Source organism: Blennius ocellaris (genome assembly GCF_963422515.1).
Source record: "Blennius ocellaris genome assembly, chromosome: 10".
Lineage (NCBI taxonomy): Eukaryota > Metazoa > Chordata > Actinopteri > Blenniiformes > Blenniidae > Blennius > Blennius ocellaris.
This window is the reverse complement of record NC_137659.1, coordinates 14,028,567-14,099,969: the sequence shown is the minus strand read 5'-3', so window position 1 is coordinate 14,099,969 and position 71,403 is coordinate 14,028,567. Positions and strand designations below refer to the sequence as shown.

Here is a 71,403-nt window from a genome sequence, read left to right as displayed (position 1 = left end):
CTGCATGCACAGGGTAGATCCGCTTATATGTCTCTTTTCTTCTGTTTAGAGCTCAAGACACTCCAAACTGGAAAAGGCTGACATCCTGGAGATGACCGTGAAGCACCTCAGGAACCTGCAGCGACTCCAGATGACTGGTATGCAACTCCCATTTCTGGATTGACCACGTTGCCTGCAATGACTCGAGGATGTGTAACTTTAGATGGTGAACATGTCAGCTGGAGCTCCAGGAGTTATAGCCCACCCACAGCTGTTAATATGGATGAATGGCTAAAATCAGTGTTCCAGACTATCCACTCAGTAATGACATATCCATTATTATTTTTTGCTACATTGTGTACTTAAGTGGTCCTGATGTCTTTTTTTCCCCAGCCGCTGTGAACACAGACCCTTCCATCCTGGGCAAATACCGAGCTGGGTTCAGCGAGTGTGTGGGAGAAGTCACCCGTTTTCTCTCCACGTGCGAAGGCATGAACGCCGAGGTGAGGACTCGCCTCCTCAGCCACCTGGCAGCCTGCGTGACCCAGATCAGCGCCGTCAACCTGTACGGACCCCCCCTCGGTACGCTGGGACTCGGGCCCACCGGCACCCAGCTCCCGGCCGCTTCGGTCCCGCAGGTGCCCTGTAAGAGTGTCTCCCCCATGCACGTCTCCCCAGAGGCCATGAAACTGTACAGTGGCTTCCAGGTGGTGCCAACGCCAGATGGACACTTTGCTTTTCTTGTTCCCAGTGCAGCTCTGGCACCTCTGACTGCACAGAACGCCCATCACCACGTGTCACCTGTGGCGCCGGCTGTCACCTCAGACTCGGTGTGGAGACCCTGGTAGGGAGGAGCTGCACCGAGGAGAGACTGGAGAACAGCAAAAAAAAGGACTATCACACAAATAAAGAGTATTTTTTTGTACATTTTGTAAATGTTTTTTTCCAGAATCTTTTTGACTGAAATGTTTAGGCACATTTGTGTTTTTTTTAATATGGATTTTATACGAGATTTTCACGGCCTCTTTGCTTATATGATTTTCTTTTTTTCTTTTTTTTTTTTGTATGGGACAATTATTTTTTGCCTGTTTGGACCGAGACAATGCTTGACAAACTTGAAGATCACTGTATTTTTTTTATTTTCCAGATGAATAAAATGTTTTATAATGCTCACCACAGTTTTTGCCACGTTGGTTCTTTTGTTATTTCTGCTCTACAAAACATTACTTACTGACCCGGAGTCATTTCTATCTTCTATCTTCACGCTTGTAATGCAACAGTGAAAATGCAAAACTATGTTAACTACATAATAAGTTATGACCTGACTCCACGTCTTGTGGAAAGCACACTTTTGACCAATCCTTTTGCTGCGAATGGGAAATGTATTTTCTGGCACTAAATACATACTTCTGTGATGAGGGAGAGAAGCTGACAGGTCGTCTTGAGAAGACGTGCTGCCAGTGCAGGGAGGCGGGTAGGAGTCTGCCATTATGTTATGAAGGATTAAGTGCATGGTGTTTTTGTTTTTGCAGCAAATTCTTGGCAATTGCTCACTGATTCTACCCTGTGACAAAGGCCACCATTAATGTGATATAAAATGATGTGATGATGCAAGAGTTCACTGGCAACAATAAAACCTTGAGCTGATTAGCAGCAGCCCAGCAGAGCCGGCCCCGTCGTCGCCCGTTCAGAAGACAGTTGAAGCGCTGACAAGTCCCAGCGTGTGTCCCGAGCATCGTGCCCACACAGTGGGCCACAAGCTGAGCGTGACCGGAGGTCACAGGTGCCCCTCATTCACTCCGCGGAGACAACGCAGCTCCAACAGCATGTTGTCCTAAATCTGGCAACCCATCAACAGACCTGGCAGCCCATCACCAAAAGAAAGGGCCCCACTTTGACAGCATTCAACGGTGGCACCTCCGGAGGCAAACACCGTGACCACTCGGTTGTTTCTAATTTCATATTCATAGAATTTAAGCAATACGTCCATAGCGCAATATATGAAACGGTGTCTTGTTTGAAAGCGGAGCTTAATATTAAGCTCCGATATGTTTCTACATTGTTCAACAATTTCCAGCGAGCAAAACAATCCAATCAGATATAAATCTCTATGTAAACATGTCGATCAAATCCTTTATATGTCACTTGGGAAGACATTAAAATGCCATACATTGTAGGAATGATACAGTCAATGAAGTTTACATCTCTGTTTTGGCACAGCTGAGAGAAGACCGGCAGTAAAAAAGAACTAAAAGACAAAAATAGAGCTCTCCCTCCCATCAGAGCATCCTTTGAGAAGATCCTCCGAAAGACAAAAACAAAGACGGGCCCCTCGGTGGCTCAATGGCTCCTCTCTTTGTGACCCTCTCCATCTTCATAAAAGGCCTTCCCCTTGTTTATCCAGGAAGAGGTTTAATAGCTGTGAGGGGGGGGAGGACCATGCTGTCACTTTCAGTGCACTAAAGAAGGCTTATTGTTGGCCGCTCCCAGAGGTCCTGGTCCTCAAGGCTTTTTGAGAACTCTTCACTCTGGACGGTGCTCTCCAGATAAGAGGAGCTGTGAAGTATTGACAGGTACATACATGATGGACAACCTGGAGTGGCTTTTAGGCTGGAGCAGTTCTCGCCGATGAACATTTCTGCCGGTTATCATGTACGGTTATCTTCCTTGCTTTGCTCGCTTCTATCCCAGTTGCTGCCCCGCCCTCGTCAAAAACCCCACTTTGACTCCCAAAGTATTTTTCCCCAAAGCAATGAATGGTAAACACGAAGCAGGGGCTGGACCTGCCCCTTTTGCGACGCTTCATGATTGATGGCCTCCCCTCACAATCTCAGTAGCAACAGTGACAGGTTCCCTGCCTGTAGACACCGGAAACCTCCGCCGCCTCCACCTCTGTGGATGAATCGCCTCCGTATTGTTCTTCAGGTTGTTATGGTGCTTGATGGGGGGAGGAAGTAGTGAGTGGTGGTTCACATCAAGGCTAATGAATAGATTATGCACTCAATATCAATAGTGAATGAACAATACTCTTTGTCCCTTCACTCCAATTCATCCCTTTTTGATTTAGCTGGTTGTTTTTGAAAAACTCAACAACATGGCAGGGGAAGTGAAGTTTCCGGGGGGGGGGGGGGGGGGGGGGGTGAATTTAGGACGAGCGTGACACTCGAACACTGGAGGTGGGACATTTATGCCTTTGGATCCACACACAGTAATGGTGGTGTGACTGTTAAAACAGTGTAACTTTGACTTTACATCACGAATCCTCACTTCTTCAAAGGAGATGTTGTCCTGGATGTTGGGACGAGGTGGGAGGGGCTTGTTTTCTCAGCCTCTTGGCCATATGCCTCAGGCTCATTGAACCAAACCATTAAGATACATTTCCACTGTGAGTTTCCCTGCAAACAAGACATGCAAACGTGTGGATGATCCACGTTGAACTCAATTGTTTGACCAGCAAGCCCCCCCAAAAAGCTCTAGTTTAAAAGGTGTCTCCAACCTTACCTTTCAGATGTGAATGTGAATGATTGTGTTTGTGTCTAAGATATTATCAGCTGAGACTTATGTACCCATTCTCAATCAGGGAACAAATGATCCCAATGCACCAAACTCAGATGACACTGGTGATTCCCTGTTTAATTGAAATTTTCTTGAGAGTTGGAGAAACATTGATATGCACGTTTGCTGTTGTGCTGTTTTGTATAGTTATGGTATTTGGTCTGAAGTTAAGCATGCCAGCATTTTCTTTATTCAATGATCTGGAGCCATGATCAAACAGGAAAAGAAAGTGAAGTGGCTGCGTTTATCAAAAACTACACGAACGATGACGCTCAGCTTAATAAAATCAGTGAAACGCGTCCTCCATCATTTGCTTTGTCCCGTCTTTCTATTGTAAAACAACAGCCTCTCAAGAGCGTACTTGTGCGGCTGGAAGTCCAGAGTGTGGGAGGTATTTTAATTGTTAGCAAGCAACAAACTGCAAAGTCTTGTGGGGGCACTCGACATGGAGGAGAAATATACAATGTGGGGCTGCAAGCATGCATGATAAAAAAAAAAAAAAACCTCTCCATCTGGGACGCTGCACACAAAACAAGCATAGCTGTTCTGAGAGCGGGGTCCAGAGGGCCAGAGTTCCTGATTCATCCTTGATAATTGTAATGTGATGATAAGGAGCTTATAGCCTCTTGTTATCCTTCTATAGGGACAGACAAGACAAAGGGCAGTGTACCAGTATGCCAAAAGATTACCATTTTGGTGACATCTCCTTGTCCACTTAACACTCACATCAGGTCAGCTGTTCCTAATTTGGTCCGCAACACCAATTTGGCCTCCATACAGGGGTCTGCGTGCACTGAGGGGTAAATATTGACCCTTGTTTGTAAGTAAGATTCGCATCTTGAGTGTGCTAAAAGAGCTATTTGTGTTCTTGAGATGTTTGGGTCATCGTATCATGGAGGATGTGTGCCCCCGCCCTCTCATAGGCCAAGAGAGGGGACCTAATAGACACCTGCCCACATAATAGAACCTGGTGTTGGTTATATTTCATGACTGAATGAACTCATTTAACTAATGCTTGAAAGAAGAACAAAACATTGCGTGTTAAATTTGGAAAGAGTGCGTACATAAGCTAAATGGTTGTCTTGCCTGAAGACGGAACTCGCCACCCCCCCACCCCCACCCAACTGAATACAGTGCAATAATATTAGCAATTAAACGAGAGATGCCGCAGCTCGATAAACATTTTTGGATCCAAAGAAAAATCTCCTCTTGAATTCCCGCCTGAGGCGTCGAGCCTCAGATGACCTCCAGTCTTTGTCCTGAGGACCCTGGCCTGCCCCGGTCACCTCCCGCCTCAGTGGCCGGTCTAAACTCTGTGGGAAACCCCCCCCAGTGCTTTGTGTTGACTTGGACATTGTGTGTACCACCAGATAATGTCTCCTCCCCTCTGTTTCTTTTTCCTGTGCGATGTTGAAGAGCTGCTGTGTGGAGCGTGGTTCCCACTGCCCGCTAAGTGGGATACAGAGACAGGATCTGACCGTGGAGGATTTTCATTCAGCCTCCCGGGACTTCACTCAGTCACTGCCGTTGTAAGTTTGCAGGGGCAGTGAGAGTAATTGGCAGTGTTGGATGCTGACAGGCGATTTGATCGAGATGATGACTCTATTATCCCCTTAAGTTCTTAAGTCATGACAAAACATGTAACAAAACAAAAAAATACCAAAAATGGCTAAAATCACTTTTAAATTCTGGGGGGGGAAAAAACCCCTCATTAAACATGTTCAAACTAAACAAAACCAGACGCAACGTCAAAGTACCCCAGTTGTTTTCAGAGCACAATATTCCACAATCTAGACAGTTTGTTAATAAAGGCTGGGTCTGCATTTTACCTCTATAATGGGGACAAATTCACCTCCCAAATATCAATGAATTAATTGCGTTGGTCATCCAAAACCCAGGATTTCTACTTCTACTGCATGGATATATCATCCAGGCTTCATTTGTAATGATCATTTTTGGTAATACATTTTAAAAAAATTAAAAAAACATTCTCCTGCAAAGCAATTGTGAGAAACTTTGTTTGCTTTGTTTCGATAAATTAAAGCAATAACTTAAATGAGAATTGAATCACAAAGTGCCGCAGACACGCAGGTTTCCTCAATAATACCCTCAGTATTTTTTTCTGCTGATGTTCCTACTATTAACTGTGATTCATTCCCATTGCTAAGCTGCTATACGTGAGTCATTCCTAAGCCCTACATGTTGCTCATTAGGTAACAGCCCCGTACACTAAATGTTAAATGTCCTGTTCATCCCATAGATTCAGTCAAGTGAGGATTACCTACAGTTAAAGGCCATGCCGCCAATCTTTAGAAAAGAAGGCAGCCACCACTTTTTGTCCGGTGAATTGCAATGTCATTCACCTCCAAACGAGGACCCGATTGACCCCCTGGCATTTGACCCTTATTAACCATGGGTTAGTGTGCTGTATTCAAGGTGTAGCCATCTGTGTGCCTTGTTGTGTGGAGGCTGCCCTCCTCCCTCTCTCTTTATCCTCCCTCACAGGGTTCAGGAGCAGTTGGGTGATCAGAGAAGGACTAGTTAGTCGAGAACAAAACCCAAAGCTCTTCAATGATGTGGTGGTTCAACAGCTTCTTCACCAAAAATAAATCCGAATAATGCATCTATGCCAAATGGAATAGAAAAACATACACGTGTTGTTTAATGCAAAAACTACATTTCTGGATTGGTACATTGTGTATCTTCTCAGAGGAATATAAAGTACTTTTTTTTTTTTTCAGTTATTCTATACTGTGTTTACCAAAGCAAAAATATTGAGAATTATACCATGAACAGGTATAATGTCACAATGTACACAGGTGCAGAATAACCCTGTAATCACTATAGAGCTTAAAGTACGTAATTATTGCAGGGCAGGAAATGATGGATATTTCCATATATTGTGTCTATAAATCTTCTGAAGGACTCAGCTTACAAAAAAAAATATATCACAGCTGCAGCTGAACAAAAAATAAATGCAGAGCACCATTATGCAAGAACATCACACCAATTTTAAAGTCTCTGCATTCAGAATTGATTTGAAACTAGATTCATCGGTTGATAGAGCTCTGAATCGTCTTTCTTGAAACAAGTCCAGACCATTGATAAACGCAATTATACGAATTGCGTTGATCATTTTGTAGAGCACGTCGTTCTTCAAACCCTTTTAGTCATTCCATCAGGCAGCACAGAATATTAACATATTTAAATAAAAATTAAGACGGTTTTTAAAACAGGTATTTATTTTTATTTGTTCATTTTAATGTCTCATTTGTTAATTGTGACAGTGATTCAGAAAGATTGATTGATTGAGCGGTCAATTGATTGATTGATTGATTGATTGATTGATTGATTGATTGATTGGAAAGAAACCAGTATCCAGGGACAACCCAAGAACATGTAATTGTTGAGGTTAAATACCAAGGAAAAGTCTTAAAATTGGTGAAATTTAACAGATTGTGACTGAAAAGCTTTGAAATTAAATAAACAGGGTGAAACTTGTAGATGTAAAAAAAAAAAAAAAAGTAATCTTACAAATGACCGGATTGATCAGCACCAGATGTGTACAGTTACCCCACAGATACACGGATGCACTTTATTTCCATAGACTGTATTTGATCTACCACTTTATTTAGTACACAAAGTCTTTGTCAACCCCTTGAAAGCTGAAAAGTGTCAAACTAATAGATTCTGTAATGTTGTCCCAATACTTTATGGAAACTGGAAAACGTTCCCTCATCCATCACTGGACAAGACAATGATGACCAGTCAGTGCGAGGAGAGTCTTCCAGAGGTGAACACCGGAGAAATTGACACTATGAATGATTCTCTTTGTTTTAGTTCGAAGGGAAAGGATGTTAAAAGTTAGGGAGTTGAACCTTGAAGCTTTCAAATTAAAGGTTCACCCACCTTTCTTATCACTGAGCAGGATTCCCGTATGTTGGTTATCAGCTGGTGAGTGAGAGGTTTGTTTACAGTATTGACTGTGACAGTCAGAACCTATAATGTGACCCGCAGTATGAAGAAAGAGTCTGCACACAGTGCAAAGTCTTTTAAACTGTTAAAACTAAGGACTTTCTAGTATCTCTCTGTCGTTACAGTGGGAATAATTGGAGTCTTTTTTCAAAATGTGCTCCGTAACAGTGCCGTCCTCTTCCAGAAATTGCACCTTCACCGTCACTGGGGAGCATTCGTGTGCTTTACACTTGATGGTCACTGTGTTGTTGGATGCTTGCAGGCTGCAGGCGTTCAGGTCAGGGATCCCTTCTTTAGGCAAATGGCATACAAGTTGGTCTCTGTCAACGGAAACCACTGTCCGTTTCTGCAAAAACGGCGGACTCTCGCACAGCATCCTGTCCAGCGTCTCAATGTCCTGACTGTTTCTCTGGACCCAGTCATGCAGGTACCACATGTGGCAGTCACACTTCCAGGGGTTTCCATGCAGCCTCATTGTATGCTGCATGACAAAAAGGTCAAAAAGTCCCAGTGGGACAGTTTGTAGCTGATTGTTTGACAAGTAGAGCTGCTCAATGAGCATCTGGTCCTCGAACAGTTTGGCGTCCACCGTGCTCAGGTTGTTGTTGTGTAGGTGGAGTGCCTTGATGTGGAATAAGTCTCTGAACAGGTTTGTGGGCAACGAGGTGAGCTGGTTATCGGACAGATCCAGGTTCTCCAGGGCAGTGACATTTTTAAAAATGTCTTTGGTGAGGTTGAAGAGCTGATTCGAGGACAAGATAAGGTCAGTCAGCGAGGTCAGACTACTTAGAGAAGACAGCTCAATCAGTCTGTTCCCTTTGAGGTTCAGCTCCTTCAAACCTGAGGGCTCAGAGCCGAACACTTGATCACTGAAACGTGTAAGACGGTTTCCACGGAGGTTCAGCACCTGCAGGTCCGTTAACACAGAGAAGATGCCGTCAGCAAGTTGCGTCAACCCGTTGCCCTCCAGGTGAAGCTCTTTTAGCTGGGAAACATTATAGAAAGTGTCCGATTTAAGGTCGCTGATGAGATTGTTGTTTACTTTCAACACCTCCAGCTTCGCAAGGCCACAAAAAGTCTCCCTCTCAACCTCCTCAAGTTTGTTTTGGGACAAATCAAGGACACGCAGCTGGTTCAGGTTCAGGAAGAGAAACGGAGGCAGACTTGATAGGATGTTGTTCTTCATTTGAAGAATTTGCAGCTGTCTCAGAGAGTCAAACATACCTGGAAGCACCGTTTTGAAGCGGTTGAAATTGAGCAACAGCCTTGTTAAGTTTCTCTGGTTTGAAAAAGTTCCCAGAAATAACTGCTCGAGCCAGGGATTGCCGCTGATCTCCAGTTCCTGCAGCTCTGGCAGATGCTCCAACGCCTTGGCGTGGACACTCCGCAGCGCATTATTTAGGAATATGAGCTTAGTGAGTTGGGGGCTCTCTTCCAGACTGTGAGCAAACAGGTAGGCCACAGATGATGTCATAAGGATGAAGTCCTTGACCTCCCTGGACATATTCCTGGGTAAAGAGGTCATCCGTTCATCAGCACAGAGCACTTGGCCTGGAGTGAAACACTGACATTTGTATGGACAAACGGTCTGCAGCTCGGAGCGTCCACTGTGACAGAGGAGCAGCACCATTACCAGACTCAGCCTCAGATCCTTCTCCATGTTTTGACTGTCAAAAAACAAAGAAAAAAGAAAGAAGAAGAAACCCTTAATGAATCTGTTCAGGAGTAGGAGAATTACCCCCCCCCCCCCCCCCCCCCCCCCCCCCCCCCCCAAAAAAAAAAGAAGACTTTAGTGAAAGGACTCATTTAAATCAACTACATTGAATCAGACAGTCAAACATACCTTTGTGTTGCAGGGATCCTTGTACATCTGCACGCCGGCCGATGCAAAGTACAAATGACAACAAGCCCGAATTAGGCAAGACAAAACCTTTGCTCAGCGGCCCACTCTTGCCGTGGTTTCATTTGCTCACAACTGAAAAAAAAGTGACTCCCGTGATAAGAACAACATTCTTGAAACTCGAAGAAAACTCAAAAAGATGTTTTTTTTAAGAAATATTGCAGCTTTTAAATTGCTCTTGCAACACGCAAACATATGAGACGATTCTTATTTCAATTCTCATGTTGGTTTAAGTCAGTGAACGTTAAGTCACTGTTTACCAAGTCAAAGCAAACAAATCAGTGCTTTTTACAGATGGCAAGCCAGCCGCTGTTAACAGTAACAGCCTGATTTGATATTATTGTTATTATATTTCTGTGAAAAGCTGCCACAATTTGCACACACACATTTTAACACATTTCTGTTACAATACAGTGCAGTCATAAGCAGTGGATGTGAAAATAGTTCATTTTTGTTAAACCTGTCCTCCAGATGAACCGAAATTTTAGAAAATACAGCTTGCATGCTGTGTTAGGAGGTATTGCGTAGACTTTGTATATTTCCAAGAATTGAATACTGCTCGTCTAGTGAAGTTGAATTCACTGCAGGATACTTTACTATCCACAAGGTGTCGCCCTGCTGCCCCAGACTAATACCTGTGCTGGTGGCATTTCTGGATCCACCCTCTTCTCCAGGTTACTCCCTGAGGATGCAATGGTACACACCTTTTTCTCTCTCTCTCTTTTTTTTTTTTGACAGAAATTTACTTGGACCAGCATTAAGTAACACACAAACATACACACACACATACACAGAAAACCCTTTTCTTCATTTTTGTTTTTTGTGGATTTTTTTTTTTTTTTAAATAGTACTTTTTCATTTTTGGGGATTTACAGAATGGCAAATTCTGGGTTACAGCTTCTTGGCTTCACGTTGGCCTTCTTCGGCTTCATTGGCACGATAGCATCCACAGCCATGGTGGAGTGGAAAGCTTCATCCTACGCAGGAGACAACATCATCACAGCTCAGGCGATGTATCAGGGGCTCTGGAAGAGCTGTGTGACACAGAGCACCGGTCAGGTCCAGTGCAAAAAATATGATTCACTCCTCCAACTACCAGGTAATATCTTATATTTGGTTGTGATTTTCTGATGCTTACAATCATAAAAACAAAACCTTCCACTGGGGTTGATGGTAATTGTGTCTGAAATCAAGTACTTCACCTCTTCTGCAAAAAAATGTGGGAAGCAAACTTAACAATAAGGAGGAAAACTGGCGATGTAAGAATTTGTTAAACAGCGAAAGTGTAAAATGTCACTTGCGTGAAGCGTTTGAATAATAGATTTACACGACGTAAAAGATAGGATCTGTTTGGTACCATGGTCATTCAAATGCCCTGAGACATTAAGGAGGCCCTTCTCTTCTTGTAGGACCTCCTGCATGCGCAGACATGTTGGTCAAATTCCAGCAGCTGCAAGATGAAAGAGAAATACACAGAAATAGAATAGAAATAAAATAGAAATAAAACCCAGCTTCACGTCCTCTTAATACTGGGTATTCGTCAAGTCATTGAAATGTCAATATTTTGGGTTTCTAGAGGCCAAAACAATCATAGCAGATTCAAAAAGAACATTTGTTGTACACGCCAGCTCAGTGTGGCTCATGTTTTCTGCATTCCCGCCCATTATGTAGCGGTTGTACACAAGGAGACTTGCTGAGAAACTTATAACACACACACACAAACTATGTAAAGGATTTCTTGGTTGACGATTTGTTGGTGAAATTGTGTGTATGAGAACTTTTTCTCAGAAAAGATGTGTGACAGCAATATACAAGATCTGAAAGTATAGTACACAAAGTGTGGAGATGAAGGATCCCGAGGAGTTTTGGACTGATTCGAACTGGTTCACTTTTGAAGCTCAACAACAGAAACAAATCAATCGATTCCATTGAATGAAACATTGACACTGTATTTCTTTTTGTCTTCAGCGATCGTGCAGGGTACACGAGGGCTCATGTGTGCCTCCGTCTTGCTGTGCTTCATTTCCATGATGGTGGCGGTGGTGGGCATGAGGTGCACCACCTGCATGGCAGAGGCTCCAGAGCAGAAGGACAAACTGGGTCTGAGTGGAGGAGTCATCATCATCATCGCTGGTGAATTGCTTCACTTCTGATCCTCATTCCCCGAATGTCAATCAAGAGACGTTGCGTCAAAATGTCCATCTTCGTTCTGCTCAGTGGATCTGTCTCTCTTCTTGGATCATGTGTTTTATAGGTTTGCTCGCCCTGGTGGGAACATCTTGGTACGGCCACAGAATAGCACAGGACTTCTACAACCCGTTCACGCCGACAAACTCCAAGTGAGAAGGCCCTCCTCTGTCATTTAATGTGAAACCCACACTGCTCTTCAGCTACGTCACGTTATCTACCGTAGTGACGGGACACAAGTTATCTTTTGTAATGAGGCCATTTTAATACCCGCTCAATGCATTTAGTTAGAGGGAACAATTAAAGATCAAAGATAATTCTGATATTTGTTTTTACCTCGCTCATTTTATTTAACTTATAGCTCAAATTCTCGTATTGGTTTGGGTCTTCATTATAAATTGGGCCCTTGGGTAGAGAGGCTGATATATTTGTGGTCCTCACCATAATCCAAGTTCCTAATCTGTGATCTAACTCTAAAGGCATGAAACCCCAAATCCCCGACTACTCCTTTAATTTGTTCAGCCCTGTGCCTGATTCTTAACTTAGTTTGTGTTGACTGAACAAAACGTTGCAGCGCCGCGACACTGGAAAGCTGGAAAAATAAACGTCCCCCAAAGTAAGAACCGGATCTGTCTATCATTCACAGGTACGAGTTTGGGAGCGCCCTGTATGTCGGATGGGGGGCGGCCATCCTCATTGTCATAGGAGGCTGCTTCCTGTGCTGCAGCTCTCACACTAAAGCTGATGGGAAACATCCACGGTACCCAGCGTCCAGCTCCACAGGGCAGCCGGGCAGGGACTACGTGTAGGAACGACCATCGGCTGGCCGCTGCGGATAAAACCAGGAGGCGACGAATTGATGGGAACACGTTTCAAATGTTTTTCATGTTTAACAGCATGTGTCTTTTGCAGGTGTCTAGGTTTGTGTATGTTAATATTTGTCATCAAAAACATGCATTAGAATTTGTGTTTGCTTCTTATCAACTTCAGTTTTAGTACAAAGACCAAATAGGCAGAGCTAAGAATCTTTTCCATGCATCTCAGAATTTGTTTTTTGTTTCTTTACTAAGGTTTTTACAATAATGCTGATTTTAATGTAAATCTGCACTGAATTTATAAACACCTGGTTTTGCTTTGTCTTTTGTGTTGTGTGAAATAAAATTATTGTCACGTTTTTTTGTATGAAAGGAGGCTTTTACAGCATCAGTGTCTATTTTTCTATATCAAACTGATTACAGAAAATGCAAAAACTGATATAAAAGACTTTTGTTCAGACCAAAAAAATGTACTTAATTTTTTCCCCCATAACAATACTGCAAATCTGTCAAACTCTTTAGGGATACAAAACAATCATCCACAAGACGCAGGCCACATGAGAATGGTGTGAGTCCAGGACTGCACTTACTTTATATTCAAATCACAAAATGAGGGGGACAAAGAGGACACAGAAAAAGCAAATGGAAAAAAAAACCCCAGATAATGCAACAGTTGGAATGTTGAAGTGTGTTAGTCCAGGGTAACAGTGTCAGATATGAGGGGATCCGATGTGCAGGAAAAAGGATCATGTGAATTGTGGGCATAAACAACGTGCACGGTTAGAAGAGTGGTAACTTCCTCATAGTGAGCACCAATAGAGGCTGTTTTTGGTCAGGTGATGTATGCATGTGAGTAACTTCAAAACAAAAAAATAATAGATCATTGGCAAACCCAAAATAACATAGAAATCATAACAATGCACAACATTTCTACTTTACACTCCTATACAATACCATTTACCACTACATCCCTTACATAATATTCTATCTAGTGCACTGTGTATTAAAAGGATCTGAAAGTGACCTCAAATTTATAGTATTACACAATCTAGTTTTTTATAACATGCGCATAACAAAAAGTGTACTACCTTTATTCTGAAAAACCGTGATGTTGAAAACAAAAACTTTCCAGTCTGAGGTACACGTGAACTCAAACCACTCATAGAAAAATTCCCTGCATTCTCTCAGATCTCATCACTATATCACATGTACGTTCCTTTATTTGCTCTTATGGAACTGAACTGGTGAATGTTCATATGTCTTCGGGTTTTGGCAAAGCTGCTCGAGAGATGCACAAAACCAGGAGCATCTTGGTTATGACGTGCACTGTCTGCAGTCACTTCTATTACATCCACCCGCTTTTAAAATAGTTGTATTATCTTCTATAACAATTGGAGGCTTCTGCGCCTGTTTAACACCCTAAAGTCATGATAGTATGTTCTCCCGCACATGTTTCAGGTTAATTGGAGACTCCAAATTGCCCAGAGGTGTGAATCTTCCTATCTGACTCTCTGTATGTCATGTGATGGGAACCTCTCCTGGGTTCACTCATAATAAGGTGAGACGTTTTCATACAAACAACTAAATAATAAGCCAAAGAAAAGTTTGAGGCCCTTATATGAAAGTTGAGTCACAGCAAGATACTTTGCTGGCAAATATATGCGTGTGTCTGTCTAAAGGAGAAAATAAAGTTCCTAACCCACCTTCTCTGTTTCTTAAATCAGTGCATCAAAGCACATTTTCCTCAATTCAAGAGCCAAGAAACATAATCCTCACACAAGCGTCATAATCTTTAATCAGTTGCTGTGGTAATTCTATGGGACTGCCTTGCTTACTAACTTCAAGAATAAACCCTTAACAACACATTTTAGACATTTAGTGGAAAGTTGATTTGGATCCAAAAATGGTAAGACTGATTTGATATCTTAAGTATGAAGGCACAAGGGTGATCTATGAGCGTCAGCTAATATAATGAGTGGAAACCAACAATACATGTCGCAGCAACTGAGGCAGAAATGTGCAGCCTGAGGGATGAAAAAAAAAAAAAAAAATCTAAAGGATAACAGAGAGTGGGGAGCATACCTGAGAGTGCTTGCTCCTGTCCCAACATGCCTGCTGACAGCAGGAGGCCAAAAACACTTCAAGCAGCAGAATTCTCAAGAATCTGGACCCACCTCGGTTTTCTTTTTTCTTCTCTTCTGTCAATCTCAGTATGCAGACTGCGTAGTACAAGCATTTTGACGTCCCACATTTACGTTACACCCAACAAGTATTTATATATTTTTTAATAAACACACAATAGTCTCTCAAAGAGCGCGCCACCCCCTGGTGATATATGGAAGTGCAACACCAGGGAGCTGTCCATCGTTCGTTTAGACTTTAAAACGTCAGAATAACGTCAGATACAGATTAATACGTGTAAATGCAGCCAAGCTCATTTTGTTGCTTGCATGTAATTCGTCACAAGTTTCATACATCGACACATTTTGAATAAACCTGAACATATCTACTCATAGCAACTGGTTTAATCTTCGTATCTGTAACTGGAAGTGTTCACCTGTTTTTGTTTTGGCACTTAATTATATATTCTCTCTCTCTCTCTCTCTCTCTCTCTCTCTCTCTCTCTCTCTCTCTCTCTCTCTCTCTCTCTCTCTCTCTCTCTCTGTGTGTGTGTGTGTGTTTTTCCTCTATATTATCTTCCACACCAGCAGACATTTTATTTTATAGAAACAGCAGGTAATCATGACAGATGGTGTTTAAAATAAAATTAAAGAAATACTGAATTCAATGAAAGCATTGTAATTGTGCAGTTTAATCTACACTGTGTATTGCGGTGGAGCCACGAAAAGCAATTAAAAACCAAATAAAAGATTTTGGGTGTGTAGTACTACAAAAACACTCACATATTCCTATCAAAAATGATCAAAATTGATAATACGAGGTAAAAAAAAACAACTCAATTTAATTCTGACATATTATTGACATAATTATCTGACATACATTAAACCAGTTCTGTCTTATTATTATTGTTTTTGTTTTGTTTTTAATTAATGTGACATAATCTTCATAACCCTTCCTTCACTCACGGATGCAAAGTAAAGTATGTTTTCGAATTCAGGGAGAAAAAGACAGAAATGAAGATGTAACTTCTGTTTCAATAAGAGTGAATTATTATTGCCGTTGTTTTCTTTCATCTACACATTAACCTCCACTAATGTAATGATGAAAATCAATGGATGGGGTCGTTTATGGACTTTTCTTGAAATAAAAGAACGTTATTAATGCTAAGTACAAAGTCCTCATAGTAGCTACATTGCAAATGTAAGTGAAACTCACAAAAACGGTTTGAGGTAAAGGGAAGGTGTTTATTATCAACTCTGAAGTTCAGTAGTTCGATGTGGCCACAAGAGGGAAACAGAGGCCGTGGTACTTTTCCAACTCTTACTTTTAAACCTGAAGCTCAAACGATCAACGTCAGTAAGACAACCTGTGTGTGATGAAAGAGAGGATCTCCCATTAAAGGTCAAGAAGAGAGTAAAGACTATATTATTGCAAACATTACGAAGCTTTAACAATTAAGTATAAGCTTTACAGGCTTAGTAAAATTAAACAAAAGTATAGTTGTGCAATGAAAACAAAACTAAATGATCACATCACAAATTAAAGTTACTGCAGTGGCCTTGCTAAGATACAATTCTCCTTAAGTAACAAACATTATTTGGGAAATAAAGGAAACATTTTAAATGGAAGTGAGTGTTCTCATTGGTTTGCAATATGAACTGAAAGAAACTGGACCACTGTCCATGTCAGCTGGGAAACTGGAATCTAGTCAGTGTATAAGGAAATAGTGAATGAATGATGGGCTTCAGACGATTTGTGATTTATTGACCTTTCTATTAAGTGATTGTGCATAACAGATTTTCTAATAATGCATGAATGAATGAATGATAAAAAGTATTATACGCAAAAATAACAATACTGGTGCTACATTACATAGGGGGAAAAAAAATTCATCATGGATTAAATGAAAGGATTAAAAAAGCAGTGAAACAGAGGGACAGAGGGAAGCACTTCCTTCAAGCCTCACTTCTCACCAACACTAATTCCATAATGGGGTTATCTTAATGAGTGGACACACTCAACTGCCGTGTCCACTCTCACCAACACGTTCAGTGTTGGGCTCTTTTATCTCCTATTCGTCGACTGACCTGTGCCGTCCACCCTGCACAAAGGCTCAGCCTGGCGCTTCGATATGTTTACATTACTGTGTGTGATCAAGTGAAGCTTCAGCGTGAAGAGAAGAGTCATGGACCGCAGCACGTCTCAGACGGGGGAGGAAAGGCTCATCGCTCAACATATGCAAACTGCAGCGACTAACGATGTCACTAAGATCTGATCTTTGACCTTCTGTACAATTTAGGTTCAGCCAGCTTTAAGGACAGTTGAGAAATGCATATAAGCTGAGCTCAAGCCCTCTATCCTCAACACGACCATATGGATACCTGCTTGCTTTCCTGAATCAAAAACACGCTGTCGATGTCTTTGCATAACATCTATAGTGCCGATTTTACATTTTACACATGTTCCAGCTAATTACCCATAAATTATGAGGATGGGCTTCAATAAAAATCCATTTTGAATTAGAATTAGAATTTTTATGGTCGTGGGCAACGGCTCAACATTTGGACTGACGAAGTGCATCAGCACTTAACTCGAGGGCTTCCCTCGTCTTCAGCCCAGTATCGGATCTGGTGCAAATCCAAACTCCGCAAAATGGGTGCAATCAGCAAATAGAAGCTGCCAGACACCACACAAAAAAAGTCAATTAATGAGCACTGAATCAAACTGGAAATGATCCTGCAGTGAAAATATCTTCTGTTCTTCCTTTACATTCTGGATTCGATCTTTCCTGGAAGTCCAGAATGTGGTTGGGATATTCCGCCAATGACAAACTCCAGAGGCCTAATCCTGATTTAAACAAGCTGTAAGAGGAAGTTATATTGTTGTCCTTTTGAAACAAATATGAAGATAAACATTCCTGCTTTATACATGGTTATGTGAAACGTTTGTCCTCAAGGTGAAAACATTAACCCACCACATTGCTGCTCCTTGACACTTTTTCTACAAGGAAAGGACTAAATGGTAGATTAAATATGTACTTTCTTATGGCCAATGTATCTTTCCATGAGACATTATTTGAATGTTGGGAACTGTTGTGTATTTTTGTTTTGATGTTTGATAAAAGCTCATGCTGCTAATCAAATTCTCTTCTGTAAACAGTCGACAGCTGCTTCCTGTCCACACCGGTCCTAACACACACACACACACACACACACACACACACACACACACACACACACACACACACACACACACACACACACACACATATACACATGACACCAAATCACAACCAAATTCAAAAAAAAAAAAATGCTGCTCAAGGTAATCTTTTTTTAATTTGGGCAATTTCCACATTTTCTGACTTTCGAAAATATTTCGAATTTTGGTCACTTTCCTGAACGTTTGTGTAAAAACTCAAACACCTCACAACTTTGTTTACTTCCTGAAGTAGAATTTGTCATCTGTATGACGAGCAGCGGCGCTCCCTCACCTTTTCTAAACTCTCAGGCTGTTTGTGTCCCATGTAGGCCAGTAGAGCTCTTCCTCTTGAAGCTGTGCCTGTCAGACTGAAAAAAAAAAAAAAAAGAAAAGAAAAGAAAAAAAAGACCTTTCTATCCACTCAAGGGCAACAGCACAACAGAGAGAGAGAGAGAGAGAGAGAGAGAGAGAGAGAGAGAGAGAGAGAGAGAGAGAGAGAGAGAGAGAGAGAGAGACTAACAGTGACCGACTGAGCTGCAGAGCCAGCACGGAGCCGGTACAGTTATAGCTTTTATGGCATTGCAGTAATGTGCTCTGTGGAGCTACTGAAAATACATGTTTCGTTTCAGCCGAGGTAACCACAACACTGAAACCAAAAGCCATGGCTTCCTGTCCCAGGTTGTCTGGAGATAGCGCCATTATTAGAAGCCTCCTACACCGCCGAGCTATTTCTCCTGATGGTCCCTCCTTCGTTCTCGTCGCCAGACATTACAGGGTGGTTTAGTTTATTCTCATCAAAACAGAACAAGTAATTTATTATAACCATGATGAGAACCCCCCTCCCCCCTCTGTTTTTTTTTTTTATGTGTGTAAAAACTGCTTCCATTTGCTCCTCAGACTTTAACAGTTGATGCTTGTTTTAACCGTCGAATTTGTATTTTCACGAACCCAGAGTAAATATTCTTTCACATGCGTGTCCTGGACTGTCGCCTCAGGAGGAGTACGGCCTCTTGACTTCACAGTAAGATCAAGAGACCGATTCCTCAAGTATAACAAATGCAAAGCCACTTAACAGGTAAAGACTTAAGTAAAGGACTTAAGTAGATCCTGATACACGTTTGGCCTCGAGGTGTTGTGGTGGCAGGGTGTCTATGACCCACACCGTCACCGGAGAGAATATCTGCAGGTTCAATTGATTGGCTTCGTTTAGGATAAATCCCTTCAGCGTGCCTCACGTGTTAAATTCACAGTGGGAACATTTCTGAATTGAGTGTTTTCATTGGAGTGTAATGGTAGTTAGTGTATGGTTACTCTGTGGTTTCAGGATTTAGAGCCTTTTCATGTTGAGATTGCATGTTCTCCCTCTTTGCAATGGATGTGTCAGGTGACTGTTTTGTAAATAGTCACAGTATCATTGTGCATCCCTGTTTTTTCTGTGTTGGATGGGCAACAACCCCCATAATGGGGCCAAAGACTTTGGAAGAATATTGAGACCTCATGTCTCAAGTCCTGGAGCTTTTCATGTTTCACTATGTTTCAAAAAAATATATATATCTAAGGAATACATTTAAATAGTTACATTTGAAAGTAATAGTTATAAATACCAGACCAGAAGCTTGTCATTCTTTCAATACTTGGTAGAATGAGTCCTTCACGACCAGCTGCTTCATCTCAACTCAAACCAGAGTCACATTTGAACTCTTTCAAATCTTTCAATTCAAAGAGTGGTAACACCATTCAAAATGTCCCCAAACTATAAACTGGTCCTCACAAAGGTCATTGAGCAGAAATGCACATGTGGACACACACGTGTATGCAGGCCGGATGGATCTCGTAGTCTGACTGTGACTGTTTTATCGTCTTCATTAAGTCCCATCGCGATGAGCAGCTCGGTTTGTTAGTGACTCTCATTTAGTCAGACTCGACTAACCTCCTCTAACACCTGGACCGTTTCCTGCATGCAGCAGATGAGCAACTCCATGGTAACAAGGTCTCCTCTTCCATATTTGCCAGGATTAAACATGAACACTAATTTTTCCATCCTGTGCATCACACACACACACACACACACACGCACACACACACACACACACGCACACACACACACGGTTATATATTATATGTTTGTGATCCGCATGTGATTAAAACATGACGTTTGCTTTTTCTGCAAAGCAAAATTCAGTTTAGAAACACTGAAACAGCAGATTGAAATAGCTATAACCAGGTGTTATAAATGTCACGAAGCAGTGTCCTTCATCTGAAAAAAACATGAATAAAATAAATAAATACCTACGTAGTACGCCATGTTCCTGCTACATTGTTCCCTGTGTGTGTATTTAAAACGTAAGGAGGATATATAACTATATTCACTTCATTGCAGCAACGACATTTTGGTCCAATGTGTTTTACGCAGCCATAACCTTTAGTTTTTCACCTGGGAAAAAAAAATAAAATAAAAACAACCAGTAAAGACTCCAGCAGCTCTCCAACTGTCTGTTTACCACGTCTCATCTTCAAACCTCAAAGCAAAAGCCTTTCTTTTAAAGCTTTCTGCTCCTTTTCTTCCTTGCCAGAATCCTCTGTCATGCGCACAGATGTTGATTATGGATGCTTGGCTGGAGTCTGCCAAACACAACCAGGGAAACTGTGGATGTTGAGTTATTTAATCACAGACAGACAGACAGTCCCTGGTGTCGCCTGCGTTGCTCTGAAGGCGAGCGGGAACCAGCTCAAGTCGACTTCCCAGTGCGGCATTTCATTTTTCTGACGGGACAACATGGAAAGCTAAGCCTTCAGTGAAGAAATAAGCCTTACAATCTCTTAAATTCTACTCAATTTGCTTTATTTGAGGGACCATGTGCCAAAAAAAGGTGTTGTTTTTTTTTCTGGAGTAATGTGATTTTTTTGGTGTATGACAAAGAAATGAAAAGAAAACAGCCAAAAAAAATGTATGAGTAAATTTTTTTTTATATTTAAAAAACAAAAAAAGGAATAATGAAACAGTTTGCTCCGGCGTCAGTCTGATTATTAATCCCTTTATTTATTTGCCGTGAATGGACACTGTGAGGTAAATACGGCGCCGTAACGCACACATGTTTCTGCTGAACACAGAAATATGCAGCATTACTATATCTAATGTGGCTCTCACAGCGTTCTCTTAACTTCTGCCCTCAAATAACCACACAAATCCTTTCCACCTTCGCCTTAAACAAATACAGTGAAGCCTCCACGTGGCGGACACATGGTTCTAATCATGAGACATGGAAAGTCCGAGGTGTCTCTGTTCCAAAAACACAGACGTTTAGTGCTCCCACTATTGCCTTTGCTCTGAAACAGCTGGAACTGGAATGTTACTATTTCATTTTCTTCACCCAACTTCTGCTTCTTCACTGCTCATAGGTTGAAACTCTAATCCTGTGGATGTAAATATTCCAGCCTTATTTGTGTATTTCGAGCATTGCTGTTTGTAGGAGAGAGGAGTTACAGGATTTTCTAAGCGGGGGGGAAACTACCACAGGAGAGAGTGTGACGCTTCAAACAATGAAATGAGTTTTGCGCAGTTCTTGTTGCTTTGAACGGCCGGACCTCCTCCTTGACTTTGGGTGTTGCTGCCGACGGCACGTACAATTTCTCCTGCCCAAACAGATACTGTGAGCACTGAGTCCAAATTAATTATTAGTCTTGTTGCTTATGTCCACAAGTCAAAAAGGACACATCAGGAAATGAACAGAGTATTGTTTGGCTGCACTTTTAGTCCACAATGGATCAATGTGTGCGTGCGTGTTTGTGTGTAAAAAAACAGTGATGTAGCAATGGAGAGAGAGTTCAGTTCAGAATAAGATGTTCCAGTACATTGTACCAAAATGTGTGTTTATTTTGCAAAATGTTTACAAAAAAAAAAGATTTTCTTCAATTTCATATGAATTTTTCATCTGGAAAAAAAAAAAAAAAAAAAAAAAGGTATTTAAACACAACTGCTTTGTTTATTTCAACAACTTTATCAAAACTCATAATTTCGCACCTCAGCCTGAGCAGGTCCGATCAGCCACACACCTCTTTGACTTTCTGCCCATCCATCTCCTCCAGTGCCTGATCCAGTTCAGGGTTTCAGGGGACTGGAGCCAATCCCTGGTCACGGTGGGTGAAGTCAGGGTTATTCTGGTCACCAGTAGATCAGACAGGTCACCAGTGAATCGCAGGGCAAACACACTAGAGACAGACAATCACACACATTCACATTCACACCATAGGCAACTTCAGAGTTGTCAGCAAACATGAAGTGGGTGTTTCTGGGCTGTGCAAGGAACCCAAAGAAACAACGACAACAACAACAAACCCTGTGAGAACATGCACTCTATAAATGCACTATAAATGAGTTGAATTCTATTGTTTTAGACTATAACGCGTCACAATCATTTTGTTCAGTCTGCTGAGGAAACATGACTTCATTTGATGTTTAATGAAGAGGAAACTGAATCACCACAAAACAAGAAAACAACCCCCCCCCCCCCCCCCCACCTCCATCCATTTCAAATTGTATTTAAGAATGAATATGGAAATATGACACAATTTGCGATGGAATACTGGACTTGGTAACTTTTCATCACCTTCGTGTCTCTTTTTTCAGGTCTTTTCTTTTCACTTCTCGTTTTGCCTTTCATTTGGCTAATTCCATGTTTGTGCCTGTAAATATTATCGGGATGTTTTGCGATTTTCATTACTCAGGTCTGTAATTATGTTTTGGTTGTTTTGCCGTACAGTCATGTGAAATGAATCTGCTGCTTTGATCCCATCTCCTGCACAAAACTGGCATCAGTGAGGATGAAGATGATCTCATTTCATATTTATTCAACTCTAACATGCTGAAAATAAATTAACTGTACCGGTAATTACTTTTCAGGTTAAACATTTGTTAACTTCTTAATTGTTGAATTTAGTATATAGGTAGTATGTGATAGAAAGCAGGACACCTGAATGAGGAGGGATGATGGTTCAATTAGAGGAAAGATCTGTTTAGTGAAATGATTGGCTCACAGGGAATTTTACTGTATTAAATTAGTTTAGTCGAAAAGAAAAATAGAGACTGTCAGCTGACTGGGTTGTCAGTTGACTGGGTTGTCAGTTGACTGTAAGCATGAATTAAGTTTTTTTCTGATTTAATTATCACACTCAAAGTATTTTAAAAATATACTCTGGAATAAAAGCTCCCCTTTGTTGCAGGGGACCGAATCAAATTAATTGAGTCGAGTCAAGTGGTTGCTAACGTCATAATGTTGTGAAATGTGCAAGATGACGGAAAGAACGAGAAAAGGTGAGGGTTGATCGTCCGTCCATGAACTTGCCCTTCTGCCATGCGGTGCAGTTAACATCTTGTTACTTCTGCAGTTTCTGTGACATTACAGCATGGAGATTGCCTTCGAGCACAAAACCTTGTGGGAGCGACTGAGCGCATTTACAGAAATTCCCTTGAACATCAGTTTGATGTGGTCTACATGTGAGTGACTGCTGCGTCGCTGCTGTCGTCTGTAGATGTTGGATTGATGAGTCAAAGCAAGCTTATTTGACGGTAAATAGCTTTATGCTGATACGTAATACAACCGGTTTTAAATGAAATAAAACTCTTTAGCACTGATTTTTCTTACTTTACTTAAATTTGATACAAGAAAATCTAAGAAAGAAAGATAGAAAGGTGATGACACTTCAGAAACACATGCACTGAAAATGACTTTGAGCTCATTCATATGAATAAAGATGGATAGTTGAGGACGCAGCAGACGAGAGTCGCACTGAATTGCAGCTGTGCAGTAATCCATGTTACTTCGAGCATTTTCTCTACTGGCAGCTCACTTCTGAATGTGTTTGTTTTCTCGCCTATTAAACCAGAGCTGTATAATTTTTTTAGATACTGTGCCTTTCCAGTGTTGTCATGCTAAGCTGATAGCACTTAGATTCAAACTGGCACAGTGTGTACGCAATGTTCCCATCTGATTCAATTTTACAAGGAACATGTGAGTGTCACTCGGAGGACAAACAGGCGGGTACAGGACGATAACAACACGGAGCAGTGAGTACACGCGCTTTTATTTTGCTCTAAAACTTTCAACAAAAAGCTTCACGCTCAGTGTGCAAAGAGTGGTAAGATGTTCAGTTTATGCTGAATCTGTTTGAGATGACAACTGACGGGGGATCAAATTTCGGGAATGTGGCTTACCTGCCGAAATAGAATAAGAGGTGACGTAACTGCCATGGTGCTTGCTTGAGGCACACACATAAAGCAGTAATGACATGCGGTGGCAGAACCCAGCAACACATGAAGGGACCAACGTTCTCCCCTGTTTCCAAAGTTAGTCATGGTGAATTTGATAACATAGGCCATCATTGTGTCGGACTTTGTAAAGTACACATGTGAGTGCAGTTAGTCGGTGACTATCTTCTTCTGGTTAATTTGAGCAAATATAAAGCTGATGGCCCCTTCATAATCTGCCCACAGTGCATGTGTGTTAGTGTGTGTGTGTTTTTGCACTCCCCTCTGTCAACAAAATGTTGAATTGTTCCTTTAATGTGCAGTTTCCTTTTTCCCCCCTCTGTGTTTCCACGGCTGTGTGCCTGGTTGTTTTGCACCCACTGTGACTTCTATAGGATGACTCGGGGTGAGCGCTGAGGTAAACAGCATGATGTTCAGCCCTGAACATCGATTATGGACCCCAGAGAGCTTCTGTTGCCAGGGCTAATCTTAGCCTTTAAGCTGTGGGTCACTAAGTGTTCATTCGAGAGTGATTCATCCATCTACGGAAAATCAAAGTGGCTGCTGCTGCGCTGGCGGTCTCTCTCGGCAGAGCCGGTGGAGATATCACATTATGAGACCACACACACACGCAGCGTGACATGCACAGTGACAGGTCGGGGATGGAACTCATGTAAAGCAATACCCCCGACTATTTTGGATGACAAAGCCGTTGGGTCACTATGAGGGGTGATTAATGAAAATGGCCGACCTGGTTGTGAAGTGATGGTGTCAGGGAGATTTGGTTTTCACACTTTAAAGATTATACCCCAAAGAAAATCTATTCCCAGGGCCACACACACACACAAGTGCCCTCCTTGAAATAAAAAAACACATATTTGATCAAGGCTTAATTTATGGAGGCCGTTTCAGTCTGAAGACACTGAACAAAGCCTGATTTTGTGGTGTTTTCCCATGCAATTGTGAAAATAAAAAGTTTTATGGGCGTTAGATGACTATTTTATATTCCTTCACCTTTATAAATAAACCTGCAACAGTAATTAACAAAACGTTTACAACGTAATATCTGGCAACATGCAAAACACCGACCGATTACCCGAAGTCCAGTTCTTTGTTTCCCCAATGGAGCAGCGCTGTTTTGCCTCCAAAATGTTCTGTGCACCTCTGATTTGCAGAGCCTTATGCCGTTACCTTACCGTTACTCCTGCCAGTGTTTTATTTTTGGTTTTCTGTGACAAAATTAAACTCTAATAGTGAATTAATGTCGCCACTCTGATCTCTTGGCAGGGGGAGCTCTCATGAACAATGTTTGATGTCTCAGCTACGATTCTTCATCGGGTGTTTTACTTCCTGAAATGTTTACTGCTGAAACATGCTTTCTTACAGTTCAGGATCAGGATGATGACTGAATAGAGTAGTTTCAATTACAATCTGGAGTAGTTCAGTGTATAGCTAGTGGAATGCATAAACCCATGAAAAGCCTCTACAGGAAAATCTTAAGAATAGGATTTAGGCTTAGTCGTTCAATGTTTCTTGTAATGCCAGTGTGTATCTGAAAGAATTCAGAGGAATTTGAACCTGATCTTAAAGTAGATAAACCATTTTTACTTGACTGCACTCACGTGTTGAGTTTGTGGAGTTTGCACGTTCTCCTGCTTCCTCTCAAACTGCAATGGCGAGCATATTTGTTTGGCCGGTGACGCAAATGGTGTGAACGTGTGTCTCTGCCTCGTTGTGTTTGTCCTGTGATGGACTGATGACCTGTCCAGGACGTACTGGCCTCTCTCCCACAGATAACCGGGATCCACTCCAGTCCACCCGCTGTTGGATGAAGTGGGACGGATGGATGTTCTGGTGAGACACTCGAGTCCCGATGGAACCGGGTTGAAACGACCTCAATGATACTGTTTCACTCATATTTGCTACAAATGCTACAAGATAATAACCCAAAACTCCAGGTGAGATTTGAGTGTCTGGAAGTCAAATAAATAGATTTGTTCCTGTTCCTGAGCAGGTCAGTCCATGGTGCTGTCACGATGATGAGATTATGTTTAATCTTATCATGGTTCACTGTCTTAATGATTCTGGTTTTGTTACACATGTTTCATGATATTGTGTTTTCGTTAAATGCATTAATAACGGTTTCGACACGCGTTATGTATTTATATCCTGGTCTTTGTTCTCGTCTCGTCTTTTATCTGCTCTATTCTTGCCATGGAGTTTTGTTGCACTGCTTCATTGCTTTGAGCCGTCAAGATTTCCCTCATCTGAAATAAAAATCACTTGTCGTGCGCTGGAATCTTCCTTCCAATGCTCATTCACAGAAATCTCCAGGGAGAAAGAAGAAAAACCATGTTTGTAAGTATCAGAGGAGAAAGTGACTGAGCACAGTTGTGGTATTTTAATAGTTAACATCAAATTACAAGCAATGGAAGTTAAGGTGAAGACAGACGATAGCATCAAAAACACAAATGAATGATTAAACGTTATGTAAAAGCCAAAATCAAGAGTATAACATTTTCAAGCCAAGAGAAAGGAAATAAAAACTAATTGCAGCTCGCTTCACCATACGTTTTATATTTCATCTTCACCTTTCATCTGATCTGGAACATATTCACATATTCACACCATTAGTCAGACAAGTACGAGAGTGCAAGCCAACATGCTGCTTGAAAAAACGAATAAGTAATTTTAAAAACGATCTTAAAAAGCCCCAGGGGACAAGTGAAGGTATTAGAAGGTGCTGGAACTGGAATAATGATATTTCGGCAGCATCATATCAATACATTACCTCAGTCCTGTCAGCACAAAGTGCATTTCAATGTTGACACATTTTCTACAAAAGTTTTGAGAACGGATGATCTCGAACGGTGAAGAGCAGGTTTGTGACAGTGCATTATGAAATTATGAGCTTTCTGTCTGCTTCACACTGAAACACCAAACTGCTCCCAGTGGGTCACAGCCGAATCCACTGGTGTGTGAATGTGAATGTGTGTGTGATTGGGTGAATGCCATTAATGATGTAAAGCTCTGGGACCGCTCGTGCAGTTGAACGGCACCATAAAAGTGAAGAGTATTAACTGTAAAGGACCTTGAATTTAATTTAATGTAATGTAATGTAATGTAATGTAATGTAATTTAATTTAATTTAATTTAATTTAATTTAATTTAATTTAATTTAATTTAATTTAATTTAATTTAATTTAATTTAATTTAATTTAATTTAATTTAATTTTGGACACGTGGGCACAAATTAAATTATTCAAACAATAACAACAAAATTACATAAAAACACACAAAACAAATACACGTAACACGCCAAAAATAAGCAATTAAATAAATAATGGCCAATCATAAGTGAAAAGGAGGCTGAAGCTTCAACAATTTATTAAAGACATACATACATACATACATACATACATACATACATACATACATACATGCATACAAATTAACAAAAAAGAATAGTAAATATTATATAACAATCCCCTCTCCAGTTATAAGCCCCGTCTCTGCTAAAAAAACAAGTTTTGAATATTTGTAGGAAGTTGATTGTTTATTACTTTAGATATAATTCGTGCAGTTTTGAATTGTACCTTGATTATATAAAATAAACATGAGGAATATTAGAAACTACATTGGCTTTCACTCCCAATGTGTTAATATACTGTGTCGTTAATTACATTTGCACAAGCCCAGAAACATCCTATAGTTCAGGGTTTTGTCGAAAAGACTTTTTTTTCCCCAGTGTAATCAGTACCTCTGTCTCACCAAGCCCACTGGCTCACTGAGAGGTAAAGAGCTTGCTAGGAAATTGCATTTTCTTTGTTCATATAAAAGCCACTAAAGGCAGATATGGATCGGATTGAACACATAAACACGTATCACCTGAAAATGGTGCCGCGGCAGTGATTTTAATGTGATCTCACACCACTATAAATTGCATTTTCTCTGAAAGGTGCGATGTCCACATCACTGTGTGCGTCAGCGGTGACCTCTGAATATCTCATTAGAGCTTAATACACGGGCACCTGCTGTTTCTACAGTCCTGAGCACAATTAATCAAATATAATCACTTTGTCAATTCTACTCTCTGAACTGCTGGATGCACAGGACCAGTAACACAGTAACATGCAGAGAGGGGCGTTTTTTTTTTTTTTCACTTGGTAGTGTGAACCAATTCCTGTTGTGAGAGGAAAAAAAAATGATTGAGCAGATCCTCTTCCAGACTCGGGAGTGGGTCTGCATGTTTAGTCCATTTTGACTCCAGCGTGTCTTTGGGGAGGTCTCGTAAAAATGTGTTTTTCTCAGATTCAGATTTCCGACCCTCTTTTTAACTTTTTCCACGTCGTCCTTCCATCTTGTTGCTTCTTCACTTTGTGAAAGAGCAAGCCATACTGAAGTGTCTTTTTTTCCTGCAGTGACTTAACCCTCAAGTAATTTCACAATGTATATCCAGCCAGTGTGAGTGCCGGTGAAGCCTATAACTCAAAATGTGTTTTCACCCTGTGTGACGGTTTCCACCCTCTCCTGTGTCCTGACGGAGGAATGTGATCTCTCAATCCACCCGGATCTCCTGTGGACTGTGACTGTGAACTGTGCATGAACTGTTTGATCTGGATCAGGATCATTAGGTCACCGGAGCAAAATAGGTTCCTTTGATTTCCAGACATAACTTAAAAAAAAAAAAAAACCCAAACCTTTTTCTTTCCGATTGCTAGTTACAGGCTAGTTAAAAGCAGAGATGCATCACTCGTTACTGCATAAAAACCTAAAGTAATTCTTGTGTTACTTTAAATTACATCCCACACCTTGTCCTGGTCGCTGTAATGACTGGACCAGCCATAGGGAGGAAGATGCTCTACGAGGTGCATATTAGCCATTAGATTATTGAATCCATGGATCCAATAGGCCGTGGATTAGTGAATAAATAACAATTAGACAAAGCAGTAACAAATCAGCTGAGATAAATGTGCAAAAGGCAGGAGACGCGTCTTATTAAGGTATTTTATTGCTGCACCGCTGATACTTTGGATTTATGTCACTGTCAGACGTACTGAGCAAGATCAGGATGAATTAACTGCTCCCACACCGGTAAACAGGAGTTTAGTGTAAAAGTTGCTGTCCAGAAAAAACAAAACGTAGTTAACAGGACAGACAGAAATTAATGACACAACAACTCAATCTTTCTTATTTCAGAATAGTAATTAGTTAGTGCCAAAGTTAATCTCAAAAGCAGCATCATTACATAACCGCAGTGGCTTCCTGACAATGGGCATAATTGTCTCTTACAGCCACACCCTGCAGGAGAAGAGTGCTTTGCAAACACACCTTGAGGTTGGGGGAAAGTGTTACGAAATGATCCTGCCCTTCATTTCACAACCGATCGCCAGCAAAATAGCGACGTGGCTCTCCCATTTCTTAATACCCTCTTGTCTTTTGCAACCTGTCACAACCGCACCTCGGCGCTAAATCAATCCGGCCGGCGGACACAGAGTTGTCCTGGAAGTCTGTCGCCTGCAGGTGTCAAGTGCAGAACCAGGGCGGCAAGTCCCGGATAACCTCGCCGACGTGTCTGGTGTGCCGCGCTGCCCCCTTTCACACCTCCTCGCTGCTCCCTTGTGCAGCAGTTGTTTACCTCCAGCTCAGGTTACACTTGTGGTTGTGGCGTGGTGAGTCTTGTGAAACCAAAGAGATGACCTGGAATTCTATCCTTTGACCCTTGTGCAAAAAAAAAAAAAAAAAAAAAAAAGAAGAGAGGCCACACTCACATGATTGGTTTCTTTCTTTCTTTCTTTCTTTCTTTCTTTCTTTCTTTCTTTCTTTCTTTCTTTCTTTCTTTCCTTCTTTCTTTCTTGTTTATCAAAGGTAAATAAAAATTTAACTGTTTCCGTTTTTATTATTATTTATTTATTTACTTTTTGCAAAAATGATCTCATTCCAGCCTCCAAGGCAAAATCCCTTCGCTCACAGTGTCACGTTTCAGATTGCACTACTCAAACTGGATTCTCCACCTCGGTGTATAGCCTGACCTTGAACGGTGGGAATGTGAGCCAAAGTTGACACAAGGCTAACTGAGTACATATCAGTCGGAAACACAGCGGCCTCTTGGTGGAGGATTATTACGGCTTGTTTACAGCTTATTACACAATATGCAAGAGAGTGCAGAGCAATAGTTCACAAATGACTGAAACAAGCACCCAACGATAACAACAGTCAGTGTAATCTGTACGTTGCTTTGCCGGGGATTAAGAATCGCTTTTTAGTCTTGTTTACCCGTCGGTGAGTGCAGGAAATAAAGTGAGCGAAAACAAAGCAAAAAGTCAGGTCAAGGTCAAACAACTAAGAAACTTTTAAGCGGCAGGAAATCAGATAAGGACACAATTAATTTAAAAGTAAACTCCAAAAAGGCTCAATCTAAGTTGCAGAATAAACATTTATTAATCCAAATTCACAGTGGATCACAGCCACGGTGCCGCACAAGTTTGCTTTGGCCTACTTTCTTTGAGGTGTTGCAGTGAGGTCTAAAACACTGACCTTGACCAATCTGTGACTGTATGAATGGTTTTGTGTGCTTCAGCTACGGGTCGATTATGATCTTCATAAAAGACAAAAGCAGGATGAAAATAAGCTAAACGATAATGACACTTGTGGTTGCTTAAAGCCATTTTGAACTACTCCTACACATTTACATGGTCAATATTTGTTTTCCTTACTGACCGTCATATGTTTGTCTTTGGCTTTGTCACTCGCTGTTTTGCAACATTTGAACATTTGTTGTTGCTGGAAATGAAACAATACTGTCAAAGCTTTCTCTATGGTGTAAACCAACGACACATATTAAGAATATTTAGAAGAAAACATAAAACTAACGTTTTAAGCTTCACTTCAGTTTGACCAAAGTGATTTATTTAATATTTAATTTTTTTATTTATTCGTTCTAGTTAGATTTTTCCTTTTAGTATGTTTGTCATATGCTATTTTATTCCCTATTTTGTCTTTTGTCTCCTTTCTCATTTTATCTCTATATTTTATTTGTGCCTTAATTTCTGTGTTATAATATAATATAATATAATATAATATAATATAAAATAATATAATATAAAATATTATAATATAATATAATATAATATAATATAATATAATATAATATAATATAATAGAATGTAATGTAATGTAATGTAATGTAATGTCATATCATATCATATCATATCATGTCATGTCATGTCATGTCATGTCATATCATATCATATCATATCATATCACATCATATCATATCATATCATATCATATCATATCATATCATATCATATATGTCAGAATTTATTGATTGTGTCATTTCAAATTGTCTGAGGTTGCATTGTTTTATACTCAAGTGTATTTTTATTTTGGGAAACATTTTAATTGCACAACACTCACAGCCAAATATGAATTATGTTATATCAGCCTCACATTAATGTAGTCTAATAAAGATTTTTTGGCACACATTTTGAATTGTTAAATAGATACATACTGTTGAAGCTCAGCCACATGGAGAACTTTTCCTTTGATTTTTGTTGATAAAGTGGTTGTTAATGTTTGGAGGTGTTTGTCAGTCATTAAACACTTGTAGGATAGGGTTAATCCTGTCGTGGTCGTAAAAGTTATGGAGTTAACAAAGCAGATAGGTTCTTTAAAAAAAAAGAAAGAACAAACAGACAGCGTTTCTCTCAGAAACCCCCTCAGACTCAAGCAGTTGCTCACGTATTTTGAAGGAAGTGTTGAAAATGTCTCCTCACGCGTTTGTTCTTCTCATCACCCATCCCCAGATGTATGAGAGACCCTATGTTTTCCACGAACTGCTTTTCTTTCCTCGCGCTAAGTAATTTTGCAATCTGATCCTATCTTTTCCCAAAACAACAGCTAATCTCTCACCACACTCAAAAACAAAGATAAATAAAGCAAAACAACAGATTTACTTTCATGAACATGCCGGAATAATTTATCAATAAATCATACAGATGGTATCTGTTTTCAGTTTCTTCCGCTGTGTTTTCCCCTTCGAACAGAGTGAAGAAAGAAAAACATAATGGCGTTTGGTATGAAAGTTGGAATTCAAGTCCTAAAACATCAAAAGCGTCAGCGCAATAAGGATGATTAAAAGCACAACATCTGCTCTCAGTGAGTGACACTCCCCTTTCCCCCCATGTTGGACCGGCATTCCTGAACCTAACAGCACATATATTTTAGCTGTCAGACACGGCCGAGCCACGTGAATCCCCACTCGACCCTGCAGGCAGGGGCACACCAGCACTGCTGGGGGAAAAGCACCTTTTCTGGTTTCTGGGCATCAGTTAAAACAAACGTCAAAAGCCCATCTGTCAGAAGCCTACTGGGGTTACACATTAACCTGGATTTTGAATACCTTCACTGCAAATGTACCATTGCACCGCCTGCTCCCTGATGTGTTTTTCCTTCGTAACGTGTGATGAGTGGTAAATGGAAAGGGCCATCGTGTTTTTAGCACAAACACTCTTTGAGGTGGAGGGGAGAGGAATTTGTAAACGGGTAAAACCAGCGAGCAATTATTAAAAAAGAATGTATGTTTTTAGAAGTTAAAGCGGGTTACTTTCATCACAATAGCAGTGGGTAACTGAACAGCCCTGAGATTACACAGCGGTTGATCTCCACAGGGGATAACTAGGAGACAGCTCTGATGATGCACTTGTCCACCATTAGCATGCTGATGGACTGATCTCTGGGAGATCTAATGAGCGCCACTCCATAGCGTGCATATTACGAGCACGCGTGGCTCCTGTACGGCTCGTGTTCATACAAGGTCTGGGGCGTCTCTGTGGCATGAACATGCATGGAATGCTTTCTCTCTTTCTACTCACCATTTGCAAAGCTGACAGCGAATTTGCGCAGAAAAACATACGAGGGGAAGGTTTATCAGGCGGGGAGCATAAAAGTAGAAATGTGATACATCTAATATGAGGACATGAAGTTATTTCATAAACTCATTATTACTGTGTGTGTGTGTGTGTGTGTGTGTGTGTGTGTGTGTGTGTGTGTGTGTGTGTGTGTGTGTGTGTGTGTGTGTGTGTGTGTGGGTGGGTGGTGTGTGTGGAGTAAAACAAACAAAAAAAAAAACAACTCGGTGAAAAAGTAAATAGTTGAAAGGTCCTGCGGGTGTGTGCCTTGGAAAAACTCATTTTACACATTTGTATTTATTTACTCTTACAATGCATGTCCTTTTGTTTGTGTCACACGGGCCCCGCCTTTACAAACTATTTGTTTTAGAGTAAATACAAGTAATATATGCTTTTACAGTTTGTTTTTTAAACAACAGAAAATTTTGGCACACTAAAAATAAATAAAAAAATAATTACAATGCGTCATCTGAAACTGAGAGTCGGTTGCATAAATGGATCCCGTGTGATTTCTGGTGACGGGCCAACAACTCCAGACTTACACTTGAGTGTAGCTTTGCTGGAAGCTGCTGTATGTGTAAACATACACTAAATAACTAAATACCTTTCTTTAGCATTCATTATCTCATATCTACTTAATCAGTAATGATTGGGAAATTAAACCTCTTCCTATTGCAGACTATTCAAATTTGAAGCATTTTGCTTTCAATGCTCTTCACACAGCACCTGCACCCTCAAACGTTATTTACATTTTATTTAGAAATATAGTGCATTCATAAGGTTAGAGTTTAGTTCCACAGGGACTAAAAATGTCTGAAGGGCATAAACATCCCATAAAAAAGACAAGTCTGGAACATTACGTAACTCAATGTTTATATGAATCTAAAACTAATAATTAAGTTGACTGGGTCAACCTATTATGTCAAATGAATCATACTTGTGCGGTTACGTAATACAACCTAAATGTGGTGCATCATGAGATGGGATGAGTCTTGTGCTTCCTTGTGAACGGCGAGATTTCTAATTCACACATAACATCCAAATTAGCTGCTCATCAACGTGCTGGTCAGATGACGGGACCCTCAGCATCTGCAGCTGGCATCCCGACTGCAACTAACAGCGTTAGCCTCTTCAGTTTGACTCTTATCTGGGAGCCTCAAAGTCACAATCAGAAGCTTCTTGTTGCTTATCTCTTAACTGATATGTGGTGTTCTCATTTTTGAATTTGTGACTTTACGAAAAGAAGAAGAAGAAAAAAAAAAAGAGGCTCTAAATGTTAGCTAGATGTGAAACCTTTTTTTGAGTCAATTCTTTACATAAATGTTCACATGTAAACACTACAACTGGTTTCAAAGAGGTGGTTGCCTCACAAGAACTGCAAACAAATGAGGGTGGGTCCACATGCACTCAGTTGAACTTTTCGCAGAGCAGGTAGAGCGGAATTATCCCCTGAGTAAATAGCCTGCAGGGCGTACAATAACCTACTTAGAGATGCAAGGAAGTGTCACTTGCTTCTTTGTTTCCTGAACACAGGGGTTTCCAGCCTCGACTCATCCATTTCAATGTGGCCCCACACGTCACACAAACACACTGAAGTTGTCTTTTTAACCACTGACTTTATCTCTGAATAACTCATGTGGTGCTTTGAGGAAAATGGACATTATTATTGAGCATAAATATGATACAATCGCTTACACAGCAAAGGTTATTTTATCTTATGCGATGAAAAACATGTATGGAGTTTTTGTGAAGAGATCCAGACATTTATGCATTAAACTTCTAATCTAATCTAATCTAATCTTTCGTCTGGCTTATCTTAGTGGTGTTCATGATTTTATTTTTTTACAGTCTAAATAATAATTTATTACTGACAAAACATACTGGTTTTTTAAATCAGGCTGTTCATTTGTTAACCGCCACCCTCAACATTTTTTTTTACATAAACATGAACAACAACTAGCAACCAACAACAGCGGCACATTATCAGGAGTTGCTCTTAATGTTTCCCTGATGTTCTTATTTTGTGTTGCTTTTTCACTGCAATGTTTGGGGAGTATGCAGAGGACAATCCAAACCTGTTCATGTCACGCTGATGTGCCAGATGTTTAAAAATAGAAAAGCTCGTGGTCGCAAGGCGACATTTGTTTGTTATTGGGTATAATATCAAATGCATTTCAGAAAAAAAAATTAGTTCTCAAAAGTCCTTCTGACATCAAAACGTGATACATTTGACTTCTGAGACTTTGTCATCTATATCTGCTTTGTTCCAGATAAAGACAATGTGGTCACGCAGGGTGGTCGAAAATTGTATCAGGGTCCATGTGCTGCAGTCCAAATGACCTCTAATTCTTCTTGATTTATCTTTAACACTTTAGAGGACACTCAGAAAAATATTTGAAATGAGAAAAGTTCATATCTAGAGACATTTTAAAGGGTAATTCTGTGGTTTCAGACAGAATTTAAAAACGTGTTCCACCATATATTCATTTTTGAAAACAGTGGGAATTTGTGGTCAAAATAACCAAAAATCACTGATTTATATACAGTATATACACTATTTGGTGCTACTATCCACCAATGTAACACAAAAACTGCTAAACATGCCCCCAACGCATCTCTTGTCACTTGTTTTGTAGGAACTGGGATTAAATATGGTGTCAGAATTTTTTCCATATTTGCCAGATTTCATAAATAAAAGGATCAGACTTGTGCACAACAAGGTCTACTTTTTTATGGGCAAAGACATCAATTCCATCAGAGTTCATGTCGTCATACGAGAGGTGTCAAGCAGAGGTGACAAGTTGTGTCATTATTGACACAAATTAGAAAAATCCAATGCGAGAAAACTGTAATAAAAAAAAAAAGAGACTGTTACACAATATGGTCCAATGAATGGTAAGGCTCGCTCCGGGTCTGCAAGTAGAAGACGAGCCGCTTGTGAAGGTATTTCAGTGGGCCTCTGGGAGCTGCCTTGTACAACAACTGTCTCCTCCCGTTGCCCTGTTATTAGTCTGAGGGCAACTTTCAGCGACGAAAGACGTCGTTCCACCTTCAATTTCCCTCGACAAAAAAGTCTCTCCTGCTTTTCAATAATCAATGTTCAATTCCAAAACTCAAGCCTGACCAAAAGCTCTTGGGGGACATGTCAATATACTTCACTCCTTTTATAACTCGTGCACATGCAACGTACGCCGTCTCACTCGCACAAACACTCACAGATCACCTCTTGTTTCTGTGCAGTCCTTCCCCCATACTCCTCCTCCCCGAGGCTTTGCTGTAAAACAACAGGGGAATCTGCCATAGTGACACCGCGTACCCTAGTACTTTTCCACTGATAACATGCACCGGGGCGGCTAAGTGATGCAATATGTGTTTACATTGACGTTGAGCATTTATTGCCTCACATTCCATACAGTCAGGCCGGCCTGCATTCTGGTCCCCCCACTGCGAAGCGCTCTCCCGGAGTATGAATGGGCCACTGATGTGTTTTCCACTCTCTGTTTCACGATAATCACAATCATTCAGAGAGTCCAGGCACTCGGATGGGTCACTAAAGGCTTCCGTGGACGACATAATCCAAAGCAGACAAAATGAAATCTCAGAAATGAAAAACACAGAGACACATGGGTTGAAATATGAAATGAAAGTTCGGCCGGTTCTTTCCCTACTCCTACTGGGCAGAGCGAGTTGTCCTCAGAAGTCCTCAGATAGACACGCGACACACTGCATTTGACTCAATGTACAAGAGGAAAGGTCATCTCCTGCACGTACAAGACTGGCTTGCGCGACCCGAGGACACGTTTTTTTTTTTGGTTTGCGACAACAAAGCCAGCATTCATCTGTCCCCTCCGAACATTTATCCAAAGTTTGACCACGAGGACATGAATCGCTGTCCTGAGATGACGACGTAATAATAATATTAGATGAAGAATCTGATTTATTATTTGGTCAGTGCGAAAGATCACTGCCAAAGTGGTTTTATTTTGCTCCGGCAAATGTACTCATGAGCCCATTGTGCAGAGATCCAACAATGTGAAGTGATGATTTGTCACAATTAATTAACTGAAGTGATACAACGCTCTGTATGCTGTTTTCGTGTTTATGAATTTATTGCACAACCTTTGTTTATGCAGCCTGACCTCACCAGAAAACAGCTGGACGCAGCTCAATGATTTGACATGCGGGAAGCAGCTGGAGTTCATGGTGGTGGATTTCTACTTCAGTGGATGTCTGATTTCTATGCTCTGGCCTCTGGGCTGGCCTTTCAGCTTGAAACATCCCAAATTCATATTTATGCTTGAAACCAGATATGAGCAGAACAAATAGGTGGTTGGAAATATATGCATGCACATACAATGTATCTAATTTTAACAGCAGCTTTATTCCCACTAACAGATTTAGTTAATTATTTTATGCAATTGGTTATGTATTTGTGTTTTTCTTGCAGTTTGATCATAGAGTAATTCACATGTATGAATGAATCACTAATTAACCTCAAAAGTTTTGGGGCATATTCTCATTATGAAACGAGCACAAACCACTGCAACGCTGAACAACATTTTGTTCATACCAACACAATACTAAAAGATGTGCTGTGCAGACGCATAATGAGTTAAAAGAATTTTGAATGCATTTCAATTTATGTCTGAAAAGGACATTGAGAGACTGCTTTTCCATTCACCACAAGCACCTTGGACTCTGACATGAATTTAGTGAAACAGTGTGGGGCATTTTTTATTTTTTTTTATTTTTAAAAAACAGATGTAGTTCCCATTTCAATGAGAAACAGAAGAAAAAGTAATTCCTATCAGCTGGTAGAGAACCGGTCCTGAAAATAGTCCTCTGTGACTGAAAAATCATTTACCTAAAATAACAACTGGAATGAATATATCAGTCTTTTAAAACGTGAGTTAATCTAAAACAGGAAATGGATTGTTATACTGATTTGCATATCAGCAGTGGATACTTCCACCTCTCTTATGCAGGAGGCCACCGTTTGTGTCCCAAAGCAAATGTCAACACTGATTTATTTTATCTTGCGTGTGCAAATCAGAGTGATTTATTTGAGTTGTGACGCCTGGTCCCTGACATGCTGCACATCACACACGTACTCGTCCGAGTAGTAAACAATATCCTTTTCTACTCAGACTGTGATTTTGCTTTTCCAAGCCAAGCAGAACGAAGCTCTGAAAATTTCACAATGTTCATTATTGTTGCCATGACGGGAAAATGAGAAGGTCCTGGGTCTGTTGCTAATATTTTCCAATGATCATATCCATATGTGAGTTTGGGAAATGACCTGCTCCTTTGTTTAGGTTTCCAGGATGTGTTGGTCCTTTCGGGGGAGATGAAGACACCCATATGTCATTTTGGGGTCAGTGGAAAGCTACCTATTCTGTTGTTTCAGTACGAAACCACCTGGTCTTCCTCCCAAGGCAGCCAATACTGTTGTTTTGTCAAAGCAGCGGGCTTCTCAGAGAAATGCACTTATGTTTCAGATTTAGGGAAAAGTCACGGTTTGAGGGAGGAGAAGTACGTCACTTGCGCTTTTACCCTTTTAAGTCCATACTGACAGAGAGACGCGTGCAGCAGTTTCCTCAGTATAGATTTTGTATTTGAACTCTTTGACTACCCGAGACCTCCCTATAGCATTTCTCCCTTTTTTACTCTTGTGCCTCACCTGCCTTGCTCTTTTGCTCCCTTCGCCGATGCCAAAGGGCACGCTGTGCATATCACCGAGACGCCAGCTGCTTTGACATAACAGCAGTATTTGACATCCTGGGAATGAGCTCGGGCTGTACGAGGACACGTCGGCTCAGCTGAACCCGAATGGAAATGCAATGCTTTGAATTCCTTTCAATGCTCGAGTTCTCTGCAGACCCCGCAACAACAACAACAAAAAGCTCTGACGACAGTAGATGTGAACATGTTCATCTAAAAAAAAACAAACGCTCATATGAATATTAATATATGATGTTTAAAGGCGACGCATTGGAATGAAACTTGATGAGCCAGTTCAACGCTCAATAAAAGCTCGCTGCTTTCTATGGCTTCTTGGGTGCTGAGTGAGGAAACCACAGATATGAGAGCCACGAAGAGCCATGAAGAGTGGGATTCATGTTAAACGGTGGAGGAACAAGCAGTTCTTTTATTCTACTGTGTTATGAAACTCATCTTTTACTCCATGATGCCACATAAAACAGATTAAAAAGAAGAAAAAAAAACAAAAAACAATAAGGAGCAGTTGTTAAAAATGTCAGCGAAAGTCAACAATGCTTTACTTGACAACATTTTGCCAGTCTGACAAGAATCAGTGATCTAAGAATTCTTTATACTTTTCTCACAGGGACTTTATTGTGTGAAAGTATTTGCCTTTTAACAAACTGAAGCCCAACTAAAAATGACCTTTTGGGCCCGAGATGCCATCTGGTTGTGAGACCACAGACAGTTTTTTCCCAATTTTGGAGTAATCTGAACTAAAAACATGAAAAGAAATCACTTAAAAAATAATCAATCAACTCCATTAAATGAACTCATAGCTTGCTTCTACTGGAGTTTATTTTCATGTCAGCTCCAACTGAAATCCAGACGCAAGAAGTACAGAAAGAGCGAGTAAAATGTCCTCTGAACTGTTGACTTCTTCCTATCAGTGCAATTAACATACTGGATCCTCAGGGTCCACTGAAGTTCAGCAATCATTACACATACCACCTGCAGCTTAAAGATATATTTCTCAACAAGTCTCACACGCACGGCGCTCAGGAGCGGTTCAAAGTTCACGGCGTTTCGCTCACATGGGCCGACAACCCTTCATCACCAGTGGCTGAAAAGTCACACTGAACTTTGTGCTAATAATAAAAGAGTCAGGTGTTCTTCACTTGGTCAACAAGCTTCATTATCCGTGTGCATATGTTCTGTTTGTTTTGATCTTTTTATTGTTTTTGTTTTTAAATTCGAGGTTTATTCAACAACGGCGTCATTCAGCAGCTCCCGCAGGTCTCAGAAGATTTTTCCTCTCACATACGTGCGACTCCTCAAATTCAAGTGCAGGCTGTTGGTTCATGCGAGATGAATGCACCTCTCTTTCACCTTCAGGCTCCATGTCTGCGAAGACCAAGCTAGTTTGAGAGTCATATTTTACTGACGTGACCTTTGATCCCTGTCAGGCAACCATGTGCCTGGATCGTGTTTTGGGACAGGCACGTTGATTTTTGTCTGCGTCTACCGCCTCCCCCCCCCCCCCCCCCCCCCCAACCCCACCGCCACCCACCCACCCAGGTCAAAAGAGTCCATAAGAGGGGGTGGGGGAGCTCTTGTTAACACATAGTATAGCCTATTTAGCCAGTCGAGCAGGAGAGAGGAACAGCAGTGAATTTGTTCCAGCGTTGGCTGAGGGGACCCACAGAGTGTTGTTTTCCTGACATGCACGACATTCTTTAGGCCGGCCCGGCAGAAAGTGGAACTGTGCAAACAAAATGCATCAGCCAGAGACTGTTCATGTGTTCGGAGATTGTTGGTGGCTTTTAAATGGGGATTTTAAAAAAAAAAAAAGTGAATCAATGTACCATCAATGTTTCGCTTGCTGTGGCCTTTTCCTGGAGGACAATGAAAATAGTTGTTTTTGAACAGTGAATTTGACTTTCACTTCACATAGTAATTATCCAGGGTTGGCATGTTCTCCCTGTGCTTGTGTAGCTTCCCTTTTACACGTTAACTTTGCGATGGCGCCAAGATGCGCAGAAGTAATCTGTCTGCCATGAGCACAGGCTGCAGCGTAAACTGTGATGAGAACCAAAAATGCTGAGCTGTCAGTCTCGGGTGTGTAATCGGCTGATAAGAGCAAAGAAAACTTGGTTTTGGCTCAGTGAAAATACAATCAGTTAGTAGAGAGTAAAGAGTCATCATTCCTGAAAATCACAAATCTGTCGGGTTCTTGGCAAAGTTCCAGAGGGAAAAACACAAGAGGTCTTTGAGATGTATAAAACTGCTTCCTATGGACATCAAAACTGCAGAGATATTGTATGAAAACTGTGAAATCAAGTCCTTAATTCAATTTTCGGGCAATATCTGACACCAAAAGCGACACACATTCAACCCAATATAACGGCAGTGTCAGTATGTCCATGGCACAAATCAAAAACCTCCTAAAACCCTACAGCCGCACGTAGTCATGATCACGCATGACACACACACACACACACACACGCACACACACACACACACACACACACACACACACACACACACACACACACACACACACACACACACACACACACACACACACACACAGTGTGACACTTATTCTTTAAAATGGACAAAACACCCTGCGAGCTCGTTGATTTTTTTGCATGTGGTTCCACATCTGCTCCAACTTATCTGCTCTTGTGCAGCAGCAAACCCAGAATGTGACGTTTTAAGATGCTGCAACGATATAGGCAATGGGAAGGGTGATTAATCAAGTCTTTTCATCTTCTCTATTTAAAACAAAACAAAACAAACAAAACAAGCAAAGCAAGAAATCTGATGTTTTATTATCTCCTAAGTCTGCAGAACGAACAAGTTGTGTCTCTTGCCACTCAGGCCATGAAATATCTCCCCCTTTAAGAGAAACAAGGCTATATGAAGAACTGACAGCAACGTGGGCTACTAAAGATAACCATGGGGGGGAAAACATCTCGAGTGGAAACATTATAGAAATAGGCAGCTTTGTTGCCATAGCCACCCGAACAACCATAATTCAGATGTGGAGCTGCAGTTTTATTGTCAAAGGGGCGATTTGCCTCGAGAGTGTGTTCGTCATTTTCTAAAGATAATAATTTGTCTTGTTGTCTGCCTGAAAGCCTTTCTTACGCCATGTTGTATTGGCGAGGGTAAAGATAAAGGACAGGTTCATTAATGCCAATAAATGAGCTGTTAATTGCCAAGTGTTTGCAAACTATAATCACTTCGTGGCCACAAGATCTTTCATTTAAAATAATTCAATGGGTGAAACATTTAAATAGGCAGGTCTATGGGCTTTTTAAAAGGTGCATAGAAAAGAATACAAAAAAAAATAAAATGCTCATGCATCATTAGTGACAGAACAGAACACTTTACCTGAAGAAAGACCAAAAACTAACAAATACAGTGTTTGGTAAGTGAATTACAGGGCCGTTCTGCCGAGTTGATCCACAAAGGGACAGATGAACAACATGTGGTGACGTTTGTCTGTTTACTGTAAATGGGTCTGTTTTTAATGATCGCATTAACAACTACTTTCACTTTTTCAGCACATTGTACTTTGGTAATGACTCACAATTTATCCAGGAACTTTTTGGACGCTCATTAAAGAGCACTTCGTTTCTGATTTGTTGACTCATTCATTGGCAAGCCGAGGCAGCCTGTTTGCCTCGCCGTGTGTTGAGCGTAAGACAGATTAATGTGGCCATTGTGGCGAGACAGGAAGTGGTGAGAACACTGACAAGTGCAGGTAAGCCTTTCAGAGCAGAGTTGAGCACTTTGCAAACACACACACACACACACACACTTGTTGCTTTTGACAGCCCTTAAAAAAACTTCTCCCAGCCGCTAACTGTTTGCAGGAAAGCCACACGCACATGCGAAGTCACAAGATCAGCTTGGTCAAGTGCCGAATGGCCTGTAATACCAAATTGTTTCATTTCAAACTTGTGTAGATTAAAACATATTCAACATTGATTTGATTGCATCTGTTTTTCTCAGACTACTTACCAGTTGCTTCATAACATATCATTAAAATTAAATTAGATGGTGATGGTGTTATTAACTCTAGGGGGAGAAAAAACAAACTGTCTTAGTTTATTCATGAGGCTATCTTACTTTATGTGTGTATTGCTACTGGTACGAGGTTATTGATCTCCAATAGCTGCATCGTAACTGACTATAGATGTGTACATGAAGTCATTTTGTTAGTGCCCCCCCCCCTCGAATTTAGATGGCATACACTGAACAGGCCTTGTCAGCAGAGCCTGTGCCTGGTAGCGCTGCTTCAGAGCGAGTGATATGTGAGGTCAAAGGCATGTTGAAAACAGAAGGCAGGAAAGTGTAAAAAGAAAAAAGAAAAAAAAAAAGAAAAATGAAAACAACATTCCTCAAACTCGTAGGGCTGAAATTGAAATGTGTCACTGAAATGTTAAAAACTCTACAAAGCTGAGAGAAGCTGTCAGTATCCCTCTTCTCTCAACAACAACTATTTTATGAATTTATTTTTTTTCACCCACATCTTGACAGTCCGGATATGAACATGAAACACTGAAAACTATACTTGTTTGCTTTATTGTGTAATTAAAATGTATCTCTAGACATGTGGACTATGATCATAGAGAGAAGTATAGTAGGGACAGAAAACCCTCAACTCACATTCATCGGAAATTATGACAAGACAAATATGTATGTTTGTTGAAATGGGAGTTTGATCTACTTTTTAAATCATCATAACTTTCCAAAACTTTGACCAATTTTCTGGCGGCTCCCTTACAAAGAAAAACAGATGTGCATATCAATCAGCCTACTTGCTTCTTATTACTTACAAAATAGCTGCCTGCTCTTGTTTGACCACAATTTAGGCAGAGGTATCTTTGAATATTGAATAAACCTTTTTTTGTTCTGCCCCATCATGTCATTCGGCGGAAACCCACTCGTGCACAGGAAAAAATATTCAACCTCTTCATAGGAAAGATGTAACCTAATTTAGTATCCTGACATTCTCAATCTGAGACAGACAGCAAACCACTGCTTCACCACACCATGCTGCCTTCACAACCACTTCTCATGAAGTCCTGTAGAAAACACAGAAAACAACACACTTGATCGTAATGTCTGTCTTAAAGTGTCAAACATTGACGAGATACAAATAGGAATATAAATGTCCTTATGGATTTTTGTTTTGTTTTGATATGAATGAAACAATAACTGAAATTAATACAATTACTGTAAATATGATTTACAGTCATATTGTACAACTGGACACGTCTGAATTTCATTTATCCACACCTCCATCCATTCATCTATTTTAAATCTCGCCTCTCGTTCGCTCTCTCTCTCTCTCTCTCTCTCTCTCTCTTTCTCTCTCTCTCACACACGCGCGCACACACACACACACACACACACACACACACACACACACACACACACACACACACACACACACACACACACACACACACACACGACCCAATTTGTTGTCACCAATCACCAATTATACTCAAGTGTTTTCTGGACTGCTTTGAGGACACGTGGGCAAAGAAAACCTGACACACTGGGAGAACATGCAAATCCCACATTAAGCCCCAAAGTACACGGAGCAACCTAGAGTACGTCGAAAAGATGTAGTAATAGATAAATAGATAGATAGATAGATAGATAGATAGATAGATAGATAGATAGATAGATAGATAGATAGATAGATAGATAGATAGATAGATAGATAGATAGATAGACAGTATACCTGAGTGAGGGAGTTGTAGCGTTTACTGTGCTTAGAAAGTCCTGGATTAACTACGGGAGTGGATGGGGGCATAATTAATTAGTTTTAAATTACTCTTAAGACAAGATGCCTGACTTTTTCTCAACACTTCTTAGACTCTGGGAGGGCTTAGAGCGACAACATGCGCTCATGTTCCCCACGGTATTTATAACTCTGTCAGCTGACCTTGCACTTGGACGCGTCCATTGAGCAGCGAGATTAACTAAGTCAGAAAGGCAAATAGGCCAGTCGCAATATGTCTAAATACCTCCATAAAACCAATAATTATACATTAGCGTGTGCAGTGGTCGGATGTGGGTGTGCTGGGGATGGTTTCACGCCAGATGTGAGGGAGGAAAGCGGCGGGAGCGGCGGAGCGACACCCCCGGGCCGCACGGAGTGGTACAGTCCAGTGTTGAAATTCCGAGAATTGAGCTGCAGTGTTTCTTAGAACTGGATTCTCAGAACTGGTGATGCACAGAGTTTCGAGGAAACTTTTACAAGGTGACTTTTTTCCCTTCCCTTTTCTCTCAGCATTGTGTCAGAAGTTTAGTGAAGTAGCAGATGCTTTATGTGGCTGCATGGGCTGGATTTAAAAAAATAATAATTTCCCCTTCTTTTTCCTCTTTTGAATTTGTGTACACATTAATTTGTGATTGATTATTAGATGAGAACTACATGTTTGAAGTGTCATGTTGATTTTGACAGCTGATGTGTGTTTTGGTTGTTGTTGTTTTTTAAGTTGGCGTGCTGGTTGGTTTTCAGGCCGCGTGCGGATTGAATGTGATCATTTTGTTCAGATTAAGATACGAGCTGCGACTTTGTTATGTCGGAGCAACAGTTGTTGTTGTATCTCAATTTTATATATGTATATTTCTTTTATTGGATTTGAAGAGTTAGTGAAAGGATCGAGCTTCTTTTGAAACACCAGATTTCCTTTTTAACATTGTCGCCGCCGCCAACTGAAACGAATCCCTTAAATGACCAGTTTCAACCGGATCCAATGATTTAATAGAAAGTTATTGGACAGTCGATCGGAGATTTTTTTTTCTCCCCCGGCTTGTTAATTAGTTGTATATTTTTCTGAACTTGTGCTGGCCTGCCTGCTCGCCCCAAAACTTTACGCAGCAGAGAAACTAAAGCAACCACTCCTTGAAATCACATCCTTCGAAATCAAGCGGCCGCACTTCAAGTCTAACGTTTAAAAAAAAAAAAAAAAAAAAAGGGTGTGTGTGTGTGTGTGTGTGTGTGTGGAGGGGGTGTAGAGTTAAACTCCAGGATTAATAGTGTTGCGGGGAGGGACGTGGATGTTCACGGGTGAGATGAGTTGATTTTCTATCGGGGGAACAGGAAACCTCTCTGTGTACTGGCAACCTAATCTGAGCCGCCAGGACGGAATGTGCTCGACGTCAAACACGCTTCCAAAGTGCAGGACTGCCAGCAGACTGTTTGCTCTGGTTGTCTGCACGCCGCTCAGCTGCAGGCCACACGGCTCCAAACACCATCCTCACACCCGCTCATTAGTTACACTTTTATTTACTATTAACTGTTACGATACACCCTTTTCATGTTTGTTTGTTTTAAAAAAATATATATATAGTCCTGGGAATTAGGATTTCATCCTACTTTAAAATAAATAAATAGAAATCCATGTTGCTGCTCTCGATCCGCGCAATTAGTAGTGAATAGCGTTTCAATATCGTGTTAAAACGTCGTTATTTGTTGACGTGAAGCAAAACGTGGTTCGAAATGTTTTGGCGTGCCTCCCTTTTTACTTTTCTTTTTTTGCAAATGGCGCCGTCTGTTGTTCAGATGCTGTCACGACACTTGTTTAGTTCAAGTTGGCTTTTATAAAAAAAAAAAAAAAAAACACCCTTAAGGCAGGAGGCTTGTCTTACGACACCTTGTGTGTGCCAGAATAGATGAAATGCAACATGTTTCATGATGCGTTCCGTTACGAATGCACGATCAGAGCGGCCCCTTCCCACAACTCCATTGCCAATCATTATGTGATCAATGATTCAATGTCTCTTCTTGTATATTAAGATCATATTTTAACTTTTTTTAATAGGCTATTGTGAAATGCTAAAACGAGAGCATTTGGCATAAACAGTTTTGACATTAGAATTTATGAAAAAAAAAAACATTTTGTATGTTGCAATAAATGAGTGAGGTACTGTTGGATTGTTTCAGTCAGACCAATTCCAACATTTGCTTTATTAAGTCATCGTCATCTGACACAATTGTTGCTCATTGTGCTGCTTTTAATAATAATGAGAGAGAGAAAAAACCTGTCAATTAAGCATAGTCTTTCTTTTGCTGTTTACTTGTTAAGCAATATACTTTTATATGGGTTTTAACATTTAACAATTATCAGGACACTAAATCTATTATTTTTCCAAGTGTTAAGACACTTTCCCATTGAGGTAGAAGATAAATCAATGCTGGTTGTAACTTAAAACATGAAAGTATTGTTTTTCCGTAACATTACTTAATCAAAATACAATACATACGTCAGAAACTACTCTTTCCTGTCTCATATGTTGTAATGCTGGTATATTGAACAGCCCTGTTGTTGTTTTACTCTGTATAAATCATGTGCACCATAGTGCATTGCTCACTGATATTGAGCATAATGTATAATTAAAAATGATTTTTTTTTTTTTCACAGATTGTGACAACATGGCCACGGCTGCAGATGGCTGCATTCAGTTCACACGCCATGCAGGCGACGTCCTGCTCAACTTCAACCGCCTCCGCAGCAGAAACATCCTGACTGACGTCACCATCCAGGTGGATGGGCAGCATTTTTGTGCACATAAGGCCATCCTAGTAGCCTGCAGGTATGTCTTGTCAAGACGAGTGAATACATCATTCTTACACTTTTTAAACTGATTTCCACTGTATTTGTTGCTTAAAAAAAAAATATCACAATTATATCTTGGTTTTTTGTGTGGTTTTTTTGTCCTATAGTGGCTTCTTCTATTCTGTGTTTATGGATCCTAAGAACACAAACCTCAGTGCCATCAGCTTGGATCCCAAAGTCGACCCCAAGGGATTTTCCCTCCTGCTGGACTTCATGTACTCGTCCTGTCTGAACCTTAACGACGGAAACGTCCTGGCCACCATGGATGCAGCCATTTACCTCCAGATGGAACATGTGGCCGACACCTGCCACAGGTTCATCAAGTCCAGGTAAACGAACAAACAAACAAAAAAAAAATGACAAACATGACTAGATAAACGTGTTTGTCTTTGTAACCCGGCAGGATGTGACCTAAAGCTGAATGTGTTTACGCAGGCATCAGTCTCTAAACGTGCAGAGCGAGGAGGTCCAGAGCAACTCCAGTTACCTGGCCGAAGACGGCTCTGCTTTGAGGCCCGTTGAAGAACAAGAGCCCAATTTCAAAAACACCCGCGCACAACCTTCCGCTCCCATCCAGGAGTGCAAGGGCTACATACCAAACGTTTTCCGGGGAATCAACACCTCTGGCTCCTACCACGTCTACGGCGACCTCCACGCCCCCGCTGGGAAGCTGGAGGCTCCTCATAAGAGCAGGTGCTCGCAGGGAGCCGGCACCAGCGAGGCTCACCACGAGTCCACCCACATCATCTCCCACTCGGTCCCATCTCACCCCGGCTTCCACTCCACCGTCATCCGACCCGAGGTGGCCTACGATCGGCTTCAGAGGTCCTCGGCTCCCACGGAGGAAGATCCCATTCAGCACCCGCAGACGAGTTGTCTGAGATTGTCTCCGGGTTTCAGCAAAGGGGTCATCTCGAGCCCCCAGAGCCCCCTCAGATCCGACTGCCAGCCGAACTCGCCCACCGAGTCCAGCTGCAGCAGAAATGCGAGCGTCGGCGTTAAACAACCCTCGGACTGCCCCAAAGACGACAAGGCCCGCAACTGGAAGAAGTACAAGTTCATCGTGATGAACCAGACCCCCGGCGAGAACGAGAAGAGAGAGCAAGAGAGCGGCGGCGAGGTCGGAGCGGCGTCCCCCTCGCTGAGCCCCTGTGGCAGCGCCGCGGCAGACGTACACGGTGAGGTCCAGACCGACGAGGGGGCCGGCGAGCACAAAGAGGAGATCCACACACCTCAAAGAGGAGACAGGTAAACCCCCACAACTGACGGTGAATTAGATCTTCAAGTTTTACCTGTTAAAGGCTCGTCTTTTCTCTAAACGCCACGCTTGTCGCCCGGTCACCACAGATGCTCGTCCTGCAGCTGTGAGAGCCCGCAGCACATGGAAACCGCTCACCTTTCCCCCGAGTCGTACAGCAGAGACGACGCCGCAAAGCTCCACTCGGATTACTCGTCCTCCTCCAGCTGTGGTGAGTGGACTTCCAGCATTTACTGCAAGCGCGACGGCGAGATCACGTTTAACCAAAGCCACCGTGTGTTTAAAAACTCCCCCCGTTTGATTGTTTTGGTTTGTTCCGCAGAAACCAGCTCTTTCTTCTGTAACGGGTGTGACTCCAAGTTCTTGGAGGAGGATTCGCTGAAAGAACACGCGGTCCGGGTCCACAGTGACAAGCCATACAAGTGTGACTGCTGCCAGGCTGCTTTCCGGTACAAAGGCAACCTCGCGAGCCACAAGACCGTTCACACCGGTAGGAATGACAACTACTTCTTCGGTGTTTCGTGTGACCGTTGGTTTGACATTACCGATTTTGGGCTGGTTTTATTCATTCCGCAACCTCTGGCTCTTAACATGCAGGCGCCAAGCCGTACCGCTGCAACATCTGCGGCGCTCAGTTCAACCGACCCGCCAATCTCAAGACCCACACCCGAATCCACTCTGGAGAGAAGCCATACAAGTGCGAGACGTGCGGCTCCAGGTTTGTCCAGGTGAGAAGGAAAAAAAAAAAGACGAGCTCGCATATTTCGAAAAGTCTTCAACTTTTTAACTGTTACCTGAATGTTCTTGCAGTTGTCAGTTGTTAATTTGTCTTTGCCTTGTCTGTCCAGGTGGCCCATCTTCGTGCCCATGTACTGATTCACACAGGAGAGAAGCCGTACCCTTGCGAGATCTGTGGGACACACTTCCGCCATCTTCAGACACTCAAGAGCCACATGCGCATTCATACCGGAGAGAAGCCTTATCATGTAAGCCTCCTAGCCTCCGCTCCTGAGCCAACGGCTAAAAAGAGAGCGTAATCTCATCTAGCCTAGATGTCATTCATGGTAATCCAGTAGCCATTAGGCCAGCTGCCAGAAATCTAGGGAGTTTTAATCGATCCTGACCTCAGTTTTGCCAAACATCAAAACGGTTGTCCACTCCTGTTTCCTCCAAATCCGACGGATCTCCAAATCGAGGCCAATGCTTTCTCGCCCAGACTTCTATCTGGTCTCCCTTCAAAGCTCCTTCATTGCCTCCCAATTGTCCAAAATGCAGCAGCGAGGCCTCCTACTGGTTTTAACAGGCGACAACACATCGCTAATGGTCATCCCAAAGAGGGTGACCTGTGTTCTCCACCAGGGCCCCTCCACTTTGGAATGACCTGTCAGAGTGACTTCTGTTAAATCTTTTAAAAACTCTCTTTTATCTGAAATGTCTATTTTTAAAAAAATCAAATGCTGCCCCTTTATCTCTCTATATGCTCTCTCTTAAAGCCACCTAGGCCAGTGGTGTTTTGTTGCCAATAATAATAACTGTTGTCTTTAATTTTCCATCTGTTTGATGCCCACTTGGGTGCTATATAAATAAAGTGATTATTATTATCATTAAAAGTCATACTGATCATGCTTTTTTTTTTTTTTGCTTTCAGTGTGAAAAATGTGACCTCCACTTCAGACACAAGAGTCAGCTGAGGCTTCACCTCCGACAGAAGCACGGCGCCGTCACCAACACCAAGGCTCAGTATCGCAGGTCTCCCACTAACTCCATGACGGGCCTGGTGACCTCCTGCTGAGCTGGCTGCCCCCCCCCATCGAGTTTATCCTCTCAACAGTTGTCAAAAGATTTTATTTTTTTGTAAAAATGAACAGAAAACAAAGTTGATATGTATATTTGCCCATTATGTATTTGCAAATGATGCACATGACTTTACGTAAGCTCTTCGGTATTTCAAAGATTGCGGAAGTATCCGCTTTCATTTTGAATGTCTAACAACAGAATGTACACTTTGAATGTGAATTTGACAAGGTATTACTCAACAGGATATCTGCATTGAAGGACAGGCCTCATTTTTCTTCGTATTGAGTCACTGTTACACTTTCGCTTCAGATTTTTTGGTACGAATCTGCCCAATAAGGTGGTCTTACTTTGTCTTATGTCTCGTAAGACTGATTCTGTAAATAAGATAATATATATTTTCAGATTGCCATCTGCTGGCAGAGTACGACTATTCATGTAAAAGTACGTGTTTCTTACATGCAGCAAGCTTCACTGACTGTCATAAATGCAATGACTTGTTATTTTTGCCATGTTGTAGTTTGTGGTACATACTGTAACGTGTACATAGTGTCTTTTATTCAAGAAATTTTATTGTACATATTTGCTTTCTTTTTTTTTCAGTCATTTCTCGGTTCCTGTTGGTATTTTGCACACACCCATAATGCTGTAATACATACATACACATATATTTTCATACTTCAACTCTCTCGACTTCAAAGTGTTGTCGACATAAACCCCATTCCCAGCACTTGTTATAGCCTTATTTATATTTTTCCACTTCTTCTTTGTTATACTCTTTTACATTTGGTGCTGGAGTGATCCATTTCTTCAGAGCTGGGTCATCTGTTTTTACCGTAACCTTACGTATTATACAGCACTCATACAAAACGAGCTTATTCATAGTGCCTTACATTCACACTTTTCTTTGGTTACGTCCCCAAAGCAACTTTAAATCGATGTCGATGGCGACGAAACAGCAGCAGTATGTATGAAGAGATCTCGTCATGCATTTCCATGTTTGCATTGGTACTCAGCCCGGCTGTCATGTGCATGCATGTCAAGGTACTTTTGTTTTAGAAAGCTTATAATCCGTTGTGTGGAGCTCTTTGAAATGCAGATACACCAGGCCCCAAGCTAAAAACACTCAGGAATATTAAGCAAATGTCTTTGTAACTGCAGATTATATATATTAAATATATATATATATATATATGTGAATAACATGAAAATAAAAATGTTTATGTAGCATATATTGCATCTTTTGTCGTCATTAATTATACGGGATATGACTTGAGCAGCAACCATCTCGTCTCTGTTTTGGATAATTCTATTTACAACAAAGATACGTTTACTAGTTAGAATGCATTTCTTCATTTGCATATGGGGAAAAGCTAAATAAATTAAGATATAAAGATCTTATCAGTTCATTAAAATATAACAAGTCAATAAATAATCTCTGAATCTCCACTTAGCTGCCTGCCAGACACCTTTTTTTTTTTTAAAATCAGGTTGCTTTTTATACATCAATACAGCTTGTGTAAGATTTATAAAGTTATTTTGTTTACTCTCATTAAGAGTCAGGCTTGGTATATTTAGCGTCTTGGCATCACGACTGAGCTGTGATTGGAAAACTTAAAAAAAAAAAAAAAAAATCTACAGACAATTAACCCATCACCGTTGTTTGTCGCGTAATCCCATTAACTTGTGTTTGACTATGTAATGAGTAAATGATGGGTAGAAAGCGATAACGTTTCACCTGACATGGTCTGTCCTGCAATGCCCCCTGGTGGCCGATCAAGATATAACCGTACTGGAGTTGAAAGTTATCCTTCCACCTTCTTTTATCGAGCTGGAAATAACTTTGGGCTGCAGGAAAAGCCTGTAGACTAAATTACCTCAAGAACAATTCATCAGTTATTCATTTATTCAAACACATATTGTCCACCATGTGTAAACCTTCTTGGTTTAATTGTATTTGTTACTGCACTATGGTATTAAGCCTCATACATTATAAGGAATCAAACCAGTGAATACTTGAAGATACAGATCATAAAAACGGTGGTCAAAGAAAAGCAAATATTTTTTATTTGATCTTCATAGTGCTCCATTCCTACAGATGCCGTACATGTTCCACACACGTTTTCATTTTAACCTTCATTTTTCTTCCTGCCTAAAAAGTCGAATCTGTGACAAAGTCACGTTTAAGTGTCAGATGTTCTTCATTCAACCAAACACATGAAATTATTTACGTGACAGAAACAACTGAAAGATCCACTGTTGCATACACTCAACATGAAACCAATGTTGCATTCATTTTATTGCAGTGACACGCAGACTAGTAGCTATTGAGTAAATACCTAACTCCATGTTTTTCTCCAGCATCAAGCAAGCATCTCTTTTGGTCTGAAGCATGGCGGCTGCTTCTCATGATCCTCTGAAAACAATCATGAAGAACACCATTTTAAAGACTTCAATTACGGTGGGTGTCAGTGATCGACAGGAGGAGTTACTGGTGCAGTTTGTTTTGATGCGAAGGCCTCAGACTACTAATAACAGATGAAGAACTGTAAACTTTCCTAGTTCATTACGAGTCGGCATCTCGAGCCACAACCATGACATAATGGAAAGTGTTGCGTTTACAAAAAAAAGATGTGAAAATCAAACGTAAAAATTCATGATTGGACATATAAACCTATCATAACGTAATTGCAGTTGATAAAAAGTAAACTATGAATGTGAATGAATGTTGGCAGGCGAAGAAACTCAGCCTTCTTTGTCGAGGATGGCCTTCACATCTGCAAACACCTGGAGGAGAAGAGAGAGGGGGAGACATTTGACACATCAACCAGACCTCTGGTCTCATCAGACTGGATACATGATGCATTTCCACTGCTCCCATCAAAAAGAGCTTTTACATTTCAGTTCAGCGTGTTTGGAGCAGAAAAACTCTTTTTTTTTGTTCCGTTTTTAATCCACTTTGGTCGACTGCTTCCTAAAACAGCTCAACTCGGCTGCGAGAAAATGTCCGACATCGTACCCTACTATTCTTTCATCAAACGTGTGGGTCGCCTCGGCGGCTGTTCTCGCAGCTGATGCTTCTGACTCACCTCTTCCACGGAGCGAGAGGCGTCCACGGTGCGCACCTTGCCGTGCTTCTCATACAGGTCAATGATTGGTCGTGTCGACTGCTGATAGGTTTGGATTCTGCGTCAAGACAAATACGGCCTGTTATTCGGGTCAGGGGACACGAGGGACTGAAAGGAGGGACGAATTAGGCCAGAAACCTACATGCAGGTAACCACTAGTCTGTGAAATGGGTCAAAGGAATCTATACCGATCAGATGGGAGAACTGGTGTACGTAAAGAGATAGTTCCTATTTTTTCTTTTCTTTCTTTTTTTTTTTTTTGTAAAGAGGATTGGCACCTTTTCTCCAAGCTTTCTCTGTTGTCATCTGTACGTCCACTGCTCCTTCCTCTTTCTAAACACCTGTTGATACAAGTCTGCGGACACAAAAATAAAACAACACGTCACATCGAGCATTTCACTTAAAAACAAGCCGAGGGGGTGGAACGATCTGATTTTCAAGACGTACGTCATTATTGCAGTCAAAGAAAAGCACAAATTTGACATCAGCCTTGCCGTCCATGACCCTGTTCCATCCCTCAAGGTTGTCCTCGTTGCGAGGGAAACCGTCTATTAGGAAACTGCACTTCTTCTCATCTTCCTGCATCGTCTCCTCCATCGCCTGAGAAAAGACAAGCATCGTGTAACACGCCGCGCGACTTCTGGTGAGAAGTGAATTCAGGTCTGTGAAGGTTTAAACAAGAACAGAAAAGATGAAACCAAATACACCAAGTGACGTTATTTACTTCTCATAACCAATAAGACTGTTTCTGATGTCTAGAAATTAAAAAAAAAGACAGACGGTCATGATAAAGAACTGCCACATATCAAGTCTTAATCTTATCTTGGGAAAAGGCCCATTTTTAACAGCCACCAAAACCAAATTCAGATGACATGAATATAATGTAACTCATTAAGAGGAGTGAAATCGTTTCATGAATCACCACAAGATTTTTTATCCTCTAAAACAACTGCTCCACAGCTGCATAGTTTGCAAGTTCAACCCATCAACACACACTTGTCAAACAGGTCTGTGAACAATTCAAACTTTTTTTTTTTAGTGGCTTTTTTAGTGGCTGACTTATGGCATTCACAACAGATCTGCAGACACAAACAAGATTTACAACCTGGCCTGGATACGTACCTTTCCGAGTAAGCTGATGGTGATCTCCACCGGGACAATTTTACCATCTTTGATATAGTTTGCGATGAGCTGTCCAACCTCCGAGCCCTCTCTGGCTCGCTCCGCCCTGAGTAAATCCCCAGCTGACAAATGGGTGTAGTTGTAGCTCTGAAAAAGATTAAAAAGTTCATTTGGAAAAAGAAAATATATATATATATTTGCATATACATACATATACAGCTTCTTAATTAATGTCAAAATAACAGTTACACCCTCTGGTGATGACGATAAATTTCTAAAGTGTACACCCTCCTCACAGATAGGTTAAACCCTGCTCACATGCATTCTGGAAAAACTTGGCACTTCTGTAGCGGATGAAAGGAGCTTTTATGCTGCCCCGGCCATTCCAGCTTCACCACTGCAAGACGAAGCATGGCAGCCAACACCCAGGAACATCAGTAAACAGTAATAGTGGAAGCAGGGTCGCTTGATCAGACGCACACGTCAGAATTCCCACTTTTCTCCCTTTCTGGAAGCCCTGTTAGTTATTAGTTTTATTGAACATATCAAACAGCGGTTTGCTTATCTCACCCAATAAAGTGACTGTATCAACATTTGTTCGTGGTCGAGGTCCGCAAAGGCGTGACCAACATGCACTTCAACTGGTTGTTACACAATTTTCCCTCCAGAGTTAAGTCAATATAAAGGTTACAGCCTGAAGGAAATGTGAGCAGGGTTTGTGGTGCTGGCTCCACTATGACTGCGTGGCGGTATGAAGAAGACCTTGGTTTATCCTCAGAGGTTTTTAAGGTGACAGACAGTCGAACACGACGCTCAGTGATTGGAAAGTTTAAAAAGACATAAATGACAATTTGCATAATCAATGGCAAGATGCAAATTTGTAGCACCTGTCATCACCTGACATGAGCAGGAAGTAAATGATGGTTTTCTGTTTACATTTGTTAAATTAAAGTCCACAGACAGGATCTACTTGTTTCAGGCTTGTGTGCTTGAGTGTATAAACCAGTCTTGCATTGTTATAAGAGCAATAGAGAACTAAACACAATGGAAACCTTTCTTTTTAACTTGAGTCCACACCCAGAATGTGTATCTTAAGTGCAAATAAGAGCTGGGGTATGTCTTTTTCTTAAAAACCTGATTAAACTCAATCACTCAAATAACATGAATCGGTGCAAAAACACCGATTTTAGCACCTTCTGTAAATATACAAAATATATAATGCAATCATTATACGGCTTTACAATGTTTGGTCATAAATGAAACTGAACTTTTGGCCCACCACCATCCCCTCATTCACACTGTACTGAGCATCCTGTAGTTTCAGAAAATGCACAATGTTCTGTTAAAGTGCAGGTTTGTCAAGCCTGTTGAGCCATAATGTGTCTGCGTTTTTACAGTAGTTTACAAAATCCCTTTCACTGATATTCAAGACACAACTGCAGGGCCGCAGTGATGACAGAGCACGTCCTGCTGTTGGATGGATGAAGTCTTATTATCTGCAGCTTCAACTTTGTTATTTAGACATAATGGTGAAGAATCTCTTTTGTATCAAAGCGTCGCTGATGAGGATTAACCCATCATGTGCCTCTCTGCGGTCAGAGCTTCAGACAGGAAGCGGTTCAATCCCCGCTGGTGCCACCCTTACGACTCGGGAGTTTTGCCTTCATAGTTCTGGATACAATACTATGAATGTTCTTGAATAGAAGTTCTTTGTCGAATGGTTATATACAGTTTGTTTGCTCTTCGCTGGACGTAGATGGTGGGGCTAGCCAGCTAGCCGGCAGGCTAACAGTCAGGTTCATATTTAGAGGGCAAGCGGAAGGCAATGAAAGTGAGATAATTCAAGGTTAATAGTTGCAAATCACATGCGCGGTTATTAAAGAAACGGATTAAGCACTTTTTTTTTTTTTTTTTTTGCCACGACGTCGATAGTTTTCATTGTGTTTTATCGCGTACCTCTACGATTCTGGAGCACTGGGTCCCTTTGCCGGCTCCAGGCCCGCCCAGCACGAACACAACCTGCGGCTTCATTGTCGGCAACACTCGGCTCAACAAGCTCGGCGCCTTCCGTGACACGTTAGCGAACAGCCGGCCGAACATAAACCAGCACCACCAGCAGCGGGGGCGAGCCGGCGGCGGGGTGGGGACATACGCTTGAAAAAAAAAACGGCCGTTTGACCGGTGGATGGATGCGTGTCAGGATCCGACGGTGACTCAAACGACACTACTTCCGCCATTGCCACATGGCGGGCCAATGAGAGAAGGCGCAGCGGTCACGCGGGCCCGACGTAGCCACGCCCATTCGCTGTGTTTTTTTTTTTTTTTTTTTTCAATGCAGAGGTCGGGTGACGCCCCTCCCCTGCCTCCCCACACAGCATCAGCACCTCCAAACCCAACAAGGCGACTAGCCTCAGGAAGAGGATGCTCCGCCGCCCGTGATGCTCAGCCGGCCCGGGGACACTCCGCGATGAGACGGCGAGTCGAGACGGTAGAGTCCCCGCTGCCCGCAGCTTTCTGCCGCCTCGCTGCCTCCATTCATGGTGCACCATTCATGCGTCCCAAGAATGGAAGCCACACGGCGAGGAAAACATTAAAAACAGCCCCCGACTGCCCCGGCGGCTCGCCTTTATAAGACCCGCTCGTTTATTTATTTATTTATTTTTTTAAAGAAACTTGTGCTCGTGCAGGTCGGAGTGATGAAGACACCGATTTCGCCTTCTGAGGGCGCCGCGCGGACGTAAGGGCGAAAATTATCCAAGGAAAAGCCAGGCAAACAAAAGACATCCAATCCCCCTCCTCTGACGCACCTGGCTGCCCTGTCGCCACTTGACATGACAGCACAGAGCCGGGAGCAGAGCAGCAGGATCAAGGGGCACAGACGTGCAGCCGGACGCGCGGACTCGACCGGGAACCGAGGAGCCGGCGGACGCTCGGCGGAGGCGCATCAGCAGCCCCGGGGAGGCCGGATTGCAGTTTCTGGGGACGAGCGCCAAGGGCAGTGCGGCAGTCAGCAGGCAGACCGGGGGGAGGAGGCTGCGGAGAGCTGTGATACTTCCCCCCGAGGAAACGCTACGATCTCACCTCCACATCATCCAGAAAATATGATGCTGGGTGTTTTTACGTTTGATCAATGGTGACTGCATTGCTCCCAGTCATTTATTTTTTTCTTTTTCTTTTTCTTCTTCCCGAACCAATCATTGATGATGTGCAATTAAAAGAATAGACCTACTCTTCAGGCAAGGGTGGAACCCTGAGGGGACTGATGTGCATACTGGCCAGGTATCATTTGCCCCCTTCTTCTCTGGTTTTGCTCATTTTGCTTGTTGCCTGCACTATGGGCTGTATTCAGAGCATTGCATGCAAGCCCCGCATCAGACGGGAGAACATTGTGGTGTATGAGGTGTCTGCCTCTATTGACCAGTGCCCCACCATCATTGAGGAAAACTCACCGATTGTGCTCCGTTACAAGACACCTTACTTCAGGGCCTCGGCGGGAGTTGTGATGCCACCAGTGCCCCGCAATGAAACTTGGGTCGTGGGCTGGATTCAAGCTTGTACCCAAATGGAGTTCTACAACACATATGGTGACATTGGCATGTAAGTCCCCAGAAGACATCACGTGAATAACTTTGTGCTCTTTGTTGACCTAAACATGCGTAAAGCATCAGAGCATGTCCCCACCGACAGCCCTGTCCTCTCCTCTGTCTCTCACTGTGCTCCTCCGCCCACTGCCACAGGTCCAGCTGGGAGTTACCGGAGCTGCGTGAGGGTCGGGTCAAGGCCATCAGTGACTCAGATGGCGTCAGCTACCCCTGGTATGGTAACACCACGGAGACGGTCACTCTCACTGGCCCTACGTCCAAACCGTCCCGGCTGACGGTCGGCATGAACGACAATTTTTACCCCAGCGTGACGTGGGCAGTTCCCATCAGCAACAGCAACACACCCATGCTGACCCACATCACCAGAGACCAGAGTTTCATCACCTGGCTGGTCGCCATGAACTCTGTCACCAAGGTAGGTGACGATTTCAATTCTTACCAACAAATCATATAGATGTTTCATTCGCTTCAAACCAAGAAACTCCGGTAACACATCTTTGCTCTTGCATTTCACACGGACTCTGTTTTTCCTGCACTTTCCTTGAAGGTGTAAAGTTACAGAGAACCTCGCTGTCTGCAACCCTCCTGAAAATAGCAACTGCAATAGCCATCAAAAATCAGCCCTGCGCTAATGTGGTTGTAACTTTATACAATATTCAATGTTGAAGCCTTCCTGGAAAAGGTGGTCAACTTTTCGTAAAGTTTGGTTCATGACGTAAGTCGAGGAAAATAACGTACCTGTGGGCCTGTGTCTTTGTGAAATTCTGTGTGTTCAAATGAATGGCATGATGTTTGAAATGATAGTCAGCTGTATGAGCTGCATGAGCAACACGCATGAACATGATACTATTATTGTGTTTGACATAGACCACGAGTTGTTCACGGGTCAAGCACAGGGAGGCAGACAGTCATACACAATTATCTCTAATATTGAGAGACATCAGAGAACCGCAAACATGTTTTTGGGCTGTAGAGAGAAACCAGAGTTATTTACGTCGGCATCATTCCACTTTTCCTCTTCCAGGAGCGGATCGTGTTGCAGACGGTGCGCTGGCGGATGCGGGTGGACATCGCCGTGGATCCAGACATGCCCCTGGGTTCCCGGGCCTCGTTGGTGGGTCGCCCCTACCAGGAGCAGCCACACATCCTCAACTACCAGGAGCCCATCCCTCCCAATGCGCTCGGGAGGCCAAACGCCAATGACGCCCAAGTGCTAATGTGGAGACCGCGGAGAGGGGCGCCGCTTGTGGTCATACCACCGAAGTAAAAAGGGGGGGGGGTCCCGTGGTTACAGAGACAAGTCATTCACTGTTCTCTTTTGGAAGAAAATGGAGGATGTAGGCAGATAGAAAGGTGATGAAATCACTAAGACCAGCGGTTTCCAGTATTTCTTTTAATGTTAATTCTTTTTTTTTTTTTATTATCCCTGGAGGATTCAAGTGGACTACTATGATAACCCGGAGTGGATATTACATCTTCATAAAAGTGAAAGAGCAGTATGGTGCTGGAGATGCATCCAACCCTTGACAAGCTTTTGACTGCAATAAAGAGTTCTGCCTGCCTTTTTAGTGAAGAAGGAACAGTGTTTTTAGATGTTCTGCAAAGGTACTATACCACAAGACAAACTGCATCCTGCATCCTTATGAAGACTTTATTGCATGAGCGTGAGAGGAAGAAGAAAAACTCTCATTGAAGAAGTTTAAGAATAGCATTTGTTTTGTATAACTTGATACCTGATGACCTTTTGATTGAAAAGTCAGCCAAAAAAATCCCTGTGGACTGGTTGAACCTCGTCTGTGCCAACAAAGGCCTTCAGCACACTCAGTACCAGTACTTAAAGGATGTATTCAGATTACTTTAAAAGAGACAAAGTATTACATGAATCTTTTTAGGTTAAGATTTAACTCATACATTGATCAGATTGTATTAAGAACACCCACTTGGCATAAAAGTGTGGAAGAAAAGCAAATGTTCTGTAGTTTTCACTGGGTTTTTTTTGCTAATACACCAAACTTCTGCACCAACATACTTTCAAGTCCTCTGCTTCTATTGTGCAGCCGATATCGTATTCAGATGGTGACAAACCATCAGAGAGATGAGCTGGATCTGTCACTACCTTAAATAAATCATGTCGGCCGCGCTTTCAGTAAGTGCAGCGTAAATGACTGGGGATAGTGCCAGCAACAAATTTAAAACGAGAGGGTGACGCCAGTCGGGAAGCATATATCGTCGAATACCCTTTAATGGGGCCAAACTGCACACAGACCACGAGTAGATCGGATGCGATTCTAATCAGTGTTGTAATACAAAAGTTACATAAATCTTTTCAGGGTTTTTTTTTTTTTTTTTTTTTTTTTCATGGGAAATCAACCAGTGTTTTTATTTATTTATTTAAGTATAACTGGCCCTAGTCCTATGAGGCCATACCTCAATATCATACCCATTTTCTCCTCGGATATCTGCAGATAAACACAGATGAAGACACTCCTTCTTTTATGACTGTGGTCTGTCCAGTGGCTCATTGATGGACTCGGTCCCAAGTCCCGGTCTGCCACTCCACACTCCAGCCACATGACTCATCCTCCATCTGTGCTTCTCTCCAGGTTCACATTTCACCTTGCCATATGCCCGCTTCTTGTCTCCCCCTCCCGATCCACCTGATCCTACACACACACTAGTGCAATGACCAAATTCACAACTATTCTTAGAAATCGACATCTATGCAAGAATTTTCTGACTGTAAACTATATTTGCTAAAAACATCACGAAAAAAACCAACAAAAAAAACATGTTTGTTTGTTTTTCTTCATCTGTTCAAAATCTGCATTATCAGGGTTATTGCTGAATAAACATATTGGTGCAATCATTAAAAATTTTTTATCAGAGGTTCAAATAGGTCATACGAATTCAGTGTGTCTGCATTTGTCACAGCACCTCAGCTCACTCAGACATCTGTTGCTATAGAGACTGGTTTGGTTTTCACCGCAACTGGAGCTGGGAAAAAAAAAAAACAGTTGAAAATATTCATGGGTGTGCCTTGCCCTGTGTTTATGCATTAGTATGTGTGTGAGGGTTCTCAGAAACACGCAGAGAAGCAGGCACACACATACACTTTGATGTGAGAAAGGATCAAGGCTTTAGCATAGAAGATGCTTTAATTTATTCATTTGTTCTTACATAAAGACTTTTATTTTGCATTTAAATAACAACAGAAGGAGTGTTCTTCATATTAAAAAAAAAACCCAGGCTGGGAAGAGCAAGGTCAAAGCAGCCATACGTCTTTTATATGAGCTCTTATCTCATCTTGTATAAAAAAGGACATTCAGCATCTTTGGACAGAGGTAGCCCCTCCTTACTGCAGCAAGTTTGCCCCTTATTCCACCACTAGATGGAAGCTCTGTCATGGGTTGCTCTTTTTCAGAAGTCAGCCCTTCAGCACCATAAATACAAATATTGCCTTGTAAATACACCCCATATTCCATACATATATAATTTGAATATTAAACTATAGCATATTTTTTCTACTTCCTAATGTTTGGATGCTGGTTTGATTATAATCGTCCCTTAAAAGCCCCGTTAAACCACACATAGTGTTTTCTGTCAGTGTACTAGAGTGTGACAACAGGGCAAGTCAGCTTCACTGCCTCTTGTCAGTAGCTCATAACAAGATCCCTTACCAGGCAAACACACTATACATGATTGTAGCAAACCTGAAATCACAGCTGTCCTGTGACAGGATATGTCCCATTCACATCCCTTACATCCACAATACTGCGAATAGAGTCCTGCTCCGTTGATGGCGGGTGGCCAGCGTCGTCTCTGTAAGGGAGCACCATACAGTGTGTCTGTAGCACAGTTCTCAAAAGTCCATCGCTACACTTTGACTGTGCTGCTATGACCAGGTTTGTAGCCGTAGAAGAACGTAGCAGCAATGACCAGGACTGCCCCGACGAAAAACAACCTGAAGGAAAGGCAGGAGCAGGGAGAGGGAAAACATTAGATGAAATACAGAATAGTCATTGTACAATCAGGTAAATAATAAGAGTCTGTAGCTGTGCCAGCGCCTCCGTGAAGTCGCCATGCTGTGAGAGTGGATACGTTGCTACACAACTAAAGAGAAGCAAAAGCCGGGGTTATTAGAAATGATTGCCAGACAGAGGATGTCTGCAACAAACTCCATGGTCACTGTAGTGGCTCCTAATATTTATTTACCTTGAAGTAAAGCTGCTGGCACAGCTCCAAGGCTCAAGGTTGTGAATTTTTCTACCAGTGGAAAAGTTTCCAGAGCAAGGCTTTTGAACAGAATGAGCGAGCATGCCGATGTTTACCCAGTGGGAGTGAAGTCTTTCAATAGGAAATATGAGATGAGCGTCGACGTGATGATTGACAGGGAGGTAGCAAAGCCTTTGAGGATGTTGTCTGCATATTTAATAACAACGGCGACAACCAGACCACCCAGAGCCTGCAGGCAGAGACCACTGTGTTACAAACTGTCCAGCACACTCAGACAACAAGGAGGCAAGTCTGTGGGAGGAGGATGTGACGATGAGACCACTTGACGAACGCGGCTGTAACGCACAACACTGGCCGAACCTGCAAGATGACAACGATCCAGGTAATATGGTCGTAGCCCTGAAATATCCCGGCGTCTCTCACTCTCTGGTGGTCATACGTCATCATCCCAATGAAGCCAAACACAAAGCTGAACACACCTGAAAGAGATGCGAGAGTTTAAGAAAATCTGCCCTCAGACTGACGACAACAAACTCATAACGAGCCAGGGTGTTGGAGCCCAGTTGGGCTTGGAAGCCTCTTGTGTGTGAAGTTCTCACTTCGAGTGTGGATTTTCTCCATTCAAACAACATTCATTCTAAATTGCTTGTCGTTGTGAATATGAGCGTTAAAAGGGTAAAGTCGTAATAAAACGTGATGGATGGATAATAGAACTTCCGCACCTTCCAAAGTTTTTAAGGCAAAAACTAAATGCCAAACATGAAAGGAAACGTTTCTTACAACAAACAATACTAATGAGTGAGTAACAAAAACAATACAGGATGTTAATCTCACCTAGACATGTTAAAGTAATTTTAGTATTTACAGAGTAGAGATCTGTGAGTAGATGTATGGTCAACCAACCATGATTGGTCTCTAACATAGAATATCTATAAAGCAGATAAGAACAAGCGCTGGCTTTCTGCTTGAGCCTTGTATCATGGAAGTCAGCAAAAGCAAGGTCAGCAAAAGTCTGCAGGGTACAAATTTGAACTAAACAGCAGACTCTGTGTGCATTCAGCTGGCGGGTGCAGAAATGTCAAACCAGAAAGCAGATTTAAAAATAAAATAACCTGTGCAGTGTGTACAGATGTATTTTTTTGTTTTTGTTTTTTTAAGTAAAAGGCACAACTTAAGTCTTTTTATAGAGGTTTGAAGAGGCCCTGGACTGCTGTGCTGTTGCTTCACTGAAAGACCTCTAGAGGTCGCAAACATACACAAGACAAATACTGTATCATTTATTCTCGTCTCATCATCACACCAACAATCATACAGCACATAAACTGAAAGCAAATACAGCAAATGCTATAATACTGACTGTATCTGTCAATTATGTCACAAAAATACTTTGGAATTCATAAGTCATCAGGTTTGTTCCGGTTATTGATATTATTCCTTATTCGTCAGGTCATAAGGTGGTGAGCCATTAATATAATGCTGTTGAACATGAGAAACCTGTTTCTCTGAAGTATTAACACAATCCGGCAGAGACAACGAGAGAACAACTCACAATGCAAACGGCATAAAATATGGTGAGACTTAGAAAAGTGACCTAATTACAGTTATTAACTATGACTGTTGCTCTTTGGCCTGACGTGTGTGACCACTTCAGCCTGAGGCGTGTCAGTGGAATTGTCCTCTTTTAGCGAGAGACAGCAAAGGTGGAACTCGATTCAAAGCAGAATCATCAGACTGAATTCCCTTTTTTACGCAGAGAATGTACCAATGTCACATCACCAGCTTCAAAAAGCTCCATTTCGTATCTGATGTCTCATGTCACAGTTGTCAACTCACCCAGCCTGAGTCACAGAGGCCAGATCCACTCACCCAGCTGAATGTTACGCAGCCACACACTCTGCTTGGTTTCCTTGAGGATCCTCTCGAAGTAAACGCCAGCGAAGCCGCTGGACACGCAGGCCATCAGCACGGCCATCAATCCCACGAACTGGGAGCCTGCAGTGAGAACCTTCTGCTCAGACTCATCTCCAGACTTGGTGGGCCACTGGTGAAGGTTCAAGCACAAATATTCAGACGTTCAGGCAGTTCGAGGGGGACTTCAAATATGCACAAGGGGGGGGGGGAAACCCACAAAAAAAAACCTGCTTCAACATTTGTTAAGTTAATAATATTTGTTCAGAGACGTGTCATAAAATGAAAACGTGACTTCACAGGGTTTGTTTACCTGCACTAAAGCGACTCCCATCATCAGGAGGAGGAGGGAGAACCACTGGTGGCAATCCAACCGCCTCCCAAGCATGGTCACAGAAAATATTGCCGTGGTCAAGATTTTCAACTGATATGTGACCTGTGAGAGGCACAAACACAAACATCAACATGACATAAAGATAACAGAAAATTAATACCATATAACAGCACATTCTCCAGGGCAGGCTTGAGCATGGGGACGGCCATACAGCAACAGTGTTATTAAACATGCATTATTTGATTTTTTTTTTTTTTTTTTTTATTCCTTCTTTTTTTTAATTTGTCAAGAACTCAAAATATCAAAACAGAGTTTTCTATCCAAAATTCAATATATTCCGAAACCAGACTTCTCCAGATATTAGAATAGTCTATTTTGTTCTTGACAGCCAAAGTATGTAGTTTACTGCCTTTGCTACCTGGTCAAAAATGACTAGGTACTTGTGTTCCCTTCACTTGGAACCCGCCTTAGTAACTTAGTGTAGTTGTATTATTGAAGGGCTGTTCTGGCATGAAAAAAAAAAAGATTTACAAACTAATGACAGGAAGAAGCAGCAACAAAACCACAGTAGTGAGCAACACATTGACATTTTCAAGCCTACTTATTCATTCATCCATCACCTGTACTGCTTTTGTCATTTGATGGCAGACAAGTTATCAGTCCATCACAGAGAAAACACACACACATAAAATGAACACGAACAAGCCATCCATCAATCCATCAATCCATCCATCCATCCATGTCTAACCTGATAGGTGGCTGCATCCAGGCTTGACAAGGCAACATAGAGCAGATTGTTCTGCAGGGTGTAGATCCCTGCAGGGACGGCCAGTTTCAGAGTCTCCATGGGATTGTTCACAATCTGTTCCTTCAACAGTTGCTTCATTCCTCTCAAGCTGTAACCTAATAGAGAGCGGGTTGATAGTAATTCAATCTTGGGCTCGGCCAAGTGATATATTAGAAATCTACTTCCCCATGAGGGTCCCAAAGAGAAGAAATCACTGGAGCAAATAGACTTGCGTCTCTTTCCTACTCACTGTTGTCCTTAAAGACCAGGACGGTGCAGGTGAGGATCTTGAGGACTTCAGCAGACACCACTGCGGAGGAGGCCAGGTATTGGTGTCCCTCCTCCTTCAGGGTACGGGAGTAGCGCATGGTGAGCACCAGAGAGGTGGTCTGCAACACCAGCACCCCCAAAGACACATATTTGAGCCTTGAAGACTGCGTCGAAGACGGGACCATCGTGGGAGACTCTGCGCTGGCCAACAGAGACGTCGCCTGTGGGACGGACATGAGAAATGAGGCCCAGATCGGATTGAGTTCAGAGAGGCCGTCTATGTTCTACCAGTCTGAGGGACTCAAGATAAAGCTTGACAAACAGGATTTCGTGGATCAGTGTCATCCAGCTACTCGTGAATGTACACAGTTTGGGTTGATAGCTGTTGTGTCATGTACAAGGATTAAGATGACTAATATATACATGGACAGTGGCGTGACAGCAAATAGACAACAAAAACACTATTTACAGAAAAGAGTTATTAGGTGAAAGAGGTATAAAGTGCAAAGGCCACAGCTTTATGTCTGTCTACATTGTAACTATAACTGTAACAATATATCAGCAAGGTCACTATCTGTCACTGCCAAACAGCACGAGGGGGAGAAAGAACACAGTGTTCCTGAGTGTCCTTGAACCGATATCTTTAGATAGATGTGGATTACAGAGTTTAGTACCAACCAGGGGAGAAAAGAAAGAAATGAGAGGAAACTCGATGGAAGATAAACAGGTTTTGGGAAGCAGAAGAAGTTGTTGGTGAAGCACAGTCAGGAAAAATGTGATCTGTGAAGGTGACGTGAACTAATTTAGCGCGCTGAACTGAACTGAAGATGAAAACTCAAACCACCAGTACGTTTCTTAAACATGGTCACTGTGAACTGGCAGAAATGAGTGAATATTCACTGGAACAATGCGTGTCTGGACATAGTACATCAAAGTTATCACAAATACATTTCATCCTCATGTTGTTGGGGTTTGCATATTCATTGTGAATTATATATATATATATATATATATATATATATATATATATATATATATATATATAGAGAGAGAGAGAGAGAGAGAGAGAGAGAGAGAGAGAGATATCCTAGATTTAGTTTCTTTAGCAGCTTTCACAAATGCACACATTTACATGACATGTTAAATACTTTCTGACTGGAGCTCCCTCTTGTGTAATGATGAAATAATGCAATATTTCTGTTCATTCATTCAAATCATCAAATCATTAAATAAATAAATAAATAAACGAATGAAAGAATGAACGAACGAATGAATGAATGAACAAACACATTTTTGAACACGATTAATTGTCAATCTAAAAAAGGGAAATTAAAAAGTTAAAGCAAATTTCAATTCAACACTTCGGTATAAATGGTGATTCATATTGTAACAAACGATCAACTGTTAGTATAAATTACCACTTCACTGATACGACATTCGTTCGGAGGATCAGCCTGTTTCTATGACCCAAATATGTGTCAATTCTTGAAACTTGTTTTCTTGTTGAGTGAATAATTCCAACAGTTGTACCACTATACTGACACTTGCCAGCAGCCACGGGCTCCGTCCCCGTGCACTGAGGCTTCGGCAAGTCTGATTTCACTTTCACTGCCATTGCTCTGCAGCCAACATTGTAGATAAGCAGAAACAAACGACACGAGTTGGCTCAACTAACAACACTGAGAGTTATTACCAGGTTTATATTGCCAGTGTCCTCGAGGTCTCCTGTCGAAAGACATTCTTCCTTCTTTAGTTGAAGATTTCCTGACTCTTGCATGTTTTTTTTCCCTTCTTCTTTCTCTAACAACAACACCACCACCAATCCTTCCGTCTTCCTGTCACCTCCGCCACATAGCCCCAAAGAAAAAGGAATACAAACAAAACAAAAAGTAAACTATGGTGCACAGAGGTAGAATATGCAGGCGACACGACACACGTCACGCCTGCTGATCATTTTCCAGTTCTCTCTGAGTGGTGGGAGGACCTGACCCGAGCACCTTGTCTGGTTTTTACTAAGGTAAAGCTGTGGGTTTGGCTCAGGTCGGTTGTTTGCATCGCTTGGTCCTCTTTCTGCCACGTTATCTTCATAATCTCTGCCTCGTGGACCCGCATATGAATATTTTTTTAAGCAGTTCCTGGTTCTATTAGAGCAGCTCATTTCAAACTCACACAGCAAGTATTTTGTTTGAACGGCAACTGTGACTTTTTTCCTTCAACTGAGAGACAAAGTCCTCTGAGTCATAAAATATAGCTGGGGGTGGCGGGGGGTGGAGGGTGGGGGCGGGGGTGGGTGGGTGGGGGGGTTGTATGAGGTGCTCCGGGTGAAAAGAGGATGTACAGGAAGCCACAGAAGTAAAAGGAGTGTTGACAGAAGAGGAGGTGTGGCGTGTTCAACACACTGACCTCCTTATGCAGCTGCAGAGGCACGACTACACAATCGCCCTCTCTGTGGCAGGGTGTGAGTGTTCTTTACACACGACGCTCACGGATTCCTATGGAAACACACTCTGGGAGTGCCTCCCGAGTCAACAGCTGTACTCCTGTTCATTAAAATGCCTCTGATAGTTGCAATAACCCCGAACATCCAATGTCTTTATATTAGCAGTGTAGATTCAAAATAGTTTGACATGGGGTTTCACCTGCCGTCATTTATTTATTTATTTTTTATTATAAAGAATTGTCTGTCAAATCCCTTTTCAGCTGCTTTTGAAGGTGCAATATGAATAAACAAATCTTCAACATGTCAAAATCACCCACGGGAGACTGCCGTGTCTCAGCATCCTTTCATTCACTGCACCTGCTGAAACAGTGCACCGAACAAATTATCTCTAAATGCTATCATCATAAATGAGAAATCGATCAGACATATTTCACTCACCGCGTTTATTTTTTTAATTATTACCAATTACAAAGGACGCGTTTATCCAAATGTTTCCACCTGAGACTTTAACAGACAGGCTGTAGATCGAACGTTAACCGTCACCCTGACCCTGAACAACGGGATCTTTCCTAATGGTTCAAAGTTCTCTGCTCTTGTAATTTTCTTTAGATTCTACAAACAAGAGAAATGTTCACATTTCATCTCGTTCAGAAATGAAAACCCCAAAAGTCAGAAGAATGTCAGAAGAAAGTGCTGAACCTCACGAGAGCCGCCTCAGGTGGTCAAACAGACCTGACTGGATTCCTGCCGTCTGTATTCTGGTAGGAGGATGATGACAAACAGATCCACTACCACATGTTACCTGAAGGTAGATCATAGAAAGCCGCCCTGTACAGTGATATCAGTGGTGCCGAAGGCTGAATCAATACCTACCAAGCACTGCGTGTTTAACTGAACTTAAGTTTCAAAGATCTTACCTTTTGTGGTAAAAAGTCAATATTCTGCCAAACGTCTCCAAAGACTCAACGCCAAATCTGTGGCATGTCCAATTGTCCCAAAATGGACCCTATAGTGGTTGTGGTTAACACAGATTATTTTTATTACTTGCTTTAATGTATTTCTTTCATTTCTTTTAAAACTTTAATAATGTTTCTTTTATTAATATAATTATTTTATTTTGTTGTAAAGCTTTTCTTGAATTTCTTTGTAGAGTAGTGTGCCCTGTGTTTGAATTAGTGCGCTACAAATAAATTTGCTTATTTGCTTATTTTCATTGAGAGTATTTAGGTTTTGGCTGTGGTCATTATCACCCAAAAAAAAAAGAGAGAAAATACAGATTTATTTCAACACAAGCTATTCAAATACAAAATACATGTTTACTCAGCTACTGTGTTGATCAGATTAGTTTGTCTTTTCTTTTAAATACTATATCTCAAAGTGTATTTACATATAAGCATGGCGTTGAAAACCCTCCCAGGCAGATATATTCCCAGAATACCATTCAGACACAGAACGACGGTCCTACAAAATGCAAGATAATCAACAATAATGAAATTAGTTGTTTGCTGTTTTTTTAAGTAAAAGGTGATCTGACCATAGTCTTTCTATTTTAATAATTATACCTATATAAAAATGGCAGATGCATTTACAACATGTCTATGTGAAGATTGGGTGTTTTCTTTGCACAGCATTAAATAAAAGTAATTTTAAACCATTAACTCGTTCGTAGAGGAATGACTTCACCTTTTTATGCTACAAACTAGTTGGTAGGACACATTTAAACCTGACATTTAAAAAAAGAAAATAAACCAGGACATCCAAATCCAGCTTAACATGATCAAACCTGCATAAAATAACAAAGAAGCAAAAAATCTCTACTAACCTGTTGCGAGATCAAGTTATTGTGTTTATAAGCAGCTTCAGTCTGACACAACCAGCTCCGCTGATTCAACTCAAAGGTGTAATGAGGTGAAATGACATCCCTGAGATCAAATTCTTAATATGGTGAATTAATTTGAACAATGAGAAGAAAGAATGTCAAAGGGCTTGTTTCAAAAGGTATTTAAAAGACAGAGAACTTCCTTTCTTAAACACTTGGGAAAGGAAAGTAAATCACTCCAAAGGAACATAATGAGGTATAATGATCATCTGGAGTCAAACACGCATAAAGATGAGTTATTAAGAATGATGTGAACGATTAGAGAAAAAAAAAAGAAGTTAATATTTGAAGAGAACGCCTGTTGTGATATAATAGTTTCCATGTCAGATATCAGAGCAGGTGGAACCAGAAACCAGCTGGGATGGGCTACATCACCTTCAGGTCTATAGAAGGGTAAATATACGAAAAAAAGGACGGATGGACGAATAAATATCCTTTTAAAGCCGCAAGTGATTTATTATGAGGCCCGGAGCTGCAGAGAGGTTAAAAGGGGAAAAAAAGTCTAAATATGGTAGAAAGTTAAGAAAGTTAAGAAAATTAAAAAGACAAAACAAAACAACAACATCTGGCTAATTTGTATAATATCCACTTGAGTGATTTGAAAAAATACAGGTGAGCGTGGTTTGACTTCATTTTTTCACATTTCGTGCCTGGACATGAATACAGGCAGCGAAATCTACGACGTCATCAAGTCTTCAAATCCTGGTGACGTGAGGAGGAAAACAACTATCAGGTTGCTTCAGCACTCCCTCTGGTGTTCAATTCACTTGCATTTAATAACAATTATTTATACAGTAGCAAAAAAGGGAGGGGGAGGGGATTAAAGTGACAAAGTGATATTTTTTTTGAAAACTCAGCTATGAAATGACGCAATCGTATTGAAAAAGACTTAGAAAAGCAAAAGAAATCCATAACAAAATTGTAAAATGTGTTACAGATATGGTATTACAGGTTGAGCTTAAAGAGAAAATAAAATATCAGTCATTCTTTAAAAAAAAGTGCATTAGCTACAGTTTTTGATTATTGAAATCGCTCATGGAGTCATTATGCAAACCTTCCAACTATACACTGTAAAAAAAAATCCGTTGTTTTTACGGAAAAAAACTGGCAGCTGTGGTTACCAGAAAAATTTTGTAAAAAATACAGTACAAATGTAAACAACTTTACAGAACAACTTGTACATTTTACAGGGATTCAATGTACTATAAACGATAACTAAATGTAATTTTTTCTGGTATTCAATGTACAATAAACAGTGACTTCATATAAATTTTACCGGGATTCAATGTACAATAAGCAAAATCTGCATCTAAATATTACTGAAATAGTATGTATAAAAGCAGCTTGGTACTGTTAAATTAGCAGTAAAGGACTATGTAATCTACAAGTTAAAATGTTTTTTTTTGTG

At 41.5% G+C, this 71,403-nt stretch overlaps 7 protein-coding genes across 7 annotated transcripts in view; 4 read left to right on the top strand and 3 right to left on the bottom strand.

Annotated features, from left to right (window-relative positions):
* Positions 1-827, top strand: part of LOC308135811 (transcription factor HES-1-like) — a gene marked incomplete at both ends in the record, with an annotated part of 1,148 nt that extends 321 nt beyond the window's left edge. Inside the window, 2 exons of the mRNA XM_080503933.1 lie at positions 50-137; positions 373-827. Coding sequence (XP_080360059.1) covers positions 50-137; positions 373-827 — 543 coding nt within the window. The remainder of the gene's footprint in view (positions 1-49; positions 138-372) is intronic.
* A 6,773-nt stretch (positions 828-7,600) lies between these two features.
* On the bottom strand, positions 7,601-9,169 carry LOC308135175 (uncharacterized protein; the record flags this gene model as incomplete). Its single annotated transcript, XM_080503050.1, has 1 exon — positions 7,601-9,169. One exon carries the CDS (start codon positions 9,167-9,169, stop codon positions 7,601-7,603), a length of 1,569 nt encoding a protein of 522 aa, XP_080359176.1.
* Positions 9,170-10,285: 1,116 nt separating this feature from the next.
* Positions 10,286-12,405, top strand: cldn1 (claudin 1; the record flags this gene model as incomplete). The annotated part of the gene is made up of 4 exons (XM_080503128.1): positions 10,286-10,508; positions 11,378-11,542; positions 11,664-11,748; positions 12,243-12,405. 4 exons carry the CDS (start codon positions 10,286-10,288, stop codon positions 12,403-12,405), a joined length of 636 nt encoding a protein of 211 aa, XP_080359254.1.
* A 32,436-nt stretch (positions 12,406-44,841) lies between these two features.
* Positions 44,842-51,452, top strand: bcl6ab (BCL6A transcription repressor b). The gene is made up of 9 exons (XM_080503857.1): positions 44,842-44,878; positions 47,046-47,217; positions 47,348-47,569; positions 47,676-48,488; positions 48,588-48,709; positions 48,821-48,988; positions 49,096-49,226; positions 49,347-49,484; positions 50,147-51,452. The coding sequence occupies exons 1-9, from the start codon at positions 44,848-44,850 to the stop codon at positions 50,288-50,290; spliced, it is 1,941 nt and encodes a 646-aa protein (XP_080359983.1). The 5' UTR covers positions 44,842-44,847; the 3' UTR covers positions 50,291-51,452.
* An 863-nt stretch (positions 51,453-52,315) lies between these two features.
* cmpk (cytidylate kinase) lies at positions 52,316-56,703 on the bottom strand. The gene is made up of 6 exons (XM_080503818.1): positions 56,499-56,703; positions 54,543-54,689; positions 53,868-54,020; positions 53,699-53,775; positions 53,382-53,478; positions 52,316-53,079 (listed from the first exon to the last, which is right to left on the bottom strand). The coding sequence occupies exons 1-6, from the start codon at positions 56,640-56,642 to the stop codon at positions 53,038-53,040; spliced, it is 660 nt and encodes a 219-aa protein (XP_080359944.1). The 5' UTR covers positions 56,643-56,703; the 3' UTR covers positions 52,316-53,037.
* Positions 56,704-57,804: 1,101 nt separating this feature from the next.
* fam78ba (family with sequence similarity 78 member Ba) lies at positions 57,805-59,411 on the top strand (the record flags this gene model as incomplete). Its single annotated transcript, XM_080503960.1, has 3 exons — positions 57,805-58,139; positions 58,280-58,559; positions 59,169-59,411. 3 exons carry the CDS (start codon positions 57,805-57,807, stop codon positions 59,409-59,411), a joined length of 858 nt encoding a protein of 285 aa, XP_080360086.1.
* A 1,953-nt stretch (positions 59,412-61,364) lies between these two features.
* On the bottom strand, positions 61,365-67,463 carry slc35a3b (solute carrier family 35 member A3b). Its single transcript, XM_080503852.1, has 8 exons — positions 67,370-67,463; positions 65,657-65,897; positions 65,368-65,522; positions 64,599-64,721; positions 64,244-64,418; positions 62,738-62,856; positions 62,473-62,606; positions 61,365-62,105 (listed from the first exon to the last, which is right to left on the bottom strand). Exons 1-8 carry the CDS (start codon positions 67,451-67,453, stop codon positions 62,018-62,020), a joined length of 1,119 nt encoding a protein of 372 aa, XP_080359978.1. The 5' UTR covers positions 67,454-67,463; the 3' UTR covers positions 61,365-62,017.
* Between the last annotated feature and the right edge of the window lie 3,940 nt (positions 67,464-71,403).

What these genes read in the sequence shown, in the direction of transcription:
- bcl6ab (XM_080503857.1), top strand. Translation starts at nt 44,848, where the DNA reads ATGCACAGAGTTTCGAGGAAACTTTTACAAG. An exon ending in CACAGGTTCATCAAGTCCAG is followed by an intron (nt 47,570 to 47,675) that starts GTAAACGAACAA and finishes GTGTTTACGCAG; the next exon opens with GCATCAGTCTCTAAACGTGC. An exon ending in ACACCTCAAAGAGGAGACAG is followed by an intron (nt 48,489 to 48,587) that starts GTAAACCCCCAC and finishes CGGTCACCACAG; the next exon opens with ATGCTCGTCCTGCAGCTGTG.
- cmpk (XM_080503818.1), bottom strand. Translation starts at nt 56,642, where the DNA reads ATGTTCGGCCGGCTGTTCGCTAACGTGTCACGGAAGGCGCCGAGCTTG. An exon ending in AGTGCTCCAGAATCGTAGAG is followed by an intron (nt 54,690 to 56,498) that starts GTACGCGATAAA and finishes AATCTTTTTCAG; the next exon opens with AGCTACAACTACACCCATTT. An exon ending in TCTTTGACTGCAATAATGAC is followed by an intron (nt 53,776 to 53,867) that starts GTACGTCTTGAA and finishes TTGTGTCCGCAG; the next exon opens with ACTTGTATCAACAGGTGTTT.
- slc35a3b (XM_080503852.1), bottom strand. Translation starts at nt 67,453, where the DNA reads ATGCAAGAGTCAGGAAATCTTCAACTAAAGAAGGAAGAATGTCTTTCG. An exon ending in TGGGAGTCGCTTTAGTGCAG is followed by an intron (nt 64,419 to 64,598) that starts GTAAACAAACCC and finishes AACCTTCACCAG; the next exon opens with TGGCCCACCAAGTCTGGAGA. An exon ending in GCTGCGTAACATTCAGCTGG is followed by an intron (nt 62,857 to 64,243) that starts GTGAGTGGATCT and finishes CATCTCTTTCAG; the next exon opens with GTGTGTTCAGCTTTGTGTTT.